The sequence below is a fragment of the Aotus nancymaae genome, unplaced genomic scaffold, assembly GCF_030222135.1.
Source record: "Aotus nancymaae isolate 86718 unplaced genomic scaffold, 86718_ANA_hifiasm-v0.15.2.pri h1tg000028l, whole genome shotgun sequence".
Lineage (NCBI taxonomy): Eukaryota > Metazoa > Chordata > Mammalia > Primates > Aotidae > Aotus > Aotus nancymaae.
Window position 1 is genome coordinate 35,486,886 of NW_026988441.1, and position 71,656 is coordinate 35,558,541.

Sequence of the window (71,656 nt, forward strand, 5' to 3'; positions counted from 1 at the left end):
CCTTGGGGCCAACCATAGAAAAGAATGGCCACTGTGTCTTTTCTCTCCTATATCCAAGCCCCTTCTGTGTAGCTGGGTGCCCTTCTACCTTGGGCTCACCCACAATTGCACTGGCTGATGGGGTATGGGCATACCCAATGCAAGCTCTGCTGGAACACTCCAGCAATGTGTGAACAGGCCTTACCTGGATGGCTTGGGGGATGAGACCTTGAGTGAAGAACAACAAACCCACAACCCACCTAGAAAATGACTGCAAAAGCCAGTCCAGAGAACTCTCAGGCCAAGCACAGCCCAAATTTTCAACCAACAAACTCTAAATTAATGGTGGTGGGGTGCTGTTGTTTGAGAGACGGTTTCACCATGTTGCCCAGGCTGGTCTTGAACTCCTGGACTCAAGTAATCCTCCTGCCTGGCCCCAAAAATGATGGGATTATAGGCATGAGCCACTGAGCCCGGCCTGGTGGTTGTTTTAAACCACATGATGATGAAGTACAAGCCGGTGGCTATGAAATACAAGCTCATAGAAACAGGACCCTTCATTCCATTCCGCAATTGTTACTCTTGCTCAACTGCAAATTTCATCAATTTCCAACTAACATTTAGATTGAAACTGACAGACTAACATATAGATATATGTGTGTGAGTCGGGCACAGCGGCTTATGACCATAATCCCAGCACTTTGGTAGGCTGAGGTGGGAGGATTGCTTGAGCCCAGGAGTTTGGGACTAGCCTGGGTAACATAACAAGACCGGATCTCTACAAAAATAAAAAATAGCATTAGTCAGGCATGGTAGTGTGCGTCTATAGTCCAGATACTTGAAAGGCTGAGGTTGGAGGATGGCTTAAACCCAGGAGGTTGAGGCTGCAGAGAGCTAGATCATTCCACTGCACTCCAATCTGGGTGACAGAATGAGAGTCAGTATTTTTATTTTTTTTTAAAGAGGACTGGGTGTGGTGGCTTATCCCTGTAATCCTAGCACTTTGGGAGCCTGAGGCGGGCAGATCATGAGGTCAAGAGATTGAGACCATCCTGGCTGATACGGCAAAAACCCATCTCTACTAAATATGCGAAAATTAGCTGGGCGTGGTGGCGTGCGCCTGTAGTCTCAGCTACTCAGGAGGCTGAGGCAAGATAATTGCTTGAACCCAGGACTCGGAGGTTGCAGTGAGCCGAGATTGCGCCACTGTACTCCAGCCTGGTGCCTGGCAACAGAGCGAGACTCTGTCTCAAAAAAAAAAAAAAAAAGTGTGTGTTCTATAATCTGTCCCATATTACCTTTCAAGTCTGCCTCCTAATCCAAAGATTGTCTTTTATCTGCAGAATTTAACATACTGTCATTTTTCACAGTGCCTTTGCACTCAGGATTAGCATGCTTATTTGATTCTGCTCCTGAACTCTTAATAATCCTTCTAAACTTAACTTGCATCATCTCTTCTACTTAGATTTTCTTGATGGCCCCAAGTTCAACATACTCCCCATTTGGGACCTCTCAAATGCATTCACCTGTCATACTAGGTATCTTATTTACTGTTGATATCTCTCTTCTCCTAGACCTTTACTCCCTGAAGGGCAGTACTCTGTCTTATTCATCTTTCTTCCCAAAAACCTAATTAAAAGTGTAAGGGACTTAGCTGATGTTCATTGGGTGTATATAGTAGGTTCTCTAGCAGGGAAGAATTCCTGAGTGGATTGGATGTTACCCAAATGTTACACAAGACAGAGATGGTCCCTGCTGGACAACGTCCAAGAACTGAAAACAAGACTCAGACAAGATTGGGTTCCTGTAATTAGAAGTTCCCTCCAGGGGCTGTGTGAGAGTTTCTGAGAATTGGCAGGGAAGTGCAATGAGATGAAACTGTCATGGGCCACTTAGGTTGTCCACGGAATTCATTATTGGGATAGAGAAATTGGGCACAGAGGGACCAGTTATGCTGGGTTCCCAAGGCTCATTTAAAAAATGGCCGATTTTACTCAATGCTGAAAGTCCTCTTTTCCCTTTGGGCCCGGCCTCTAGGGTACACATTCTTTTTTCTCAAACCCATCAACAGCCAGTGAGTAATTGCTATTTCTTCACTAATGAGCCTAGGAAAACTTTTGACCAAGCCTCACTGAACATTCAGCATTTTCACGCAGGGATGTAAACTGCCCTGACTACACACTCAAGGTCCTGTGTGGAAGCACTGCAAGGGGAAAGGGAGGGATTTCAGGAAGCCAAAGGCAACACCACGAGCCCCTCTGTCATGTGCTCTGAGCCCAGCAGAACCACTGGTTGATGCAAGCATGCAAGGAGTCAAGAGGTGGAGCGAGGGCTGAATGTCAGAGTAAGCACTTGATACTGGTCCCAGTTTCCAGCTGGTAAGTTGACTCTTTGCACCTGTCTCTTTCTCTGCAGAAAGTAAATGACTCCCCTCCAGTGTTGCTGGGAAGACTGGTCAATCTAAGTAAAAAGAGCTTCAGTCCGCCATCTTCTTGGGTGAGGTGGAGAAAAATTATCACCAATGTTAGGTCAAAATAACTGTCAAGGTCCAAGACTGGTATAATCCTAGCACTTCGGGAGGCCCAGGCAGGCAGATCACTTGAGGCCAGGAGTTCAAGGCCAGCCTGGCCAACCTGGCAAAACTCTGTCTCTACTAAAAATACAAAAATTAGCTGGGTGTGGTGGCGGGCACCTGTAATCCCAGCTACTCCTGAGGCTGAGGCAGGAATCGCTTGAGCCTGGGAGGCATAGGTCACAGTGAGCTGAGATCACGCCACTGCACTCCAGGCTGGGAGACAGAGAGAGACTCTGTCTCAAAATTATAACAATAAATAATAATAATCAGCTTTTATTCTGAATTCAGAAAAGTAGCAGTGGGCTAAAGACAAATCAAGGAACTCATGTTGCTTATATGGAAGGGTTTTCTTGGGCAAAAGATTAAGATCTTGGAACCCAAACCAGATAGAAGTGAATGGACTGGAAGAAAATTCAGATCAAACTGCCCTTGAAAACAGAAATAACCATCAAGTTTTGACAAATCTTGCAACCTGAAAACCAAATACAGTGAGAGAAACCGGGTCTCATGAAGCAAAATGGAATTGCTCGTCATGACAGAAAGAAATGCTTGGATGATTCCTCAGCAAGCATTCCAAGTCCTCTTCTGTTTTAGGAGAATCTGAAATGTACAGGGAGGCTGCGTCTTGATTTCTGTGATGATTTTATTTCCTAAAAAGGTAAAGTGGTCAAAAATGAGTATATGCTGTGCACTGCACAGGCTGATTGGGTCAATCCTATCTGTCTATACCTCTGTGTGGGAAGTAGAAAAGTTCCTTTTTAAAGTTTCCTTTCTTGTTAAAGAATAAGTGTGCTAATAACTTTGTTAAGCCCTATCCTATGTAGCTGTTGCACATGCCATGCTTACAGGCACGTAGTACATTCTATGTCCTTGTGCTTTAACCAAGATATCTGTGCTGGATGTGCTCACAGGCATATCCCGGCTCTCCATTGCTTTTACCTATTTAGAAAAGTTTTAACTGGTTAGCTAATCGGGTTTTAGTTTAAATTGTGAGGTCTGGCTCCAGTCAACGGAGATCAGACACAGCAGTAAGGACGACCTCAAATGCATAAAGGATAAATTTGTGTGTTTTCCTTTGTTCATTGTACTCTCGTGACAAGATGGCTACTGAGAGTACCCTTCCTGCAGTCCAGGAAGTAAAAATTGCTCTGCTGAAAAATCCTTTGTCTTGGTGCTAATTTTTCTTTGTGGCACCGAGCATCTATTTCCAATACCCTGCTCAACTATACTCGTCCTCATAGCGTTTATTCTTCCCCGCATTTACTTTTCTTCCTAGTGTTTATATATTTGCCTGTACTCTGGCTCCAAAGTTTAACGTCAAAATTACCATGAATGTGACCTGTTTTGTGTACTGCTGCATTGCCAAAGCCTGTAAATACCTGGATGAGAAAGTCATCAGTTAATTCCTAGTATTTATGAGAATGTAGTATGACACTGGTGGCATTTCAATGTAGCTGATAAAAGTAGTTTTATAAGAGATGGAGGCCGAATGGGTTTTCCATTCTGACGAGGTCTCCAAGTACAACACACCCCGCCACCACACGGATGGCAACTCTTAGACCTTCTCAAGAAACACAAATATTCTCACACTCACAGCTTCAAAAGGACTAGAGAGCTCTGGTTTAAAAAACCCAAACCCAAGCTCAGACACATACTTAACAGTCTTGCAAGGGCTTTTACAAAGAAGAAAGTTAGCACAATACATAAATATTTTGCAAGTATGACTGCAAACCCTTGACCTCGCTACTCCAAATTCCAAACCCAGGTCTCCCAGGACACAAGTATCGGGAACGCATGGATGCGTTCACTCAGGTGAGGAACGATGCTTGCAATGGCCAATATGTGCAGATAAGAATGTAAGGTCTGGGTGAGGCGGCTCACGCCTGTAATCCCAGCACTTTGGCAGGCTGAGGTGGGTGGATCACTTGAGGCCAGTAGATCGAGATCAGCCTGGTCAACATGGTGAGACTCCATCTCGACTAAAAATACAAAGAAAAAGAAAAAGAAATTAGCCAGGCATGGTGGTGCACACCTGTAATCCCAGCTACTTGAGAGGCTGAGGCACGAGATTCATTTGAACCTGGGAAGTGGAGGTTGCAGTGAGCCGAGATTGTGCCACTGTACTCCAGCCTTGATGACAAAGTCAATTTGTCTATAAAAAATAAACAATAATTTAGAAAATAATGACATTTTCCTTCCAGTTCAGACAACTCTCACATGTGTATCTCGCCTCCTGCTGTTAAGAATCAGCAAAAAGGTCAGAGTGATCTTCCTGCACCTGCTTTTATTCAAATGGCTTGGACTTAAATGATTGATATACTCAAATGGCATTTTTTAAAAAACTCCATTGGTCAGGTGCAGTGGTTCACACCTGTATCACAGGGAGATACAGAATGAGGAGACTCTTCCAGAATCCACACAAAGACAGACAGAGGGAGGGAGGGAGGGAGGGAGAAAGGGAGAGAGGGAGTGGAGAAAAAAGACAGATGGAGGAAGGGAAGGAGGGAGGGAAGAATGCAGGGAGAGAGGGAGGAAGGAAATAGAGAAAAGAGACAGAATTTTAAAAATCTAGAGAAAAATATAAAGAAAGAGAAAGAGAGATGGAAAGAGAAGATGAAAAAGAGAATGAGGAAAGGAAGGAAGGAAGAGAGGAAAGAAAGAAGAAAGAGAATAAAAGACAGAAGAAAGAAGAAAAAGAAAGAAAGAAAAGAAAAGAGAAGAACAGAACAGAGCAAAGAGGGCAGGGCATGGTGACTCACACTTATAATCTCAACACTTGCGAGGCTAGGTGAGAGAATCGCTTGAGCCCAGGAGTTTGAGACCAGCCCTGGCAACATAGCGAGACCCCATCTCTACTTAAAAAAAAAAAAAAAAAAAAAAAAAAAAAGTTAGCCGAGTGCAATGGCACGCATCTGTAGTCACAGCTCCCGGAGAGGCTGAGATGAGCGCATCACTTGGATTCAGGAGGTCGAGGCTGCGGTGAGCCGTGGTCAGGCCTGGGTGACAGAGCGAGACTCCATCTCAAAAACTTGAATGAATGAAGGCTGCGAGTGCTGCAAGAAAAAGACAAAAAAGAAACAAAGGAGATTGAGTTCTGCAAGGAAAAAGTATTTTAAAAATAAGAAACAAAGAGAAAGAGAGAAAGGAGGAAAAAATATGGAGATACAGAAAGAAAAGAAAGAGAAAGAAAGAAAAGGAAGAAAGGAAGGAAGAAAAAGAGAGAAAGAAAAAGAAAGAAGGAAGAAAGGAAGGCAGAATGTGAGAGGCTGAGCGCGATGGCTCATGCCTGTAATCCCAGCGCTTTGGGAGAATGAGGTGGGTGGACCACCTGAGGTCAGGAGTTCGAGACCAGCCTGACCAACCTGGTCAAACCCCATCTCTACTAAAAATACAAAAAATTAGCTGGGCATGGTGGTGGGGGGGCACCTGTAATCCAAGCTACTCAGGAGGCTGAGGCAGGAGAATTGCTTGAAACCAGGAGGCAGAGGTTGCAGTGAGCCAAGATTGCACCACTGCACTCCAGCCTGGGTGACAGAGCAAGACTCTGTCAAAAAACAACAACAAATATATATATATATATACACACACACACACATACATATATATATCAGCATGATCCACAATAGCCAAGAGGTAGAAACAACCCAAATGTTCATCACTAGATGGATGAATAAAATGTGACACATATATGCAAGAGTATTATTAAACCATAAAAGGGAATGAAATTCTGATATATGCTACAACATAGATAAGCCTTGAAACCATTACTTTATGAAATAAGGCAGACACACACAAAAATACATATTTTATATCCTACTTAGGACAAAATTCATGGACACTACGTACAAGTTAGTAGGAGCTGAAGGCAGAAGTGTTGAGGAGTGATTGCTTAATGGGTACAGAGTTTGTCTGGAATCAAAAGCAAGCTGAAAATGGACAGTGGTGGTAGCCAGTAGTGTCAATGCACTGTCAGTTGTCCGGAAGTTACCACTCCTTTTCTAGAGCTATCTGAATAACCCATCCCTTAATTTGCATGTAATTAAAAGTGGGTATAAATACTGCTAGCCAACTGCCCATATGCTGCTGCTCTGGGCATATGACCTGAGTCAGCCCTGCTCCGTAAGGGGCAGCCACTCTGCTGTGGCCTGCTGCTTCAATAAAGCCAATTTCTTTTACCACCAGCTGGCTCTCGAATTCTTTCCTGAGCAAAGTCAAGAACCCTCCTGGGCTAACCCCCAGTCTGAGGGCTCAACTGCTGTGCATTATCAGCAGAAAAATGGAAACTCAAAGAATCAGAAGGAAATATTAGAAATCAAAGCCACCATAAAGAAATGGAAGAATGCCTGCTAATCAGTCATCTGAACGTGGCCAAAGAACCAGTGAACATGAAGAGGCGTGCCACAGAGTGGGAGAAAATATCGACAAAACATATATCCACCCAAAGGGCTCACATGCAGAGTACACAATCAGTAAGACAAGGAGGGCAATGTGAGTATCATCTTGTCTAACGCCACACAAGTTTGTTGGAATATAAACTGTCGAAAACTGGCAGCATCCACTGAAAATGAACAAATGCATCTCATCTGCATTTTCTGTCAGGAACCCAGCAATTTCTATCCAGGGTATGCACCCCAGAGAAGTACAGGCACTGTGCACAACCAGAAATATTGAAATGTGCTCATAGTATTTATCACAATAACCCTGAACTGCAAAGCCCAATGGTCATCAATATAAGATGCTTAGATGAATTGTGGTGTATTCAAACAAAGAAACAGAATAAAATGTACTACTTAGAGATACTGGAAACAGTATGTGTCATTTCACAAAAAATATTGGGCAAATTAAGACAGGCAAAAGGAAAAAAGAATGTATACTGGATGGCAGGATTTGCACAGGGCCTCAAAAACAAAAATCCAGGCCAGGTGCAATGGCTCATGCCTGTAATCCTAGCACTTTGGGAGGCCGTGGCACACGGATCACTTGAGATCAGGAGTTCAAGGCCAACCTGGCCAATGTGGTGAAACCCCATCTCTACCAAAAATACAAAAAATTAGCTAGGTATGGTGGTATGCACCTGTAATCCCAGCTACTCGGGAGGCTGAGGCAGGAGAATCACTTGAACCCAGGAGGTGAAAGTTGCAGTGAACTGAGATTGTGCTGCTGCACTCCAGCCTGGGTGACAGAACAAGATTCCATGTCAAAAAAAAAAAAAAAAAAAAAAAAGAAATCCAAACCACACTGTTAGAGTTGGAATACTAGTTATCTACAGAGTAGAGTGCATAATTTGGAGGGAAAAACGAGGTATCTGGAATACTGGTAATATTCTTTCTTGACTTGGTGGTTACGTGGAAGTGTTCCTGTGATAAATGGTTTGTACACTTACGAATTAAGCATATTTCTACATGTATGTTACATTTCAATAAAAATGTTTTAAAACACATACACACACGGTATTATTACACTGTATTCTATTGTATTTTACACAGTAGAAATGACTTTGGCATTACACTGATAGGATGAACATGCAGAGAACTTACAACCCAGCAACCTCACGCTCCTGGAAAAACTTACCAGTGCTCCAGAGGGCATGTACACCTTACAGCAGCACTGTTCATAATTGGGAAAAATGAGAAAATCCAACTATTCATTAGCACTTCACAGCATAATAGTGGGATAACAAAAGGATCAGAGTCCGGACATGAAAATGAAACTATGATCATATTCATCAACATGACTCTCACACCACTCCTCCTCCCACTTAATCTGGCCGCCATTACATTTCACTTGAATTCTGCGATGGCCTTCTACCTGGTTTCTGTTCGTATCTCCTCCCTCTTTAGCCTATCAACCCAGAAGCCACTGTGATCCTTTTGAAAACTGAAATTGGATAGCTGTCACTCTTCTGTTCAAGATCTAGTTAACCAGCCAGACGCCCCTGTGAACAGCCTCTGATACAGCTCTGACCTCATCATCTTCTGCGATGCCCAAGCTTGCCTCACCCCACCACGCCAGCCCCTCTGCTGCTGCATGGCTGCCCCAAGCACAGTTCTTCTTCGTGGCCTTTGAGCTGCCAGGGGTGCTTTTCCCCAGATTAAGGGCACATGCATGCAGTTCCCTGACATCTCTGCTGAAACGGAAGGCTTTCCCTACCCACCTTATGTTCCTTCAACCCACATGCTCCCTCTCATCACCATGGTTGTTTCCGTTGCGTTTACCACCATCTGATACACAGTATATTTACTAGTTTATCAGGTGTCCCAACCCAAATACAGTGTAAGCACCACCAGGGCAAAAATCTAGAATCACTGCTGCAGACCCTGAAGACCACAAAACAGTGCCTGTGCCTGGCATCAAGGAGGCATAAGCTCTGGAGCCAGATGACAGGGTTCACAGGCAAACACGGCTACCGGCTAAGTCTGACCACAGATAAGTAAACCTCAACTTTCTTGCCTGATTCCCCATACGCAAAACAGAGATGCTGACGGGACCTGTCCTTGAGCTTTTGTGAAAACTAATACATCTCTATTAGTAAATCAAGAAAATATCAAGATACAACAAAGAGTTGAAATACAATGTAAAAGGTTGGTTTAACCAAATGAAAAAAACCTCTATCTCACAATTAAAAGTAGACATGTTATACCCACATGTTTAGGTACTACTTATAAAACTCACCAATGACCAGGTGAATGGGCTTCAGGCAGCATCTAGCTGGGTGTAGAAATCCCTCCCACCAATAAATAGATAGAAAAACAAGTCGGGTGTGGTGGCTCATGCCTGTATTCTCAGCTACTTGGGAGACTGAGGCAGGAAGATCGTTTGAGCCCAGGAGTTTGAATCTAGCCAACACAGGGAGACCCCTATCTTGAAATAAATAAATTTAAAAGAAAAACAATGAAATATCCATAGCAGCTTAAACCAATAATCAGTTTTATTTTTTCTCATGTGATAGAAGTCTGGAAGTAACAGTCCAGGGCTGGTGCAGACACTCACAGGACCCAGAGGGGAGGCCAGGGTCACTGTGGGCTTTCTGTAGCCACTTCTTTAGACCCTGACTTTCATCCGCATGGTTATAAGGTGGATCTTTCAATATTACATACTGGATCTCTTTGCAAAGGTGAAAAGTAGGGAGTAAAGCAAAGAACAAAACATACAGGGAAGAATTCAGGTTTAAGAACGACCCCTGTTCAAGAGCTTTCTCAGAAGCCCACGTGGTGACATCTGCTAATTTGTCAATGGCCAGGGCTGTGGGACATGGATGGTACTAGCTGCAAGAAAACCGGTAAGAGATTTTTAAAAATAGCACACCTTACTAATCTGAAAGAACCTGGATTCTCTTGGTATTGGAAGATGAGAGTGGATACTGGGGAAGCCACTAGAAGTATCTGTCACTCTTGCCTGTAATCCTTGCACTTTGGGAGGTTGAGGCAGGTGGATCACCCGAAGTCAGCAGTTTGAGACCAGCCTGACCAACATGATGAAACCCCATCTCTACTAAAAATGCAAAAAATCAGCTGGGCATGGTGACGGGCACCTGTAATCCAAGCTACTCAGGAGGTTAAGGCAGAAGAATTGCTTGAACCCAGGAGGTGGAGGTTGCAGTGAGCCAAGATCGTGTAATTGTACTCCAGCCTGGGAAATAAGAGCAAAACTCAGTCTCAAAAAAAAAAAAAAAAAAGTATCTGTCACTCTTGGCTAGACAGCAAGCTGCAAAAATACCACCACTTGATGGAGACATCATGCTCTGGTCACAATGCTTGAGAATCAGGTTCCAGGAACAAACCGGTACTGAGAAGCACCCTCATGTCACACAGATCTAAATATGCCACTGGTCAAGGAGGTTGTCCAAAGGGAAATTAGGATGTTATCAAGGATGAAGCTATAGTAAAAATACTATATACAAACCTTTCTTGATGAGGCTTAAGAGTTTATTTAGAAGAGTGCAACCTTAAAAATAATGATAAAAAATTTATGAGTGAGGTTGGGGGGCGGTCTGTTTTCATGATTAGAGAGTAAGTGCAATCCCGTATTCACTGGAAAATCTCACTGGGGCTTCTCACCCAGTGAGAATATTCACGTGCACAAGTGAGGGGACCATGGCTAGAATCATTTCCACATAGGAATTATCAGCACTGATTGTATTTTAAAAGTTTTGTGAAGAAATATCTCCTGGCATAAGTGCTCACAAGATTCATAAAAACTTAGGGGTTGCTGCAGGCAGTAATTCAACTTCAGCAACAGTGATGTTTGGGGCACTGACTCTTTGTTGTGGGGGGCTCCTATGTGCTGAAGGGGACACAACAGCATCCCTGATGCCTTCTTACTACAAGTCAGGAGTACCTTTCCCCAGTTCTAACACCACCAACGTCTCTAGACATTGCCAAATGACTCCTGGATAGCAAAATCGCTACCCAGCTGAGAACCCGTGCTGTAGATCAAGGGTTGGACAAGTTTTTCTGGAAAGGGACAGATGACTAGAAGTATTTCAGACTTCGCTGGCCACAAATGTTCTCTATTGCGCACATTCTTCCTCTTTAAAGATGGAGCAGCTGTTGTTAGCTTGCAAGCCACACAAAGACAGCTGGCCTTGGTGTGCGGACCCATTCATGACCTTCCCACATTCCTTACTTCGCTCATTTCTCTCTTCAGTGTGATTTCTGTCATGAGGAATCGAGGGAGACCAGGAGTCGAGTTTCCCCATCCACTGTGTGCAGAGATTCTCCATAGTGTGCTTATTATTACTCATGGGCCCAGAAGGCTACAAATGGTGCTGAAGCCATTTTGGCATTAAATGTCAAGCCAGGGTTTCTTGCCTTAGTGTTTGTTAAGATCCAAATGTACCCCGAAGGCTTCTCCATGCTACAGATGTACATTTTCACCCCCAGCGTGAGTTCACACAAATCTCCCACGGGATGAGGACACCTCATCTTCCCAGTTTTTACAGGAATTGGATTCCTCCCAAATTATGTGGATTCTTTTGCACTCAGTAAGGTGCCAGCTCACAGAGGCTTCCTCTTACACCCATGAGGCCTGTTTCCCGTCTGAGTAATCCTGTGTCTTTAAAGCAGCTGCACTCACTGGAGCCTTTTCCACACGGATGAAACAAAGAGCTTCTCTCCCCGGTGGGTTTTCACGTGGCTCCTGAGGGATGAGTGGTCGCTGAAGGCTTTCCCGCAGACGAGGCATTCGTAGGGCTTCTCCCCGGTGTGGATCCTCCTGTGCACGTTGAGGTTGGAGCCGATGCTGAAGGCTTTCCCACAGTGATCGCACTCGTACGGCTTCTCCCCAGTGTGGCTTCGCATGTGTGTCTTCAGCGTGGACTGGTTCCGGAAGGCTTTGCCACACTGCCTGCACTCAACGCGCTTTTTTACAAGGTGAATGCTCATGTGCCTCCGCCGGGATAAATAATCACCGAAGACTTTTCCGCAGGCGGCGCACTCGTAGCGCCTCTCCTGTGTGTGTATCTTCCGGTGTGCTGTGAGGTTTGAGCTCGCGCTGAAGGCTTTCCCACAGAGGTCACACCCATAGGGTTTCTCTCCGGTGTGAGAGTTCATGTGAGTCTTAAGGATGGACTGGTTTCGGAAGGTTTTCCCACACTGCCGGCATTCCACGGGTTTCTTGACGATGTGAATTCTCATGTGTTTCCTCCGGGACACAAGATCGCCAAAGGACTTCCCACATTCTTTACATTCGTAGGTCTTCTCCACCATGTGGTTCTTCTTGTGCAAATTAAAGTTTGATTTCCAGCGGAAGGCTTTGCCGCACTGAGTGCACTCGTAGGGCTTCTCCCCGGTGTGGTTCCTCACGTGCTCTTTGAGGTGGGAGGGGTGCTGGAAGGCTTTCCCACAGTCGTGACACTCGTAGGGCCTCTCTCCGGTGTGCGTTCTCTTGTGCGCGATGAGGTGGCAGCTCCGGCCATACGCCTTCCCGCACTGATCACACTTGTATGGCCTCTCACCGGTGTGAACCCTCATGTGGATTTTCAGGGCCGAGAGGGTCCGGAATGCGTTTCCGCACTGGCTGCAGTCAAAGGGCTTCTCTTTGAGGTGAGTCCTTGCATGGCTCCTGAGGGCGGAAGGGTCGTTGAAGGCTTTCCCGCAGTCACTGCACTCGTAGGGCTTCTCCCCGGTGTGGATTCTCCGGTGCCGTGTGAGGGACGCACTTGTAGTGAAGGCTTTTTGGCACTGATGACACTCGTGCATTTTTCTCCCGTCGTACATGCTCACGTGCTGAGTGAGGTGCGGCCTACCCTTGAACGCTACCCCGAAGTCGCGGCGGTGATAGGGCCTCTTGCCAACGTGCCTTCCCATTGGCTGAGTAAGATGAGTGCCCATGCCGAAGACTTCGAACAAGTGAGCGTATTCAGTGGGCTTCTCTCCAAGACCGGCTCTTTCCTGTTGGTTAAGACATGCATGCTGACTAAGGCAATTCTCCTACTCATTGCAACCCTAAGCATCATCCCCACATACACTGCTGTGAACAGATAGAAGCACATTATTATGACTAGAGGTATCATCATCTGCAGTGCAGAAGTGCTGTCCCTGTCCCGTTTGAGCTCCATCAAAGACAACAGGTGAATGCCAGGCCACAAGGCTCCACCTGTGTTACTTTTTCAAAGCTTTTTGCATACAGCATTTCTTCACTGTTTAAAACTGAATTCAAGCCTGTAATCCCAGCATTTTGAGAGGCCATGGTGGGTGGACCACCTGAGGTCAGGAGTTCAAGACCAGCCTGGCTAACATGGTGAAACCCCATCTCTACTAAAAATTAGCTGGGTGTGGTGGTACATGTCTGTAATCCCAGTTACTTGGGAGGCTGGGACAGGAGAATCACTTGAGCCTGGGAGATGGAGGTTGCAGTGAGCTGAGATCGTGCCATTGCACACCAGCCTGGGTGACAAGGACAAGAGTCTGTCTCAAAAAAACACACTGAATTGAGGCTGGGCATGGTGGGTCAAGCCTGTAATCCCAGCACTTTGGGAGGCCAAGGTGGGTGGATCATTTGAGCCCAGTCTGTGCAACATGGTGAAATCCTATCTCTACAAAAAATAGAAAAATTAGCCAAGTGTGGTGGCACATGCCAACAGTACCAGCTGCTCAGGAGGCTGAAGTGGGAGGATGGCTTGAGCCTGGGGGGCAGAGGTTGCAGTGAGCCAAGATGGTGCTACTGCACTCCAGCTTGGGCAACGAGAATCTGTCTCCCAAAAAAATAAATAAACACCACCAAAACTGAATTGATAAGTCAGTGTAAAACATAAATATAAAATAAAACAAAACTGCACTGAGCCCCAACACTCAATATCTGAGACATGGCTATAAAAATCTTTATTCAGAGACACTCCAGGTGAAGTAGTGTGAGGTTAGGTTTAGGTTTACCCTAGCTTGGTAGAAACACAGCTTCCTCTGAGGGAAGCTGCCTGCCCTGGTGTTTGAACTGCTTTTTCTAAGCTAGGCTGCCCCAGTCTGCTCGGATGTGGCAGGAAGATCCAGAATCATCATAAGGAAATCTTACCATTGTCACACCACTGGGCGTTTCCTTCCCAAAAATATCTTCCATAAGAAGTGACCACTTGGTTTTAGATGGAGTCTCCCAATCTAAAACAAATTGGAAAGTATTAATTTGTTGGAAAAGGAAAATGGTGGGATGATGATGATAATGACAGGTGGATTTCTTGACAGATCCTAAGGCTATGTAAGGAAAAGTGCTGCAAAAGCAATCGTTAAAAAATCTGGTCGTGTGAGATATATGGCAATGCCAGGTAGAAATTTAAGTCAATTCAGGCTGGGTGTGGTGGCTCACACCTGTAATCCCAGGACTTTGGGAGGCTGAGGTGGGTGGATCACTTGAGCTCAGGAGTTCAAGACTAGCCTGGCCAACATGATGAAGCCATCTCTGCTAATAATGCAAAAATTAGTTGGACGTGTGGCGCACACCTGCAATTCCAGCTACTTGGGAGGCTGAGGCACGAGAATCACTGAACCCAGGAAGCAGAGGTTTCAGTGAGCCAAGATCACACCACTGCACTCTAGCCTGGGTGACGGGAGCGAGACTCTGTCTCAAAAAAAAAAGAAATTTAAGTCAATTCAGATAGATGTTGATAACGACAGCAAGAGGATGATCAGGAACATCAAGTAGGAAAGAATGGGACAAAGAGCCCACTAATGAGAATGTGAAAGTCAAAGATGAAGGAGTGTGCGGACCAAAAGATTTGTCAGAGAATGGGCGGGCAAAAAGAGGGAAACAGCATTTCTCAATCTCTCTGGGTGACATTCCCTAACCACCCTCCCTCCACCCCAATCACAGAATAGAGGTGGAGTCACAGCACTGCTCTTCGCCTGGGGCTTGCTCACCTGCACAAGCGCCCTGGTGTGTGCCCCTCTCCTCTGTCCTCGGCTCCTCCTCCTGCTCCAAGTGTGAGATGAGGCTGGGTTTGCCAACCTGATACCCTACACTCATGGGAAAGACACAGGTTGAGGGAGGGCCATGCAGAGGACAACCCCTTCCATTAGCCTGGGCTCAACGTTCTGAAGGTGGACAAGTCTGACTTAGGAGCAGCAACATGATGATGCCAACATTTCTTTTTTTTTTTTTTTTTTGAGATGGAGTTTCGCTCTTGTTACCCAGGCTGGAGTGCAATGGCACTATCTCGGCTCACCGCAACCTCCGCCTCCTGGGTTCAGGCAATTCTCCTGCCTCAGCCTCCTGAGTAGCTGGGATTACAGGCACGCGCCACCATGCCCAGCTAATTTTTTGTATTTTTAGTAGAGACAGGGTTTCACCATGTTGACCAGGATGGTCTCGATCTCTTGACCTCGTGATCCACCCGCCTCGGCCTCCCAAAGTGCTGGGATTACAGGCTTGAGCCACCGCACCCAGCCTGATGCCAACATTTCTAAGGAACACAGTAAAAGTTTTTGATAGACAGAAAACAAAACCACAGGCCAGGCACGGTGGCTTGTGCCTATGGCCAGGAGTTCAAGATCAATCTGGGCAACATAGTGAGACCCCTTCATTACCAGAAGTAAATAAAAGAAAATGAAATAGGAAGTAAGATCACAAATACCCACACACTGACCCTCCAAAAGAATGGAGATTTTGTATCTCAGAAGCCCATGCTCAAGCTCAGACACATACCAGAGAACCCCCAAGGTCCTTGTGATAGACAGGCCTCAATACCCAGGAGAGGCCCCATGAACATGAGTGCCAGGGCTGCTTGTTCACAGCTGTGTTCTGAACCCCTGCATAGTTCCTGGGTCACAGGACATACTCAAACAAAAACATCTAATTCATGAACGAATAAGAGAAGGAATGACATCGGCCTTACCCAGCGAAGTGAGGTTGCTGTAGTTCTCCAGCATTACATCTTTGTACAGCTTTCTCTGAGAAGAATCCAGCAGGGGCCACTCCTTCTCAGTAAAGTCCACAGCGACATCTTGGAAAGTCACTGATTCCTGGAATGTCACACAAACTTGGGGTCAGCGAGGAACCGGCCGAACGGTGTTCACGGTAAGATGGCTGAGGCTGAAGACCCGGCATGAGACCCAATGCAGGATTTCCAGATGGCCTGCTAGAGATCTCAGCATTTCCTCCAGGTGCCAGTCCTCAGACATTGTCTCTCCCTGATGAGGCCATCTTGTCCTGTCTGTCACTTCAAATGCCACCCTGACAAGAGACTACTCTCCCTTCACTTCCAGCCTACTCTGAGAGCTTTTTGCTTTATTTCCCCCTAGTCTCTGGGGTTGAGCATGGGCCTGAGCATTCTGCAAGCATGAGGGAAACAGGTGCTACATAAATCACTTCCTCTAACTTCCCCAATACCAGGACAGTCCCAATATTCCTTGGCTCTCTCTCAGGCCCCATTCTGGCATCCATTGGCTGAGATGAAGCTTGGAAAGAATTCCAGCATGCATGGGTGAGGGTGTTCTAGGAAGTGCCTCTCCTGATCTAGGGGCCTGGAGATCTTAGCGCACCTGGGAACCAACACTGGGTGTGTGCGGCTCCAGACCACTGCATGCGAACAGATCCAAATTCTGGGGACAGGAACAGTCTTTTGAAGAAAGAGGAAATTCTGACTCCTGGAGATAGGTGGAGTCCTGGGTGGACATGGCTGAAGGAGAAAAGAGGGTTCATGAGAATCAGAGCCTGCCCTTGCCTCATAATAACAACACTTGCAAACCAGGAAACTGCTCCACATTGACTCTGAGTGTCCACATCTTCAATCCTCTCTCTCTATCTCTCTTGCACACATCACTTTCATAACAAGTCAGAACAGCCCCGTTCCACTAAAAACAGAAAGAGGGTGGTGGGCTACATACTCATAAGAAGTGACATAGACCCAACCTATGAGTGAAGAAATGCAAGTTGTGAGAGGTAGAGTTGTGACCTTGCTGAAGTTGATCAAAATAATAAATGGAATAATGGAGGGTTACCCATTACCTGTCCCCTCTTCATGAATCAATGGCATGGACACTTCCCCCTCTCCCAGATCCACCAAGACCCTCATCAGACCCAGTCACTGGGGTGGCTGCTGGGGTTCTGTTCTTACCCCTTTTCCACTCAGCCATCCTCTCCCAGCAGCCCTCTGTGGTGCATATATCTTTTACCCCACCAAGTGGCAGGGGCCACCTAACGTTCACTTTCTCAGGGCACGCGCTGACCCAAGGACTTACCAAGTGTTGGGGACAGAGCTGCCATCCTCAAAGAATGGCAGTCAGTTTGCCTGAACAGGGCACCAGGACAACCAGAAAGCTACTCTCTTGCTCTCATGGGCCTCTCCAAGCCGGCATCTGTAGCGAAGGAAAGAACACCGGGATTAGTCCAAGGCTGTCTGTCTCTCCTGCTCACCGAAGAAAAATCCAAGTTTTGTCTTTTGGCATTTCCTCTTCTGAGCAGCAAGGTCTGGCTGATCCTGGACTTTTATCTTTCTTAGGTAAAGTCTCCCAGCAATGTGGTGGGGGGACAGCCCCTGATCTGCTATAAGTGGGTTCAGAATTACTCTTCCTAAGTGATTTGCCACCAAGCACAACTGTGCTCAACCCCCTCACTCATTAAACACTCTGGTCCTAGACTTCTGCTCTTCCTTCAAGGCCTGCGATCATTAAGGATGGCTCTATCCATGAAGATGGTCCACCCAGGCCTAACCATGAGTTTCAACCTCCAATGTCCTTTGCACCCACATTCCACACCAATATACGTATCCTTGGGCCACAGCCTGGACTGCATCATCACTAGAATCAGCCTCACCTCGCAGGCAATGATTTGGAAATCTGCTCTCTGGGCAAAATCTCTGACGCAACCTTCTCACATCAACTCTCCCACTTTACAGATTTGCGGCCACCTGTGCTTCTGTCAACTTGTTCCCTAACGACCCCCTCCTCTGCTCACTGAATTTGAATTAAAAAATCTTTTGAGATGAATCAGACACTAATAAATTAATAGAGAACAGTTGCAGTGAGCTATCATCATGCACTTCAGCCTGGGCAATAGAGTGAGATCCTGTCTCTAAAAACAAAAAAAGAAAAAGAAAAAAGGAAAATGAACAGTGAACCAGAGATTGTGGGGAAAAAAAAAAAATGTAATGCACACACCTGAAAAAGAATTCATATTCAGATTATATAAAGAACTCCTACATAAGAGTGCAAAAGGCTTATTGAAAAAAAAAGCAAGTAGAACTCCTTCAACACAGAAAGAAAAAAAGAACATCAACCCAACAAAAAGGGCAAAAGACTTTAATAAACAGACATTTCACAAAATGTAAGTAACCAATAAGAATCATGTCCAGTGGTGCTCAACATCATAGTCATCAGACATATGCAAATTAAGACTACAGCAGCCAAAATAAAAAAGACTACCAATACTAAATGCTGCTGAGTTTGGGGCAATCTCTCATATACTGACGGTGGGAGTGTAAAATAGTTCCACTACTTTCAAAAACACTTTGGCAGTTTTTAACAAGCACACCGACCATCTGACCCAACAATTCTGCTCCTAGATATCTACATAAGAGAAATTTTAAACAATTTATATCCACAAAGACTCATACAAAAATGCCTGTAGCAATCTGATTCCTCATAGCCAAACGCTGTAAACAATCTAAACCTTTATCAACCAGAGAATGGATGTACATATAAATTGTGATATGTTTACAGAATGAAATACTACTCAGCAATAAAAAGAAACTATGCAGTCATGCAACATGGAGAAATCCCTACGATGCTGGCCAAAAGAAGCTGGACACATAAGAAACACTCTGCTTCCACACTATGATGTCCACGAATAGGTGAAACTTATTTAAGTTGATAGAACTGGAAAAAAAAAAGGTTGCTTCAGTGGAGGATCACAAGACAGGGACAGACTGGAAGAAGCAAAGGGAACTTTCTGGGGTGACAGAAATTCTGTTATTTATTTTCAGCTAATGGAAATTTTATTTATTTATTTATTTATTTATTTATACATTTGAGACGGAGTTTTGGTCTTGTTGCCCAGGCTGGAGTGCAATGATGTAATCTCGGCTCACTGCTGCCTCAGCCTCCCAAGTAGCTGGGATTACAGGCATGCACCACCACACCCAGCTAATTTTGTATTTTTGGTAAAAAAAAAAAAAATTTAGCCAGGTGTGGTGGTGCACACTTGTAGTTTCCAAAGCTGCTTGGGAGGCTGAGGAAAGAGGATCATTTGAGCCAGGAAGTCAAGGCTGAAGTGAGCCGAGATTGTGTCTCTGCACCTCAGGCTGGGCCACAGAGTAAGATCCTGTCAGAGAAGGAAAGGAAAAGGAAGGAAAGGAGAAAGAGAAAGAGAAAGAGAAAGAAAAGGAGAAAGAGAAAGAGGGAGAGAGAGAGAGAGAGAAAGAAATAAAATCAACTTTTTAAAAAGGATCAATGAATTACGCCTCCCATATATCTCTGAATCATTTAACTTTCTCCAATTCAACAGCCAAGAGAACCAGGATTATATATGCTGGACCATAAAAAAAAACTTCCAATACATTTCAAAGGACAGCAAATGTATTAAATTGAAACCAGAATATTAAGGAATCTAGAAAATTCCTAAATATTTAGAAATTAAACACAAAAAAACTCTATGTAAAAGATGGAACAAGGTAAATTTAATAAATATTTTGTGCTACATGAAAAAAAAAAAACCAACTTGTGAGATGAGGTTAAACCCATTCTCAGGAGGAAATAATGTTTAAGTGCCTACATTTAAAAGTGGACAGGTTCTCTTTCAACCATGCAAGCATACAGGGAGAAGGCAGCTGTCTCCAAGCAAGAAAGAGAGCCTCTACCAAGAGCCAAACCAGCCAGCACCTTCATCTTGGAGTTATCAGACTTCAGAATGGTGAGAAATAAATTTCTATTGTCTAAGCCTCAAAACAAACACATAAAAAACCAAACAGGTGCAGCAAAACCCAATAAACTATGCTTACAAAAAAAAAAAAAGAAAAATCAAATTACACCCAACTTAGGGTTATCCAGGATAGACTATAAATTAGGCTATAAACAATTATTAACAAATTTTAAAGGAATGAAAGCACACAAAGTATATTCTCTCCATGAATAAAACTAAAAATCAATAGAAGAAAAATTGGAAAACTCACAAATATATGGAAATTAAACAACATGCTCTTAACCAATGGGACAAAGAAATCACTACAGAAATTAGAAAATACTTTTAGACAAATGAAAACACATCCAAACTTATGGGAAGCGGCAAAAGTAGCTCTCAGAGAAAAACGTACAGCTGTAAATTCCTACATTAAAAAAAGAAAGCTCTCAATCAGAAATCTACCTTGACACATTAAAGAACTAAAAAAGAGCAAACTAAACCCAGGGAAAGTAAAAAATGAAGAAAGATTAGAGCAGAGATAAATGAAATCGAGACTAGAAGGAGAATTAATGAAAACAAAAGCTGGTTATTTCAAAAAGATCAACAAAAGTGACAAAAGTACAGCTAGAATTACTAATAAAAAGAGACGATGCAAGTAACCAAAATCAGAAGTGGAGCTGGGACATTACTACTGCTCTTATGGAAACCGGAAGGGCTGTAAGAGAATGCCGTGAACAACTGTACACCAACACAGGAGATCATGGAGACTGGCAGTTCCCAACCAGTTTAGCACCTGAGACCGGTGTCATGGAAGACAATTTTTCCATGGACGGTAAGATGAGGGGGGATGGTTTTGGGATGATTCAAGCACATTACATTTATTGTGTACCTTATTTCTATTATTACTACATTATAATATATAGTAAAATAGGCCAGGTGCAGTGGCTCACGCCTGTAATCCCAGCACTTTGGGAGTCCGAGGTGGGTGGATCATGAGGTTGAGTTTGAGACCGGCTTGACCAACATGCTGAAACCCTGTCTCTACTAAAAATACAAAAATTTGCTGGTCATGGTGGCATGCACCTGTAATCCCAGCTACTCGGGAGGCTGAGGCAGGAGAATCGCTTGAACCCGGGAGGCAGAGGTTGCAGTGAGCTGAATGCCACTGCACTCCAACCTGGGCAACAGAGCGAGACTCTGTCTCAAAAAACATATATATAATTACTATATATAGTAATTATTTTACTATAGTAAAATAATACAGTAAAATAATTATACAACTTACCATAATGTAGAATCAGTAGAAGCCCTGAGCTTGTTTTGGGAGGCAATGACCGATCATCAGGCATTAGATTCTCATAAGGAGTGTACAACCTAGATCCCTCGTATGCGCAGTGCACAATAGGGTCTGTGCTCCTATGAGAATCGATGCTGCTCCGATCTGACAGGAGGTGGAAGTCAGGTGGTAACTCGAGTGACGGGAGCCACTGTAAACAGAGATGAAGCTTCACTCGCCCACCCTCTGGTCACCTCCTGCTGCACAGCCTGGTCTGTGGCCCAGCGGCTGGAGACCACTGCTGTAGATTTAACAAATTCCTTGAGACATACCCAAACAGACTCTGGAAGAAAAAGAAAATTGAGAGACCTATAACAAGAGACTGAGCGGGTCATCAAAAGCCATTAAACGATAAAAAGTTTAGGACCAAATGGCTTCATTGGTGAACCCTACCAAACATTTAGAAATAACATCAAGAAACTGAATGAGATACAGAATGGTAGAAAATATTTGGAAATCATGTATGTGATAGGGATTTAATACCATTATAAACTCAACAACAAAAAGACACCCCGATATAAAAGTGGGCAGGGGACTCGAACAGAACAGACATTTCTCCAGATATATACAAATGTACTGTAAACACACGAAAAGATGATTAACAACATCAGTCATTAAGGAAATAACATCAAAACCACAATAAATTAGCTAGGGATGGTGGCCCACACCTCGGGAGGGGATTTAATTTGCTTCTTATGAACATGTCTCCTTTCTGCACTTTGCACCGCGACTCTCTTAACGGCACTGAGGTAAGAACTGCGACGCTGCTACTGTAACATCTGACTCAGGTCAATTATAAATATTACCACTTTTAAACATTACAAGGCTTATAACTATCTTTTTGTTTTTTTGAGGTGAAGTCTCTCCTTTGATGCAAGCCCATGGTTCTGCCTATTCCCCTCCCAAGAGCATTCATAGAAACAGTTTTCTCATCTGGAAATTGAAGTCTCTGACACTGGGCTATGTATGGAACTCCATAGGCTCAGTAAACAAACATTCACTCTAAAACGCCATTATCATTAAAATAAAATGACTGCTGACGATTTCACAATTACCTAACAGAACTGTTCAATGATAGTGGGTTCCACTCTCTGCTCCCTGGCACCTGCTCCACCCAGAATGACCCAGAGTGAAAGGCAGCCAACTGGCTACTTAGTATCCCCACTGCAACAGCCAACGAGACCCCACATTAAGCCCCTACAGCTGTGCTGCCTCCAGCCTCCCCATGTTGACGGCAGCTCCAGCCTCCCCGGGGCTCAAGTCAAAAGCCTTGCTCATCATCACCTTCGACTCACCTCTTTCTTTTCCATACTCCACGTCTGCATCGCCAGCAAATCCTGCCTTATCTTTAAAACTTAACCCAAAACTCTGGTTGCTTCTCACCACCTACATTGCCACTGTCTTGGCATAAGGCATTGCTTCTCTTCTAGAACATTCCAACCACTTCCTAACTGGTTTCCCGGCTGCTGTCCCTGAGTTTCTTAGCTTCTGTGACAGCCATAACTTTATGGGTAAAATGTAGATCACATCACTCCTCTGCTCAAGATCCTCTGATGGTGTCCCATCTCACTCAGACCAAGGGCCCAGGTCCCTGTCACCTCACCCACAGCTCCCTCTGCCACTGGTCCCCTCACCCAAGTCACTCGAGCCTTGCTGCTGTGCATCAAGCCTCACCAGCCATGCTCCCACCTCAGGGTCTCTGACTTGCTGCTCCTCTGCTTCAAATGTTTCCCCCCACATTCTCAGTGTGTCTGGCCCCCTCTCATCCTTCAGATCTTTATTCAACTTTAACTGTCCAGATCTGGCATTCACTGGCCACTTTTCTTTCTTTCTTTTTTTTTTTTGAGATGGAGTCTCACTCTGTTGTCCAGGCTGGAGTGCAGTGGTGCAATCTCGGCTTGCTGCAACCTCCACCTCCCAGGTTCAAGTGATTTTCCCGCGTCCGCCTCCCGAGTAACTGGGACTACAGGCACATGCCACTGTGTCCGGCTAAGTTTTTTATTTTTACTAGAGACAGGGTGTCACCATGTTGGCCCGGCTGGTCCTGAACTACTGACCTCAGCTGATCCGCCTGCCTTAGCCACTCTTTAAAATGCAAACTCAGCTGGGTGTGGTGGCTCACACCTGTAATCCCAGCACTTTGGGAGGCTGAGGCAGGTGGATCATGAGGTCAGAAGATTGAGACCATCCTGGCTAACACAGTGAAATCCTGTCTCTACTAAAAATACAAAAAAATTAGCCAGGCATGGTGGCATGTGCATGTAGTCACAGCTAGTTGGGAGGCTTAGGTAGGAGAATCACTTGAACACAGGAGGCAGAGGTTGCAGTGGAGACTACACCACTGCACTCCAGCCTGGTGACAGAGTGAGACTCTGTCTTAAAAAAAAAAAAAATGCAAACCTCTCCTTTCAATCCCAATTCCCCACTACTTTTTTTTTTCCCTAAAGCACTAATCTCCAATTAATATTCTGTTTAAGTAAGATTAGGCTATATTTTACTGCAGAAACAGACAAGCCCAAATCTCGGTAACTCAATAAAATGGAAAGTTTATGCCTTGCTCATGTCACTTGTTCAACCCAGGCTGGTGTCGAAAGTTTTCCTGCAGGGATGCCACTTGTCTCTGAACCAACTGATACCCTTGGCCATCTTGGTCATAGATGATGAGCAGGAAGTGGACAGCTACGCATTCTGTAATCTACATTTTGACCCTGAAGCACTCGCAGCCCATTGGCCAGAACTAGTCACATGCCCCTGCCAGCTCCAAGGATCCTGGGAAATGCAGGATGGCACAGGGAACGCTGGATAAGCATTATTATCTCTCTGCTGTCTCCTCCACACACACTATGTAGTTTACTTGTTTTGATTTCTTGTGTGCCCAACTAGAAAATACATTATAGGTAACTAGAGGTTTTTCAAGTTCTCTGATATTTCGTTCACCATTTCAGTGCCTGATATAAATAAGACACTAAGTAGGGAATGCAAGAATGAATGGATGATGAGCAAACTGATCCACATTTGCCTTCATATTGAGACAGACACCCAGGGGATGGCACCTTGGGAAGACCATAAGGAAGGGGCCTATGAAATGTAGGGGGTCTGGGATCTCCTCAGAAAGTCCTGTGAAATTAAACACTAACCCAGGTATTAGGACACAGCCCTATGGCTTGGCCCAAAACCCACGGACCAACATCCACCACCACTCTCCATGAGGGACAAGCCGTCCAGAGGGCTGGAGCATAGAGAGTGCACCCATATCAATTAAGGGTCTGTGAAACCTTGTCGATGTTTTGCAATAATGCAAATCAGAGCTCAGAGTGGAGCTTGTGGCCAATTTCTCACCTGAGTGATTCTATCGCTTTCAGAGGTTGTCAGTGCTGGGTGATGGTGTATTAGTTCATTCTCACACTGCTATAAAGAAATACCTGAGACTGGGTAATTTATAAGAAAAGAGGTTTAATTGGCTCACAGTTGTGCAGGCTGTACAGGAAGCATAGTGGTATCTGCTCCTGGGGAGGCCCTCAGGAAGCTTCCAATCACAGCAGAAGGCAAAAAGGAAGCAGGCAAGGCACACGGTGAAGCAGGAGCAAGAGAGCAAGGGTGGAAGGTGGGGAGGTGCCACACACTTTTTAAATGACCAGATCTCAGAACTCACTCACTGTCATGAGGACAGTACCAAGGGGGATGGTGCTAAGCCATTCATGAGAAACCCACCCCCATAATCCAGTCACCTCCCACCAGGCCCCACCTCCAACATTGGGAATTACATTTCCATATGAGATCTGGGTGGGGATATACATCCAAACCATATCAGAGGGTCTCAGAGAACGGGTGGCCTGGAATACAAACGCAGCAGGAAGATTGCAGCATCTAAGTGACCCAGCAGGATGTGGAGCAGGGAATCTAGAGCAGGTGTAGGATCTATCATCTCAGAGGCGTTCTGCCCTGTTTCGACATGATACATGAAGCGAAACCAGGATCACCGAAACACTGTCACCATGGATAGGTTAGAATGGACCGGTTAATTTTTCAGAGCTGTTGAAGTTGCTTAATTTCTCTTTTAATTTTCCTAGCAGCATCATGAAAGCAGTTCTATTTTTCTACTTCTACAAATCTTACTCTATTTTCAATGGGGTCTGTTTTTCTCCTTACCAGGGCCAGGACGGGGATGAGGCAACTGAGGCGGCTAGGCAACAGTGTAGTATTTAAGGGGGCCTTTCCGATGTCCAACAAGCACAAGCGAGGCTGGCTCAGAGCGAGGGGCTGCTCCCTGGCCCTGCACTCACAAACCTCACCCTCGCCCCAGCCCTGCTCCTGTTTTAGAAGATCTGCCTCCTCCACAAGTTTGTGGTCCAAAACAAATGTTGCCCAAAACTGTTCCATGAGGAGCTCTCTTGGGACCATAATTCTCCCAATATTTGATTTTAACCCCATATTCAACTTAATCACAGTGTCCCAGGATATTCAGAATTTGCAGATGTAAATATTATAGAGAGAAGAAGTCTTTTGTTACTTTTACTGACTGGTATTTCTGCCCTTGCTATTTCTACCACTGTCAATTCACATAAATATAGGCCCGGCACAGTGGCTCATGTCTGTAATCCCAGCACTTTGGGAGGCTGAGGCGGGCAGATCATTTGAGGTCAGGAGTTCAAGAACGGCCTGGCCAACATGGTGAAACCCCGTCTCTACTAAAAATACAAAAAAATTAGCTGGGCATGGTGGTGCACCCCTGTAGTCCCAGTTACTTGGGAAGCTGAGGTGGGAGGATCAGTTGAACCCTAGAGGCGGAGGTTGCAGTAAGCCAAGATCATGCTACTGCACTTCAAGCCTGGGTGAGAGAATGAGAATCTGTCTCAAAATACACACACACACACACACACACACACACACATATGGAGAGAGAGAAGGCAACAAAGGTTGTGAGAACATCATAGGCCATTTTCTTGGTCCAGAAAGGTGTTACGCTAGTAAATCAAAAATACACCTTCCTTTCAAGCAACTAGATGAGATGTCCCAGGGGGTAGAGAGCAGGGTAAGATTTCTGTTTCCAACAAGCAACTTAGGTGCCCCAGATAAACTTTCCACACATAACTATTTCAAATGCAGCACAAAGTACCAACAGATGATAGCTTTCAAATTCATGAGCTGGCAGGAAATTAACATTAAGAAAATTAAAAATTTATGATTTCTAAAGGACAATTACAATTCCTAAAATAAAAGCAAAATGGAAACCACCACCAACAACAAAATCCCTAAGTAAACAGCTCTTAGATTACACAACCCGCCCCCCCCAAAAAGTTTGTTTCTTTTTCTTTTTCTGTCACTCTTAGGATACGCTTAAGTTACTAAAAATTTGTTTCTTAAATATTGTCTGCTGCATAAACGTGCCCTGGAGCATTTCAGGTAATTCTGAGACCCAGATCATTATCTCAAATGAAGTAACTCTCTTTGGGGTGGGCTGCTGAACCAGTACTTTAACAAACTCTACATGAAATTTTTACGCGGGCTAAAGTTTAAAACTAGTTGTAGCAATAAATGCAAGGAAAGCACAGAAAAGAGTTGAGGAACATAGAAATACAGCTAAGAATCCCGTAGGGACAGAAGATAAGGAAATGAACCATTTCTACCTGGAGTTACCGATGAGAGACAGAGAATGAGCCCAGGCAATTACTGTAAAATATAGTGGCTGTAGATTTTTCATTTTGGAAGGAAAATATAAACAGATAAAAAGAAATCTTAGGCACAATGAACCAGAGAATTACCAATGGTAAAAAGAATATCTTAACAGCAGCCAGAGGAAAAAAAGACAGGTTACCTTTTAAGCAATAGTTCTCAAACTTGAAGTTACATGAGAGTCACCTGGAGGTCTTGTTAAAACACACTGTAAGAAACAAACCAAGCCTGGGGATGGTGGCTCACACCTATAATCCCAGCATGCTGGGAAGCCAAGGCAGGTGGACCACTTGCACACTCGAGTTTGAGACCAGCCTGGGCAACACAGTGAGACCCCATCTCAAAACAAAACAAAACAAAAAACACATTTCTAGGCCCCATCCCCAGGTTTCTAATTCAGAAGATCTGAGGTGTGGGGTCAGAGTATGTATTTTTAACAAGTTTCCAGGTGATACTGATGCTGCTGGTTAGGAGACCACCCCGCAAGAACCACTACCTGACCAACAGAGTGAAACCCGTCTCTACTAAAAATACAAAAATTAGCCGGGTGTGGTGGTATGTGCCTGTAATCCCAGCCACTTGGGAGGCTGAGGCAGGAGAATTGCTGGAACCCAGGAGAGGCAGAGATTGCAGTGAGCCAATAATGTCATTGCACTCCAGCCTGGGCAACAAGAGGGAGACTCTGCCTCAAAAAAAAAAAAAAAAAAGGAAAGAAACAAACATTAGACTGACAGCTGATTCCTCATTAGCAACAGTGGAAGCCAGAAGAAAATGGAACATCTTCATAGTTCTCAAATAAAATATAAAATCCTATAACCACCATGTCCACTGAGAAAGAGGGAAAAACAGTATCTTTGGGCTTGTAACCCACAGAAAAAAGACATCATAAAAGACATATTTCAGGGAGAAAGAAGTAATCAAAGAACCAAAGCAAAGAGTGTGAGAATCAAGTAAAGTGCTCAAAGTGGCAAATGTGTGAGTATAATGAAATAAAAAATGACGGTATGGGCCGGGCGCGGTAGCTCAAGCCTGTAATCCCAGCACTTTGGGAGGCCGAGGCGGGTGGATCACAAGGTCAAGAGATCGAGACCATCCTGGTCAACATGGTGAAACCCCGTCTCTACTAAAAATACAAAAAATTAGCTGGGCATGGTGGCGCGTGCCTGTAATCCCAGCTACTCAGGAAGCTGAGGCAGGAGAATTGCCTGAACCCAGGAGGCGGAGATTGCGGTGAGCCGAGATCGTGCCATTGCGCTCCAGCCTGGGTAACAAGAGCGAAACTCCGTCTCAAAAAAAAGAAATGACGGTATGTAATAACAACAATAATTTCTTGAGATTTAAAAAAAGAACTAAATATGTGCAACTATGATATATCAATAAAAAAAGAACAAAAATGCATATAAGAAAACCATGTAAATCAGGAGAGTAACATATATCCAAATCTAGATTTAATGAGCAAGCATGGGTAAGAATTGTTTAGAACAACCACTGGAATAATAGAGCAAATAAATTCAAAATGTACAGAAAATAAAAAAGGAGAATGACAAAAATACGCAAAAGCCAGAGAAAAGAAAATATAAAAGACAAATGTAACATTCAAATATATTAATACAGAAGATATTAATGGAATAAATGCTTTAACTAAAATACTAATATTCACAGAATAATTAATCCAATTATATGTTATGTACAAGAGACATCTAAAATATAAGAATGCAGTAAGAATGGAACTAAAAGAATATATAAGGCAAGTGAAAAAAAAGAAAGCTGGTTAGTATCAGAAGAGAGTAAGGCAAAAAGGCTCATAAAGAAAAATGAAGTATTACATAATGAAGTTATAAACCAAGAAAGAGGTGTGTGTTTATGTGTGTGTGTGTGTGTGTGTGTGTATATATAAAAAACATAGCCTCAAAAAAATGAAAACATAAAAATAAAAAATAAAGGGACAGAACGCTAAGGAGAAATGGATGAAGCCACCACCAGAGCTCTCACAAATACAGTTCAAGCAGGCAATTCAGTAACTACATGCAGATTGAACATGATGAAATAGCATTTCCTAACTATAAATTCCAACCACACATGAGGCCATGTTTGTCTAAGAAAATGCTTGACCACAGAGCAATGCAGTTAGCAAACAATGACCAAAAGATAACAAAGAAAAAAGTCACAGAAATGAAAATCAGAAAAAAAAATTCTAAATCTACATGCCAAAGAAGCCATGATATTTGATATTTAGAATTAAAATACAATAAAGTATGATACTGCAATTCTTTGGGATGTGACAGGCATTCAACATAAGAAACTGGAAAGAAACATCCCAAAAAGGAAGAAAATGATACCAATCAGAAAGTTATAAAATAGAAAACATATATATATATCATAAAATGGTTCAATCAAGCCAGAAGTTCTTTAAGAAGGAAACTGACAACATTCGGATGGAATTTATTTTTGTAAAAAGCAACATATAATTATTACAAATAAAAAAGTGGGTAACATTACAAATGTAGCAAGCATTAAAAATATGAGTATATTATGAACAACTTTGACTATACAATTTAAACCTCAGATGGAATAAATTCCTAGAAATTTAACTCATCATAACACAAAAAACCTGGATGCCCCACAACCCTTAAAAGAACAGAAACAATAACTTTAAAACTTTCCACAAAGAAAACTCCAGACCCAAACGGTTTTTGCAGGTACCACTCCCGTTCTAAGGTACAAATGATTCTATTCTTATGCAAAACATTCCAGAGTTTAGAAAAGAGAACACTTCTCATCCCATTTTATGAGGCTGGCATAAATCTGAAATAGAAAAGGAAAATTTCACTCAAGCATAGATCCAAAAACACCAAACAAAATATTAGCAAACTGAAGCCAAAAATAACAAATAGTAACATGTCCTTTCCAAATTAGTTACCAATACAAATTTAATGTAACAACAGAAAATCAATTGGTTTAATTTGCCACACTAAAGGATAGAAACAAAATTGTATTATTCACTCATTCATTCATTACACAGCAGTACCAAGTGCCATCATTTAAAGTACTTGAAATGTATCAATAAACAGATACAAAAGTAGATGGTGAGAAAAAAAAATCACTTGTTAAAAGCCGCAGCAATTCACAAGAAAAACTCAAGCAGGAAAAGAGGAAAGCTTTCTTGGCCTAATAAAAACTATCTTAGAAAAACCTTTGGCAAACACAAATGACAATTCCCTTTAAGATCAGGAAAAAAAACAGGTCTGCCTAGAGTGTGCCACCCAAACTCCAGTCAACGACAATGGAACTCCCCAGCCAGTCCAGCAAAGAAAGAAAATAAACAATTTATCTTCTGTATAAAATATTTACATTTCCTTTTGAATTGTGTACATTTTCTTGTCTACGAAGAAGTTCCAAAAAACTACATAAAAGTTAGACTTTTCTGAGCACCAAAAAACAAAGCTCCTAAGAATAAATATAACAAAAACAACTTAAATCCTTTTTGAAGGTACTTACAAAACTTTATTGAGCCAAACATAGTGGCTCACCCCTGTAATACCAGCACTTTGGGAGGGTGAGGCAGGTGGATCACCTGAGGTCAGCAGATCGAGACCAGCCTGGCGAACATGTTGAAACCCCGTCTGTACCAAAAATGCAAAAATTAGCTGGGCGTGGTGGTGGGCACCTGTAATCCCAGCTACCCATGAGGCTGAGGCAGGAGAATCGCCTGAACCCAGGAGACAGAGGTTGCAGTGAGCCAAGATTGTCATTGCACTGCAGTCTGGGCTACAAGAGTGAGACTGTCTCAAAAAACAACAACAAAAACAAACAAAACTTTATTGAAAGGCATCAAAGAAGATGCAAATAAATGATGTAAATCAATTAACTGCAACTCAACGGCAAGAAAACGCCAATATTCTCAAAGTTGAAATGTAGATTCACCACAACTTGAAAACTAAAGCCCACTATGTGGAACTTGGTAAACTAACTCTAGAATTTAAGCCATGACATTCCTGAAAAAGAATGGCTACGTGTAAGTATTTCATCTACAAGATATTTAGAAATCTCTAAATTACAAAGGTGTGCTTGCACCATATGGAAAAAGATTGTTTCCAAAAATACTGCAGAGCCTGAGTTCATTCACTAATGATTACCAAAATCAGGAAATTTATTTTCTGGAAAAGATGTATAAGCAGTCAAATGCAGGGCAAATATTGGTGGGAGAGGAGGATGCAGTTTAGAAAAGGCACACAGCTTCCTGAGATTTAATAATCTCTTTCTTGGCTTGGTTTGTAGATTCACTTTACGGTTGTCCTTTTAACTGTGTGTGTGTGTGTTTGCGTGTGTGTAATCATACTTTTGTTTTGCATGCATGTCCTATTTTCCAGTGTTAACATATTTTCACAGTAAAGGACACAGCACAAAATAACACGGTAAAATTCAAGTATGACTGGACTAACTCTCAACTTAATTAACAAAATGTTGAACTGAGTAGTAAATCTACGTATAGGCTATTTACGAGAGTCCACTAAAATTAAAATAAATAAAAAAGTGCAACCAGAAGGACTTAAAAGTACAAAAGGTACTCAAGGTAGATGCTAAAAAGAACACCAGCGTGCTGACATTCACGTAAGATAAAATTGACTACAGCGCAGAAAGGTGGTTACTCCTCCCTATGTCCAAATCCTGACGACCCCCAATCTCCTGAACTGCTCCCAAACTCTTGAACTCACTTCAGCCCGGCTTTTCCGCCCCCACCTACAGAGACTCAGGGCTTTTCAGGATCAGGTGACCAATGCCTCTCTCATCACTAACTGCAGTGGTCCAATTTCATCCTTCCCGTCCCTAGCGTTTCATATCGCTCATCGCGAGATCCAAAATGCACCCCTCGTCTGGCTGCCTGGCTCCTTAGTCCCCGATCCTTGTGCCCCCTTAGTATTCTCCGCCAAATAGGCCTCCCGTGACCCCAGGAACTGAGGGCGAAAAGGGTTAAGGCAAGAAGGGCTTACACGACTGGGAGTAGGATCGGGGAGCGGAGGTGACGGAAGCTGCTGCTGAAGCGAAGAGACGTTCATACGGGAGGTCCCGTCTGGCGTGGGGAAGCGAAGGGTCCCCAGCAGGTCGAAGGAATTCGCCGCGGACCCCTCCTTGGCCCATGTGTCTCGGGGCAATCGACTCCAGAGAGTAATGGCTTCCGCTTCACTGCCGCCTTCCAAATATCGCGGGACTTCATTGGCTGCGTCTAATACGAAGGCAGGGACGAAGAGGATGCTGGGAAGTGTAGTTTTGAAGCTTGGATGGGCATGGCGGCCGTGACCAGGTGAAATCTGACGGTCCAGCATATTTCTTCAATTTCTGCTTGTTCGAGTGTCCCAGGACTCCGTCCTCAGCCTTCTACTCGTTCTATAATCATTCACTTTGAGTTAGCCGCGAATCTCATCTCTTTAAGTACTATCTGTACACTCAAAACTCAAATTTTCAGCCACAATCCACAGCATTTTGTAGCCATCAGAGTGGTAAAGACTGAACCAGGCAAGAATTGTCATCTACATGACATAACTAGGGGACATTTGCATGACAAGCAGAATATTTGTATTGCCTTAAATGTCTCTCTATAAACTGCTCATATGTTGGAATGGAGAAAAAGATCATAGAAATTGTACAGTGAAGAAACTGGACAACATCTGGACCAGGTGATCGAATCAATATCACCAGTGAGAGTCAGATGGAGACCACGTGCCTCTGAATGACACCTTAGGAAGGGCGTAACATTACTATCACCTGTGTGGTGTTCATATACATATCTGCTATTTTGTATTTTTTGACCCACATCTCCCCATTTCCTTCCCCAACCCTCATGCCTGTGATAACGGTGGTCTCATTCTTTATTTCTGTGCATTTGAGCTCTCTTTCAATTAAAAAAAAATTCTCATGTAAGTGACATCATGCAATATTTTTCTTTTTGTGTTTGGCTTATTTCACTTAGCATAATGTCCTCCAGGTCCACCCATATCGTGGTAAATGCCAGGATCTCCTTCTATTTCAAGGCTGAATAATATTCCATTATATATTACATGTTATGTTATATACAATGGAATATATATTATATCGTATTATATTATAACTATGTATTGATAATGTACATTATATAATATATGCCAACATAATATATAATATGTAATATATAGTACAAAATATATGTATGTATGTTATATATGTTATGGAATATATTACATATTATATGTATTATTTTAACAGGAGGAGTCTGCATATACAAAATTCCAGAATCAGGCTGGGCACAGTGGCTCCCACCTGTAATCCCATCGCTTTAGGAAACCAGCGCTTTCCATGTAACCAGTTGGGGCAGAATTATGTAGGCAGGAGAAACAGATGGTTAGAGTTATCCAGGGCAGGTATATATGCCACGGTCCATTCCCTCAACAATATATTTTCCAAAACCTCAAATTTCCTTCTTGCATATTTTATATCCATATGGATATAAAATATGCTTACATAATATATATAATCTATATTTCATATTACATAATATATTTCATAATGTATAACATATACTCCATAATAGATAACATATAAACATATATATATATATAATAACACATATGTAATAGTACATATTATGGATGTCATATAGTATATGACATACATATATCATATATAATATGTTACACTATATATAACATATTACATATAATGGGAATAGCTATTATATATGCAACATATATTAATATAAATATGTTAATCATATACAATATTTAATACGATATAATATTAAACAGTATATGATGTTAATATTGACATCGCAAGAGGACAAAATGGGAAAAAGATAGCCTCTTCCATAAATGCTGCTGGGAAAACTAAATTTCCACGTACAAAAGAATGAAATTTGACTGTTATCTTACACCATACACAAAAATCAACTCAAAATGGTTAAAAGACCTAAATGTAAGACCTGAACCCATAAAACTCCTAGAAGATAACATTGGGGGAAAGTTCCTCAATTTTGGTCTTAGCAAAGATTTTTTTAATATACATTACACCAAAAGATTTGATTACAAAAGCAAAAATTAGTCAATAAATGGGACAACATCAAACTAAAAAGCTTCTTCATAGCAAAGGAAACAATCAAAAGAATGAATCGGCAACCCATGGACTGGGAAAAAATATTTGCAAACCACATATCTGAAAAGGGGTTAATATCCAAAATTTATAAAGAATTCTTTCAAGTCAATAGCAGAAAAACAACCTGATTTAAAAATGGGCAAAGGGTCTGAACAGATGTTTCTCCAAAGAAAGCATAAAAAAGGCCAACAGGTATAGGAAAATGTGCTCTACATCACTAATCATCAGGGAAATGCAAATTAAAACTACTATGAGATATCACCTCGCATCCTTAAGGAGAGCTATTATTAAAAAGTTAGAAGATGAATGTTGGGGACAGGGTGGAGTGCAATGGTGCGATATCGGCTCACAGCAACCTCCGCCTCCCTCCAAGAATTGCTTTAACTCCCAGGTTCAAGCAATTCTCCTGTCTCAGCCTCGCAAGTAGCTGGAATTACAGGCACGGAGCCTGTAATTAGCCACTACACCTGGCTAGTTTTGTAATTTTAGTAGAGACGGGATATCACCATGTTGGTCAGGCTAATCTCAAACTCCTGACCTTAAGTGATCCACCTGCCTCGGCCGTTTTGATTCTTAACAGGGGCAATTGTGCCACCTGGGGGTATCTGACAACGTCTGGAGACCCTTTTGTTTTTACCACTACCTGGGATACTACTGCCGTCTAGTGGTTAGAATACAGAATGCCCTACTCCCTCTAACAGAAATATCAGACCCTCAATGTCAGTCGCGCCAATGATGAGAAATCCCGGCATAGAAAAGTAAGAGATACTGGCTTTAGATAAGAAGGCAGATATCTCATGGTTACAGAGTGAAAGAGGAAAGAAACCGTGACGTTGTTATTGGACTGTTTTGCACTAGTGTCAAGAAGGTGAGAAATCTCTCGAATCTAGGATAAGAGAAAAAATAGAGAAATCTTTCTAATTGTTGTTACTATTTCTCTCTGCAGTAAGTTGTAAAATCATTTGTTATTAAATGGGGAAGTTGAAGCCAGGCGCGGTGGCTCATGCCTGTAATCCCAGTACTCTGAGAGGCTGAGGTGGGTGGATCACCTGGGGTCAGGAGTTTGAAAACAGCCTGAAAAAGATGGTGAAACCCCGTCTCTACTAAAAATACAAAAATTAGCCGTGCGTGGGGGCGGGTGCCTGTAATCCCAGCTACTCGAGAGGCTGAGGCAGAAGAATCGCTTGGACACGGGAGGCGGAGGTTGCGGTGAGCCGAGATTGCACCATTGCACTCCAGCCTGCGTAACAAGAGCGAAACTCCGTCTCAATAAATAAATAAATAATAAATAAATAAAGAGGGAAGTGGAGACGGTGTGAATTCAAAATCCTGGAGAAACTGTGAAAAGATCTTTGCCCATTGGAAATTTCCTGTAGTGTTGAAGGCCCATTTAGAGTAGGTGACCTCAAATTTTTAGTGATGCCCATATCACCACGTGGGGGCAGAATTATGTAGGCAGGAGACACAGAGGTTAGAATTTTCTAGGGCAAGTGGATTTGAGATTTTGGAAAATACATGACTGAAGAGATGGACCATGGCATGTCAGTCACCTAAAGAAATGAGGTTATCAATAACAACATAGTTGAAGAATAGATGGCTTTGGGGGCTCTACGAATGAGGAGAGGAGATGCAGTAAAGCCAAAAGGGCTAAGAAGTTGGGGCCGGCGCAGTGGCTCACGCCTGTAATCCCAGCACTTTTGGAGGTGGGCGAATCACTTGAGGTCAGGAGTTCAAGACCAGCCTGGCTAACATGGTGAAACCCCGTCTCTACTAAAAAATACAAAAATTAGCCGGGTGTGGTGGTGCACACCTGTAATCCCAGCTACTCAGGGAGGCTGAGGCAGGAGAATCACTTGAACCCGGGAGGTAGAAGTTGCAGTGAGCCAAGATTGCACCACTGCACTCCAGCCTGGGTGACAGAGCAAAACTCTGTCTCAAAAATAAAATAAATAAAAGTATCCTGAATCATGGCAAAGCTGGGAGTTTAAAGATTGGGAGTCAGGTGCCAACGATTTCAATGCATTAGGTCTATGTATTGGTTCCAATTCAGATGAGAAGCCAGAGATGTGTCAGGGCAGGATGGGAGTTTTGATAAATGGTAAGCAATGTAGTTTGATAATGTGGATATACATTAGAGATAGAGAAGGTAAAAAACATTCGCCATATTGCTCTGAGGTTATACACGCCATGCAAAATCATGACTCAAGAAAGAAACACCTTGAGTTCAGAAGGAGAAGATACTGGATGTGTCATGATAGAATTCCCTTCAGTGCAACAGAGAAACAGAAAACTTGTGAACTCTCTTGCTAATATGTCTTGATTTTAGGCTGGGCATGGTGGCTAAATGGTGGCTATTCCAGCTACTTAAGAGTCTGAGATGGAAGAATCTAGAGTTTGAAACCAGCCTGGGCAACATAGCGAGCCCCCATTTTTGCACATACACAAAAATAGCGGAATGTGGTGGTGCGTGTCTGTAGTCCCAGTTACTTGGGCGGCTGAGGCAGGAGGATTTCTTGATTCCTGGAATTCAAGGCTGCAGTGAGCTATGATTACACCACTGCACTCTTGCCTGGGCGACACAGCAAGACCCTGCCTCTAAAACAAAACAAAACAAAAAACTTAACAGGAAAGCAGAGAACATTTGCCCCGAGTTTCCTCACATAGCTTCAGCTTTCCCTATCTTTTGCTTTTTACCTATCATTTCCTACTTACTAAGGATCTTAAAGATTTTTTTTTTTTTATGGAATTTTACTCTGTTACCCAGGCTGGAGTGCAGTGGCACAATCTCCGTTTACTCTAACCTCTGCCTCCACCTCATTTCTTTTTTTTTTTTTTTTTCTGAGACGGAGTTTCGCTCTTGATACCCAGGCTGGAGTGCAATGGCACGATCTCGGCTCACCGCAACCTCCGCCTCCTGGGTTCAGGCAATTCTCCTGCCTCAGCCTCCTGAGTAGCTGGGATTACAGACACGCGCCACCGTGCCCAGCTAATTTTTTGTATTAGTAGAGACGGGGTTTCACCATGTTGACCAGGATGGTCTCGATCTCTTGACCTCGTGATCCACCCGCCTCAGCCTCCCAAAGTGCTGGGATTACAGGCTTGAGCCACCGCGCCCGGCCTACCTCATTTCTTAATAAAGAAATGAGAAACCACATATTCATTAGGAAAATGTTAAATACATTTTAATCCTAATAAAGTGCTTTTAGAGTTATCAGGATTTATATGGGTGGGGAATCTCAACTGATACAATGAATATGAATACAATGATACGATTGATACTATATATACAATGAATGGCAAGAAGAACCAAAGGCAAGAATTGATACAATGAATATCATTCGTTCTGTGGTCATTACTCATATTTAATTAAATTCATTAATTAATTAATTTTTGAAACAGAGTCTTGCTCTGTCGCCCAGGCTAGAGTGCAGTGGTGCGATCTCAGCTCACTGCAACCTCCATGCCTCCTGGGTTCACATGATTCTCGTGCCTCAGCCTCCCCAGTGGCTAGGATTACAGGAGCGTGCCACCACACCCAGCTAATTTTTGTATTTTTGGTAGAGACAGGTGGGTTTCACCATGTTGGCCAGGCTGGTCTTGAACTCTTGGGCTCAAGTGATCTGTCCGCCTTGGCCTCCCAAAGTGCTGGGATTACAGGCGTGAGCCACCCTGCCCTGCCCACTACTCATATTTTAATCAACAAGGACAAATTTATGAAGGAAAACCCATTGAATGTAATAAAATTGTTGAAGCCTTGAATATGAAATCTAGCATTACTCAGAATAAGCGAATTCATACTGGAGATAACTGTTATCAATACCTTGACTTTGGGAAAGCTCTCAGAGATGCAAATTAAATGATTTTTTAAAGTATATTTACAGAGTTATATTACTCCTGTACCTACTACATATAATAATTTGTCTGGCTTCTTCTATTTAATATTGTATTTGAGATGCATCCATATTGTTTCATTACCAGCTTTTTTTTTTTCTTTGAGATATGGTCTCACTTTGTTGTCCAGGCTGGAGTGCAGTGGCACAATCTCAGCTCACTGTGATCTCCACATCCTGGGCTCCAGCGATCCTCCCATCTCAGCCTCCCAAGTAGCTAGGACCACAGGCAGGCACCATCATGCCAGTCTAATTTTTTGTAAAGATGAGGGTCTCGCTATGTTGCCCAGGCTGGCCTCAAACTTGTGAACTCAAGGAATCCACCTGCTTTGGCCTCCCAAACTGTTAAGATTACGGGTGTAAGCACCACACCCAGTCATCAGTTTATTTTTATTGCTGCATATTTTTCTAGTGTATAAATATGTCCAGTTTGTTCAATCAACTGTTGAGGGCATTTGTTGATGAATGTATTCCACAAATTGTGCTGCTGTGAACATTTGCTTTTGTTATTTATTTATTTTTTAAAAATAGAAACAGGGTTGACTGGGCATGGTGGCTCATGCTTGTAATCCCAGCACTTTGGGAGGCCAAGGTGGGAGGATCACCTGAGGTTGGGAGTTTGAGACCAGCCTGACCAACATGGAGAAACCCAGTCTCCACTAGAAATACAAAATTAGCCAGGTGGTATGGTGGCGCATGCCTGCAATCCCAGCTACTCGGGAGGTTGAGGCAAGGGAATCTCTTGAACCTGGGAGGCAGAGGTTGCAGTGAGCCGAGATTACGCCATTAGCACTCCAGCCTGAGCAACAAGAGCAAAACTCTGTCTCAAAAACAAAACAAAACAAAACAAAAAAAAACCAAAAATCATAGAAACAGGGTCTAGCTATGTTGCTCAGGCCAGTCTTGAACTCCTGGCCTCAGGCCATCCTCCCACCTTGGTGTCCCAAAGTGCTGGGATTACAGGTGTGGGCCACTGCACCCAGCCCATGAATATTCTGGTGCATGTTTTTTGTTTGTTTGTTGGTATACTTGTAAACTTTTTTGGTGGGGATGTATTTTTAGGATGCAGTTTCCAGGTCATAGGAAATACCTGTGGTCGCATTTATTCAATACTACCAAACAGTCTTCCCAAGGCATCATATCAGTTCACTCTCCTATTATCTTGCCAATATTTTATGTGGCATATCTTTTTCATTTTGGCCATTATGATGAGTATGTCGTAGTACCATAATTTTGATTTTTACTTTTTTAACTTTTTATTTTAAACTAATTTTAGACTTAAAGAAAAGTTACATAAATAGCACACAGACTTCCTATATGCCCCTCAGAGGTTCCCAAAGTTAATGCAGTCAACTTGTGTATCTTTCCTTTATGGTGAGGACTTTTTAAAAAACAAACAAACAAACAAACAAACAAAAACAGAGTCTCGCTCTATTGCCCAGGCTAGAGTGCAGTGGTGCGATCTCAGCTCACTGCAACCTCTACCTCCCAGGTTCAAGGAATTCTTATGCCTCAGCCTCCCAAGTAGCTGATATTACAGGCATGCACCACCATGCCCAGCTAATTTTATTTTTTTTTTTGTATTTTTAGTAGAGACAGGGATTTGCCATGTTGGCCAGGCTGGTCTGGAACTCCTGACCTCAAGTGATCTGCTTGCCTTGGCCTCCAAAGTGCTGTGATTACAGGCATGAGCCACCTTGCCCAGCCAGGTCAGGCTTTTTTTTTATTATTATTTTTTGAGATGGAGTTTCGCTCTTGTTACCCAGGCTGGAGTGCAATGGTGTGATCTCGGCTCACTGCAACCTCCGCCTCCTGGGTTCAGGCAATTCTCCTGCCTCAGCCTCCTGAGTAGCTGGGATTACAGGCACGCGCCACCATGCCCAGCTAATTTTTTGTATTAGTAGAGACGGGGTTTCACCATGTTGACCAGGATGGTCTCGATCTCTTGACCTCATGATCCACCCGCCTCGTCCTCCCAAAGTGCTGGGATTACAGGCTTGAGCTACCGCGCCCGGCCAGGTCAGGCTTTTTTAGTGATCTCTTTAAGAAGGTTGGTTTTTATGCCTATTTTTGAGGCAACCCCTGAAAACCTGTCCAGGTAACTAGCAAATTGTCTGGTTTCTTTGCTATCTCTTATCTATAATTTTTCTAGCCTTATTCATGCAGGGATTTTAAGAGAAACATTTCTTAGCTTAACTTTCTGGACATGATCTCATGGTACACTCTCTGCACTCCGAGTGTCTCTGTGGAACCTTATACTACTTTGGTTTGCTAGTCCTTCAATAGCAATCTCTGGGCCGGGCATGGTGGCTCACACCTGTAATCCCAGCACTTTGGGAGGCTGAGGTTGGTGGATGACTTGAGGTCAGGAATTTGAGGCCAGCCTGGCAAACATGGTGAAACCCCGCCTCTACTAAAAATACAAAAAGCAGACAGGCACGGTGGCGGGCACCTGTAATTCTAGCTATTCGGGAGGCTGAGGCAGAAGAATTGCTTGAACCTGGGAGGTGGAGGTTGCAGTGAGCCAAGATTGCACCACTGCACTCTAGCCTGGGTGCAGAGCAAGACGCGATCTGAAAAAATAAAAAAAGCAATCTCTGACTCAGAGAAAGGTGGGATTCTCTCTAAGGAGGGTTTCACCGGCTCCCTTGAGGTCAGATCCTAGGGTCCAAGAATGAGATAACCTCGGAGTAAGAGAAAATGTGGTAGGAAGAGAATGATACATGGCTTGTCTCTTGGGATCAGGAGGTCAGCCATCCAGGAATTCCCCCTTCATGTTCACATCTGATCTGTGCCCATTCATTAAAGATTTGAGCTGCCTTACGGGAAGAAATGAGAATACTGTACACATTTGGCTAATGAGCAGCTTTGAAAATTAAGCTCTTAGGGGCCACAGAGACTGCAAATAATCTACCTGTGACCACGCCACTCAACAGCCCCGCTCAATCAGGAAACAGCACACCCGAGTCTTGTTTCAGAGACGATCCCTCTTGCCCAAGAGTGCATTGCCTTACTTGGTTCACCTGCCCTTCCTGGGGATAGATCTTCCATTTCTTCTTTCAATTTTCCAAGAAAAAAAAGGAAGAATTCCTCACTGATTCTTCAAGGTAATCTGAAGTGCCCCGAATAAATGCTGTGAGAAATTGAACAAGTTTTTTTTCTTTCTTCCCATCCTATCTGGAGGACAACCATAAGGTAAGAGATATTTCAGTGGAATTATTATAAGTGAGATTCCAAACTAATCTGTGACCCTTTTCTTGATATATTTACTTCCCTTGTTTTCATATAATTTGCAACCAGATTTCATTATTTTTAGCTCTCGTTCTGTCTTCTAAATCCAAGGGACATTTCCCCACCTAAGTATGAATTAGTCCCTTGAAAAGGAATCTGGCCAAGCACGGTGGCTCACGTCTGTAATCCCAGCACTTTGGGAGGACAAGGCGGGTGAATCACCTGAGGTCAGGAGTTCAAGACCAGCCTGGCCAACATGGTGAAACCCTGTTTCTACTAAAACTACAAAAATTAGCTGGGCGTGGTGACACAAACCTGTAATTCCAGCTACTGGGGAGGCTGAGGCAGGGATTTGCTTGAATCCAGGAGGCGGAGGTTGCAGTGAGCCGAGATCACACCACTGCACTCCAGCCTGGGCGACAGAGCAAGGCTCTGTCTCAAAATAAATAAATAAATAAATCAATAAATAAAGTCATTGCAGGACCCCTGAGTGCTGTGCTAGGATACATCTATCCTAGCATCTATTCATTTTTCATCCCTGCAACACCCCCGTACATTTTTATAGCAGTTCCCATTAGAGAAGTGAGAAGCTTGAGTCTGCTCAGAGAGGTTCAGGGACCTACCGATGTCACAGATCCATGTCACAATTGAGGTATTCATGACTGAACTGACAACTCTGAGTCCAAGTTTTGTTTTCTTCCTTTCTTTGCTTTTTGAGATGGAGTTTCACTGTGTCACCCACCCTGGAGTGCAGTGGCAAAATCTCAGCTCACTGCAGCCTCCACCTCCCGGGTTCAAGCAATTCTATTGCCTCAGCCTCCCAAGTGGCTGGGATTACAGGCACCTGCCACCACGGTCTGCTAATTTTTGTATTTTTTTTAGTAGAGACAGGGTTTCACTATGTTGGCCAGGCTGGTCTCAGGCTGGTCTTGTGATCCACCCACCTCGGCCTCCTAAAGTGCTAGGATTAGAGGCATGAGTCACCACACCTGGCCCTGAGTCCAAATTTTATGCACCAATGGTTGAAGCTTTTATAATCACTTGTCTTTCTCCAGTGAAAGCCAACTCCTGGTTGGGGGCCTGGATTTTGTTTTTGTTTGTGTGTTTATTTTAAGAGGCAGAGTCTTGCTCTGTTGCCCAGACTGGAGTGTAGTAGCCCTTTCAAAGCTCACGCAGCCTCCAACTCCTGGGTTCGAGTGATGCTCCCACCTTAGCCTCTCAAGTAGCTGGGACTACAGACATGTACCACTGTGCCTGGCTATTTTAAAATTTAATTTAATTTTTAAAAATTTTAAGTAGAGATGGGGGTCTTGCTATTTTGTTCAGGCTGGTCTGAAACTCCCAGCCTTGAGTGACCCTTCTGCCTCAGCCTCCCGAAGTGCTGGGACAATAGGTGTGAGCCACTGTGTCTGGCCAGGGCCTCAATTTGTGAAGTGAAGGGACTCACGGTACCATTCAACTGTTCACATGCTGTGATTCTGTAATAGGTTTGCCCCGACTCTTGAGTCATTATTACAGAATTTCCTTAACTTATGGGTTTATGAGAACAGCAGGCAGATGTTTTGACATTGCCAGTATGCATCAATTCTTTACTTCCTGTTTTGGGGGCTCCAGGATCAATTATCAAGAATCTGGGTAAGCCAGAGGGAATAGGAAAGGCTTGATGCCAATTCACATGGGACACCTCCAGGAATCAGTGCCGAGGCTCAGAGTTTGCCTGCACCAGAAATAATAGGAAGGGTGGGTGTGGTGGCTCAAGCCCGTAATCCCGGCACTTTGGGAGGCTGAGACAGGAGGATCGCTTGAGCCCAGGAGGATGAGGCTACAGTGAACTATGATCATGCCCCTGCAGAGACCCTGCAAAGAAGAAAGACAGAAAGAAAGGAAAGAAAGAGAAAGAAGGAAGGAAGGAAAGAAAGAAAGAGAAAGAAGAGAGGGAGGAAGGAAGGAGAAAGAGAAAGATGAAAAAGAAACAAAAAATGAAAGAAGGAGAAGGAAGGAAAAAAGAGAAAGAAAGAGAGAAAGAAAGAAAGAAATGAGGAAGGAGAAAGAGGAGAGAGAGAGGGAGGAAAGAAGGGAGGGGGAGAGAAAGAGAAAGGAAAGAAGGGAAAGAAAAGAAAAAAGGAAGAGGAGAAAAAAGAAAGAGACAGAAAGAAAGAAGGAAAGAGAAGGAAAGAAGGAAGGAAGAAAAAGGGAGAAAGGGGGATAGGAGGTGGGGAGAGAGAGAAAGAAAGAGGAAGGAAGGGAAAGAAAGAAAAAAGAAAGAAAGAAAGAAGGAGAAAGAAAAGGAAAGGAAGAAAGAGAAAGAGAAAGGCAGGAAAAAAGGTCTTTAATTTCTAACTGGTTTGGTTTTGATAATATAGACAAGATTAAAGAGTTTACTCTTAAGTTTTGTTTTCTTAGCACTCCCATCTTTTCCATCAGACTCATCAATAACATGAAAGCAGAAAACTTCTCAGGCACTCCAGAATTCCTTCTCTTGGGACTGACAGGTGATCCAGAGCTGCAGCCCATCCTCTGTGAGCTGTTCCTGTCCATGCACCTGGTCACGGTGCTGGGGAACCTGCTCATCATCCTGGCTGTCAGCTCTGACTCCCGCCTCCACACCCCCGTGTACTTCTTCCTCTCCTTCCTGTCCTCGGTCGACATCGGTTTCACCTCCACCACTATGCCCAAGATGCTGGTGAACAGCCAGGCACAGACTCAATCCATCAGTTACACCGCTGCCTCACCCAAATCTTCTTTGTCCTGGTTTTTGCTGGATTGGAAAACGGAATTCTGGTCATGATGGCTTATGATAGATTTGTGGCCATCTGTCACCCACTGAGGTACAAGGTCATCATGAACCCCAAGCTCCGTGGGCTGCTGCTTCTGCTGTCCTTTGTCATCAGCCTTCTGGACGCTCTTCTGCACACATTGATGGCGCTATGGCTGACCTTCTGCACAGACCTGGAAATCCCCCACGTTTTCTGTGAACTGGCTCATATTCTCAAGCTTGCCTGTTCCGATATCCTCATCAATAACATCCTGGTGTATTTAGTGACCAGTCTGCTAGGGGTCGTTCCTCTCTCTGGGATAATTTTCTCTTACACACAAATCGTCTCCTCTGTCATGAAAATTCCATCAGCCAGTGGAAAGTATAAAGCTTTCTCCGTCTGCGGGTCACACTTGATCATCGTTTCCTTGTTCTATGGAACAGGGTTTGGGGTGTACTTTAGTTCTGCAGAGACCCCCTCCTCCAGGAAGGGTGTAATAGTATCAGTGATGTGTACCGTGCTCACCCCCATGCTGAATCCCTTCATCTGCAGCCAGAGAAACAAGGACATGTTGAAGGCTTTGAGGAGGCTGGTACCTAGGATACCGTCTTTCCATTGATGTCTCTGCTGCTTTGGGCCAACACTACTGGAATATGTCAGGGAGAAAGAGGTAACGAGAAGTCTAGAAAGCCTGACCAATGTCTTTGTTTGTTTGTTTGTTTGTTTTGAGATGGAGTTTAGCTCTTGTTGCCCAGGCTGGAGTACAATGGCACAATCTTGGCTCACTGTAACCTCCGCTTCCTGGGTTCACATGATTCTCCTGCCTCAGCCTCCTGAGTAGCTGGGATTACAAGGGCCCAGCACCATACCCATCTAATTTTTTTTTTTTTTTTTTTTGAGATAGAGTTTCTGTCCTGTTGCCCAGGCTGGAGTGCAATGGTGCGATCTTGGCTCACTACAACCTCCGCCTCCCAGGTTCAAGAGATTCTCCTGCCTCTGCCTCAAGAGTAGCTGGGATTACAGGTGCCCACCACCATGCCTGGCTAATATTTTGTATTTTTAGTAGAGACAGGGTTTCTCCATGTTGGTCAGGCTGGTCTCAAACTCCCAACCTCAAGTGATCCGCCCACTTCGGCCTCCCAATGTGCAAGGATTACAGGCATGAGCCACTGCGCCCACCTAATTTTTCTATTTTTAGAAGAGACGGGGTTTCACCATGTTGGCCAGGCTGGTCTCAAACTCCTGGCCTCAGGCGATCTGCCTGTCTTGGCCTCCCAAAGTGCTGGGATTACAGATGTGAGCCACTGTGCCCAGCCTGACCAATATCTTTGAATACCTGAGACCAGAGATCAAACGGTTCAGGGTGATCGTTTTGGAATCAGACCATCTGGACTTCAATTCTTTTTGGATTGATTGACTAATTGATTTTTGAGACAGTCTCTCACTCTATCACCCAGGCTGGAGTACAGTGGTGTGATCACAGTTCACTGTAGCCTTGAACTCCTGGGCTCAAGCGATCCTCTCGACTCAGCCTGCCAAGTAGCTGGGACTACAGGTGCATGCCACCACACCCGGCTATTTTTTATTTTTGTATCGATGCATAAAAGATGGACATTGTTTCAGGATACATGTGATAATGTAATATATTCGTATAATGTGCAAGGATCAAATTGGTGTCTACCAAAAATACAAAAATTAGCTGGGTGAGGTGGCATGCATCTGTAATCCCAGCTACTTGGGAGGCTGAGGCAGGAGAATCACTTGAACCCAGGAGGCAGAGGTTGCAGTGAGCTGAGATCTCACCACTGTACTCCAGTCTGGTGACAGAGCAAGACTCCGTCTCAAAAAAATAAAAAAAAAAATCTCATCTCTCACGTATTCCCCAGAGGTTCAGAGTCACTAGTTCCTGGGTGACAATATATACAAAGGCCTCAGGTGATTCATCTCTGCAGGTGTTCTATAGGCATCAGTAGAAGAAGTTCTGCACTAGAGGACACCTTGGATGTCAGACAGGGAGCTGTATCCTAGATGCGGTGCTAAAAATAACCCGTCAACCTCCAATAATGACCACGACAGAAGGCTCTCCAGTCAACCCTTTCTTTACCTTTGAGACCTCTGCTATTTTTGTTTTTGTTGTTATTGCTTTTACTTACACATTTTCTGAAGCTTTTTTTTTTTTTTTTAAGAGACGGGTTCTGTTTGTGTTGCCCAGGCTGAAGTGCAGTAGCACAGCCATAGCTCACTGCAGCCTCGAGTTCCTGCCCTTGAGCAATCCTCCTGCCTTAGACTTCTGAGTAACTGGAAATACAAGCCTGTGGTCAATCCCAGCACTTTGGCAGGCCAAGGTGAGTGGGTCACTTGAGGCCAGGAGTTGAGACCAGCTTAACCAACATGTTGAAATCCCGTCTCTACTAAAAATACAAAAATTAGCCAGGTGTGGTGGTGGGCACACGCCTGTAATCTTAGCTTCTCAGGAGACCGAGACACGAGAATGGCTTGAACTTGGGAGATGGAGGTTGCAGTGAGCTGAGATCACGCGTCTGCACTCCAGCCTGGGTGACAGCAAGACTCTGTCTTAACAGAAAAAAAGATCTGAGCTCATACCCAGTCTTTGCCAACCACTAACTGCGTATTTCAGTATTTCATATCCATGATGTAACCTCACCTTACCAAAGTGTCCTCATGAGTAAAAGGGAGTGATAGTATCAACCAATGCATCTGACCTTTGACAAGCTCTTCAGATGATTCTAAAGCAAGTTAAAATTTGGGAACCATTGCTCTAGAAGACAGATTGCATGACTTCATTCTCATCTTTTGGTTTATTTGAAGGCATGGAATAATTCTGATTGAAAAGCCACATCCAACCTGGCCAACATGGTGAAAGCCCATCTCTACTAAAAAATACAAATATCAGCCGGGCGTCGCAGCTCACACCTGTAATCCCAGCACTTTGGGAGGCCGAGGCAGGCAAATCACAAGGTCAGGAGTTCAAGACCAGCCTGGCCAACATGGAGAAACCCTGTCTCTACTAAAAATACAAAAAATTAGCTGGGCATAGCAGTAGGCACCTATAATCCCAGCTACTTGGGAGGCTGAGGCAGGAGAATCGCTTGAACCCAGGAGGTGGAGGTTGCAGTGAGCCGAGATGGCTCCACTGCACTCCAGCCCAGGCGACAGAGTGAAACTTCATCTAAACACATACACACACACACACACACGCACGCACACACACAACAACAAAAGCATAGTATCTCATGGGTAGTTTTCCAATCTCCACCCTCAAGTAGTCCCCAGTGTCTGTTGTTCACTCCCTTGTGTCTATGTGAAATCAGTATTTAGCTCCCACTTATAAGTGAGAAAATGAAGTATTTGGTTTTTCTGTTCCTGTGTTAGTTTACTTAGGATAATGGCCTCCGGCTCCATCCATGTTTCTGCAAAGGACATGATCTCATTCCTTTTTATATGGCTGTCTAGTATTCCAAGCCACCGTGTATATGTACGACTTTTTTTTTTGAGACAGAGTTTCGCTCTTGTCACCCAGGGTGGAGTGCAGTGGTACAGCCTTGGCTCACTGCAACCTCTGCCTCTTGGGTTCAAGTGATTCTCCTGCCTCAACCTCCCAAGTAGCTGGGATTACAGGTGTGTACCAGCATGCCTGGCTAATTTTTATATTTTTGTTTTGTTTTTTGAGACGGAATCTTGCTCTGTCACCCAGGCTGGAGTGCAGTGGTGTGATTTTGGCTTACTGCAACCTCAACCTCCTAGGTTCTAGTGATTCTCCTGACTCAGCCTCCTGAGTAGCTGGGACTACAGGCACGTGCCACCACACCCGGCTAATTTTTGTATTCTTAGTAGAGATGGGATTTCACTATGTTGGCCAGGCTGGTCCCCAACTCCTGGCTTCAAGTGATCTCTGCCTGCCTTGGCCTCTCAAACTGCTGGGATTACAGGTGTGAGCCACTGCACCCAGCCATCTGACTCTTTCTTTTCTTTTCTTTCTATTTATTTATTTATTAATTATTATTATTATTTTTTTTGAGATGGAGTTTCGCTCTTGTTACCCAGGCTGGAGTGCAATGGCGCGATCTCGGCTCACCGCAACCTCTGCCTCCTGGGTTCAGGCGATTCTCCTGCCTCAGCCTCCTGAGTAGCTGGGATTACAGGCACGCGCCACTATGCCCAGCTAATTTTTGGTATTTTTAGTAGAGACGGGGTTTCACCATGTTGACCAGGATGGTCTCGATCTCTTGACCTCGTGATCCACCTGCCTCGGCCTCCCAAAGTGCTGGGATTACAGGCGTGAGCCACCGCGCCCGGCCTAATTATTTTTTTTTTGGCTCACTCTCCTCTCTTCTTTCTTGACTGAGTCTTGCTCTATTGGCCAGGCTGGAGTGCAATGGCGTGACCTTGGAGCACTGCAACCTCTGCCTCCTAAGTTCAATCCATTTTCCTGCTTCAGCCTCCTAAGTACCTGGCATTACAGGTGCTTGCCACCATGCCTGGCTAATTTTTGTATCATTAATAGGGATGGAGTTTTTTCACAGACAGGGTCTTGCTTTGTCATCTAGACTGGAATGCAATGGCATGATCATAGCTCCCTGCAGCCTCAGACTCCAGGACTCCAGGGCTCAAATTCAAGGGACCCTCCTACCTCAGCCTTCTAGGAAGCTAGGACTCTAGGCATGCACCACCATGCCAAGTGTGGTGTGTGGTGTAGAGATGGGGTCTGGCTATGTTGGCCAGGCTGGTCTCAAAACCTAGGCTCAAGTGATCCTCCTGCCATGGCCTCCCAAAGATCTGGGATTAGAGGTGTAAGTCACTGTGCCCTGCCAGGAAAAGGATTTAAGCGAGGCTGTTGTTATATCTGGAGACAAGCTTCCATCTTATTGCATATTTAGGGTCATACCAATGTAGATGATGGGGTGATGGATGCAGCAAACCACCATGGCAAGTGGATAACTATATATCAAACCTCCATGTTCTGCACATGTACCCCAGAACTTAAAGTATAATAAAAAAATAAAATAGGAACCGTGGCCAGGCATGGTGGCTCACGCCTGTATTCCCAGCACTTTGGGGGACTGAGACAGGTGGATCACTCGAGGTCAGGAGTTCGAGACCAGCCTGCCCAACATGGTGAAACCATGTCTCTACCAAAAATACAAAAATTAGCCGGTCATGGTGGCTGGAGCCTGTAATCCCAGCTACTCAGGAGGCTGAAGCAGGAGAATTGCTTGAGCCCAGAAGGTGGAGGTTACCGTGAGCCGAGATTGCACCACTGCACTCCAGCCTGGGAGACAGAGTAAGACCAAATACATACATACATACATACATACATACATAATAAATAGAAATCCTAACTCTAATATGCTCAAATAATGAAGACGGTTCTCTTTCATAACAAGGACCTCAGAATTAGGGAATGTGCAGGAATAGGATAGGGCATCATTCAGTCCTTTATGAGGTGCCCTCCTGCCAGCACTGGTTTTCTTGAGTCAACAGGTAGTGTCAGTCAGTGCAGCAGCCATGTCTAGACCTGATTCCCAGAGACAGAAAACTGAGAACCCTTTCCTGGGTTCATTGATAATAGATACTTTCATGTAGTCAACCAGAAGACATTTCTGTCATGAGTTGCCTGAGAGCCCTCAGAAGACTATATCCACATTCTAATCCTCTCACTTGTGAATCTGAGCTTTCATTCGATCATTCATTCATTCATTCATTCACTTATGAGACAGAGTCTCGCCCTGTCACCCAGACTGCAGTGCAGTGGCGAAATCTTGGGTCACTGCAACCTCTGTCTCCTGGGTTCAAGCAATCCTCCTGCCTCCACCTCCCAAGTAGCTGAGATTACAGGTGCCTGCCACCACGGCCAGCTAATTTTTGTATTTTTAGTAGAGGCAGGGTTTTGCCATGTTGGCCAGGCTGGTCTCGAACTCCTGGACTCAAGTGATCCTCCCACCTTGGCCTCCCAAAGTGCTGGGATTACAGGCATCAGCCACTGCGCCTGGCCTTGAATCTGAGCTTATATGACAAAAGGGTGAATGTTACTTATTTGGGAAAAAGGTGTTTGCAGAGAGTTGCGCTGTTGAGGTTCAGTGATGAAAGCAGGCAACCCTGTGTCTTGGTGACAGATCACTGGGTAAACATGGGAAGATGCTTGAAGTGTTTCTTAGTTCTTTTTTGTTTTATATAAGACTCAGTCTCACTCTTGTACCCCAGGCTGGAATGCAATGGTGTGATCTCGGCTCACTGCAACCTCTGCCTCCAGGTTTAAGGGATTCTCCTGCCTCAGCCTCCCGACTAGCTGGGATTACAGACGCCTGCCATCACGCCCAGCTAACTTTTATTTTTAGTAGTGATGAGGTTTTACCGTGTTGGCCAGGCTGGTCTCAAACTCCTGACCTAAGGTGATCCACCCGCTTTGCCCTCCCAAAGTGCTGGGATTGCAGGTGTGAGACACCATGCCTGGCCTCTTAGTTCTTTAAGTGAGGAGAAACAATGGCTTCCAATAATAATGGAATCTTCTGATAGGCGAAGCCCTGGGCATTGGAAAGACTGAGCTTAGAAGACAAGGAGAATTTGTTCCTGGAGGAGCGGATGCAGAGAAAGTTAGGAAACATGCATCTTACCCCAAAGAAGACGTAAAACGGTTCTTACTGCCATGTCCCAGCCCCCATAGGAAACAGAACTATTCAGGGAATAGAGATGAAGTTAGACAATTCGCATAACAAGGAGCTCGGGGAATTGACTTCTGATTGGCCCAGAAATTGTACGTATTCCCTCAGTTCCTACAACTTACCCCCAACCCTAGCTTTTCTTCTTTGGGCCAGGAGGACATGTTCCCAGTACTTCTATGTGGCATCTGCTGGTCCAAACATCTAACTTCATCGTCTCATACCTGCTGGGAGGACACTGAGCCATTTAACTCATGCCTGAGTGATGGTGACAAGAAGAGGAAAGATAGCCCAGTAAGTGAATTGAGAGAGAGAGAGAGAAAGAGAGGGAAAGAGACTGAACAAATGTTGGTAAAATTAATGAAGGCCAAGTTCAATGATCTCAGATACACTGGAAGATACTTTTTTTATTATTTGTAAGTTTGTTGGTTTATTTTATTTTTAAGAGGAGTGACTGGCATATTGTTATTATTATTATCCTTTTGAGATAGAGTCTCACTCTGTCGCCCAGGCAGTAGGGCAGTAGTGTGATCTCAGCTCATTGCAACCTCTGCCTCCCAGGTTCAAGTGATTCTCGTGCCTCAGCCTCCTGAGTAGCTGGGACCACAGGCACCCCCAACCATGCTGGGCTAATTTTTGTATTTTTAGTAGAGATGGGGTCATGCCATGTTGGCCAGGCTCTTCTGGAACTCCTGACCTCAAATGATTCGCCTGCCTCAGACTCCCAAAATGCTGGGATTACAGGTGTGAGCCACCACGCCCGGCGCAAAAATTTTAACTATAAATACAACTACCCTATGATTCAGGCCAGGCGTGGTGGCTCATGCCTGTAATCTCAGCACTTTGGGAGGCTGAGGCGGGCATATCACCTGAGGTTGGGAGTTCGAGACCAGCCTGACCAACACGGAGAAACCCCTTCTCTACTAAAAATATAAAATTAGCTGGGCGTGGTGGCACATGCCTATAATCCCAGCTACTTGGGAGGCTAAGACAGGAGAATCGCTTGAACCCGGGAGGAGGTGGTTGTAGTGAGCTGAGATCGCACCATTGTACTCCAGCCTGAGCAACAAAAGCTAACTTCTGTCTCAAAAAACAAAAAACAAAACAAAACAAATTCCGACTTTTAGCAGAATTATGATGCTATGAGATAGAGCGATTTCAGTGCCACAGAGGGGCACGAACTCCTAACTGGATGTCAGGATACAGGATAAGAAACTACCTTTAACATGGAAATTCTGCAGAGGGGAAATTTGATGGAGGAGGGTAAAAATGTAAGGAATTCCAGGAAGAGACTGCAGAGAGGCATCACGGCTCGGTGGAAAAGCTGGGAGATTTGGACTCAGGCAGACACGCATTCAGAACCAAACTACACCACTGAACACCAGTAGGAGCGTGGACACACCCTGTCTCCTCTTACAGCCTCAGCCGCCTCATCTGTAAAATGGAGATGATAACCCCCACCTCACAGTTTGTGATTAGGATGAAAGGTCATTTAGGTAAAGTGTCTGTCACAGTATTTGCCAAATTTTAGAATTAAATATTACAGCATGTGAAGAAGGAAGGTGGCAGGAAAGAGCAGGAAAGGATGGGTTTTGAGTGGGATCAGCATGTTACCCCAAAGAGCTGGAGTGAAATATATTTCCAGGAGGGTAGCACTGGCTAAGATAAGCAGAGATTTGCAAAAAGATTGGGACATTTTTTCATGTGAAGGTAAACATTTGGGTTTTGTTCAGTGGATAATGGTGAGCTACTCAAGGCTATTTTGTAAGACATCAGATTTTCAAAAAATCACTGCCTTACTCATCTGTTTTCTTAGTGCTTTTATAATCCTCGGTGGGGATGGTGGGGAGATTCCCTGTTAAGGCAATTTCCTCATAATCTGATAAATGCCTCTTGGAGTCTGTCTGTCCCACTAAAATGTGCATTCATGAATTCATGCATGCTTCATGAAATACAGAGATTAAATTAGCCGGGCGTGGTGGTGTGCACCTGTAATCGCAGCTACCCAGGAGACTGAGGCAGAAGAATTGCTTGAACTTGGGAGGCGGAGGCTGCCGTGAGCTGAGATCGTGCCATTGCACTCCAGACAGACCGGGCAACAAAAGTGAAACTCTGTCTCAAAAGAAAAAAAAGAAAAGAAGAGAAAAAGTCAGGAAATCTTAGACTCAGGACTTAAATCCTGGTCTATCTGAATCCAGTAATCTCTTTGCTTTCCATCACTCTACCTGTCTGCAGATTATCCAGGTGAGAACACTGAGAGTACAAGTGGAATTTCCACAGGTGTGTAGGTGTGAACCTGGGTTTAAGTCTGAGAATGAGCTTTGAAAATCAGGGACCTCTATGAAAAGGACTTTTAAAAGCAGCTGTTATCTTAGACTTTACGGCATCTCCCCCTAACCCCTGAAATGCTATGCAAATTTAAGCCAAAGCATATGTTTTCGATGTTTTCGGTGAGGGGAGATTCTGTAGCTTTTAGCAGATTCTCCCAAGGGTCATGAGACGAAAGTGGTATTTTAAAAGAGAGCTGGCCCAGCGCGGTGATCACACCTGTAATCCCAAGCCAAGATCGTGCCATTGCATTCCAGCCTGGGCAACAACAGCAAAACTCTGTCTCAAAAAAAAAAAAAAAGTGAGAACATGTAGTATTTGACTTTCTGTTTCTGAGTTATTTCACTTAGGAGAATGGCCTGCAGTTCCATCCACATTGCTGCAAAAGACATGATTTCATTCTTTTTTATGGCTCTCTGTGTGTGTGAACTCCTCTGTGTGAACACACACCAAAATGTTCAAGGCTGAAGTGAGCTATGATCCCAGCACTTTGGGAGGCTGAAGCAGGTGGATCACCTGAGGTTGGGAGTTCAAGACCAGCCTGACCAACATGGTGAAACCACATCTCTACTAAAAATACAAAATTAGCCAGGTGTGGTGGTGCATACCTGTAATTCCAGCTACTCGGGAGGCAGAGGCAGGAGAATTGCTTGAACCTGGAAGGCAGATGTTGCGGTGAGCCAAGATCGTGCCATTACACACTTTAGCCTGAGCAACAGAGTGAAACTCTGTCTAAAAAAAAAAAAAAAGAGAGAGAGAGCGCTGAAGCTAAGAGCTTGGAAAACCTTCAAGTTTAGGAGGTGTGAGATCTCAAGAAGGGGTTGGGCATGGTAATCCCAGCACTCTTAGAGACTGAGACAAGAGGTTTCCCTGAGCCCTGGAGTTCAAGACCAGTCTAGGCAACACAGTGAGATCCTGTTTCAAAAACAAACAACAAACAAGCAAACAAACAGAGATTCCCAAGAAGAGCATAGAAAGAGAGATGCTGGGAACAGACTCTAACCAGGACAGTCATTACAAGGATGATCAAGAACAGGGTCCAGCTGTGTTCCATTAACTAAGTCACTCCCATGTTGCCAAATGCAATCCTCTGGGAATCGAACTTTAACCCTAAGCTTAGGTCCTGTGGTACGTCTCTCTTAATTTATTAAGCCCTATCTGGATTCATCCATCCTTGAAATCATAAAACACCTAGTAGTCCCATTAGCTTCTCTACATTCTAAATGCAAATTTCATATTTATATCTTTTTTTTTCTTTTGAGACAGCATCTCATTCTGTCACCCAGGCTGGAATACAGCGGTGTGAACATGGCTCACTGCAACCTCAAAGTCCCAGGATTTAGCAGTCCTCCCTCCTCAGCCTCCTACATAGCTAGAACTATAGGTGTGTACCACCACACCTGGCTAATTTTTTTTTTTTTTTTTGTATAGAGGAGGTCTCACCATATTGCCCAGGCTGGTTGTGAACTCCTGGGCTCAAGCGATTCTCCTGCCTCAGACACAAAATCTCACTATGTTACCCAAGCTGGTCATGAACTTCTGGGCTCAAGCGATTCTCCTGCCTCAGACTTTCCAAGTGCTGGGATTACAAATGTGAGCCAGCATACCCAGCCCTCATATTTATGTCTTAATGGATCTTCCTACAATTCATTCATTCATTCATTCATTCATTCATTCATTCAGTGGGCTTAAGTCTCTCCTAGATGCCAGGCCCAGTGATAGATGTAGGGGATACAGTAGCAAGAAAAACCTGCTCCTCACTGGTGCAGTAGCTCACACCTGTAATCCCAGGTACTTTGGAGGTCAAGATGAGAGGATTGCTTGAGCCCAGGAATTCAAGCCCAGTCTGGGCAACATAGCGAGACCTCTGTCTATAAAGAAAAAAGAAAAGCCAGCCAGGTGCAGTGGCTCACGCCTGTAATACCAGCCCTTTGGGAGGCTGAGACGGGTGGATTACCTGAGGTCAGGAGTTTGAGACCAGCCTGGTCAACATAGTTAAACTCCATCTCTACTAAAAATAAAAATAAAAATTTTTAAAAGTCAGAAACTTAGAAAACATCCCAAGAAAATAGAAACATTGCAAGAAAACATTCCAAGAAAAAAAGAAAAAAAAAAGAAAAGAAAACATGCTCTTACAACATTTACAGTTTACTTGGGGGAGATTTACAATAGCGAGATAATTTTGTATAGCAGTAAATGTTATGAAAATAACAAAAGATTATTCCTAGCTGCATAACTTCATCAAGCTACTTAATCACCGTGTGCTTCTGTTTTCTTTTCTGAAAGTCAGGATAATAATTATACTTAGGACGGTGCCTGGCACAGAGTCAACATGATGGGTGTTTGTGTTACTCTCTAAGTGTGAGATCTACCTAAGACGGCGGTGGTTAGAAAAAACCTCTCTGGAGATGCAGCTTTCTTTTTCTTTTTCTTTTTTGAGACAGATTCTCTCTCTGTTACCCAGGCTGGAGTGCAGTGGCATGACCCTAGCTCACTGCACTCTCAAACTCCTAGACTCAAGCAATCCTCCCACCTCAGCCTCCCGAGTGGCTGAAACCACAGGTATGCACCACCACACCTGGCTAATTTTTAATATCTGTTGTAGAGACAGACTCTATGTTGCCCAGGCTGATCTCAAGTGATCCTCACACCTTGGCCTCCCCAGAAGGTAGCTTATCCAGATGGAAAGTAAAGCCCCAGAAAACAAAACAGCAGGTGCAAGGGCCCTGAGAGAAATGTGTGCGAGCACCAGAGAGATCACTGTGCTGGGAACAGGGTAAGTGGCATGGATGAGGTTGAAGATGGGTCAGGGGCCAGTTCACATAGGATTTCATGAACCCATGTGATGGGATGTTGAGCTTTTATTTGCTTATCTTAGAGAAAGGATCTCTCTGTGTTGTCCAGGCTGGAGTGCAGTGGCATGATCATAGTTCACTTCAGCCTTGAACCCCTCAGTGTGTGTTCACACAGAGGAGTTCACATACAGAGCCATAAAAAAGAATGAAATCATGTCTTTTGAAGCAATGTGGATGGGACTGCGGGCCATTCTCCTAAGTGAAATAACTCAGAAACACAAAGTCGAATATCACATGTTCTCTTTTTTTTTCTTCTTTCTTTCTTTCTTTCTTTTTTTTTTTTTTATTGAGACAGAGTGTCGCTGTTGTTGCCCACTGGAGCTGGAGTGCAATGGCATGATCACAGCTGACTGTAACCTCCACCTCCCAGCCTCAAGCAATCCTCCTATCTCAGCCCCATGAGTAGCTGGGACTACAGGTGCATGCCATCATGCCTGGCTAATTTTTGTTTTTTTTTGGTAGAGATGGGGTTTTGCCATGTTGCTCAGGCATGTCTTTAACACCTGCAGTCAAGCAATCTGTCCCCCTCAGCCTCCCAAAGTGCTGGAGTTACAGATGGGAGCCTTTGTGCCTGGCCCTAAAAATTTGTTAATTAATAAAAAAAAATTGGAATGGGGCAATTCCCACAGGAAAAAAGAAGAAGAAAAAGAAGAAGGAAGAAGAAGAAGAAGGAAGAAGAAGAAGAAGAAGAAGAAGAAGAAGAAGAAGAAGAAGAAGAAGAAGAAGAATTGCTGTAAATATTTTATCCATGGTTCAAGGTGCAACCTATATATAAGCTGTTGTCAGGCCAAGTGCAGTGGCTCACACCTGCAATCACAGCACTTTGGAAGGCCTAGGTGGGAGGATCACTTGAGTCCAGGAGTTCAAAACCAGCCTGGACAATATAGCAAGACCCTGTCTCCACCACACCCCGGAAAAGTAAATAAGCCAGGCTTGGTGATGTGTGACAATAGACCCTGCCACTAGAGAGGCTGTGGCAAGAGGATGGCTTGAACCTGGGAGTTCAAGGCCAGCCTGGACAACATAGTAAGACCCTATCTCCACCAAAAAAAAAAAAAAAAAAAGGTAACTATATATATATTCTTCATTTTATATATATATATATATATATATATATATATGGGCCAGGCATGGTGGCTCACACCTCTAACCCCAGCACTTTGGGAGGCAAAGGCAGGTGGATCACAAGGTCAGGATTTCCAGACTAGCCTGGCCAACATGGTGAAAACCCATCTCTACTAAAAGTACAAAAATCATCCAGGCGCGGTGGCAGGGACATGTAATCCCAGCTACTTGGGAGCCTGGGGCAGGAGAATTGCTTGAACCTGGGTGGCAGAGGTTGCAGTGAGCTGAGATCACACCACTGTACTCCAGCCTGGGTGATAGAGTGAGACTCTGTCTCAAAAAAAAAACAAAACAAAACATATATTTCATTATTTTTTAGAGACTCTGTCTCTAAAAAATGATATGCTATATATAATATATATTTGTATATAATATAAAATTATATGTAATATATATTTATATATAATATATAAATTTTTATATATTATGTATTATTTTTTAGAGACAGGGTCTGTAAAATTAAAACAATATATATATAAAAACACCATGTATACACATATACATATATATACATACACTATATATACATATATACACATCTATATGTAGATAGACACATATATATACACACACGTATATACATATACATACACACACACACACACACACACATATATATACATATACATATATATATATGGTGTCAGATGAGAACTGGGCTGCAATCTCATCTATCTTTCCAAAACCATCTCCCTGGCATTCCTGTAACCTTCATTTTCCATACTTCCAGAGGAATCACACCCATGGAGCCACGAAACCAAACCAATGCATCTGAATTTATCCTTCTGGGACTCTCAGAAAAGCCAGAGCAGGGGACGCTTCTCTTTTCTCTGTTCCTCTGCATGTACCTGGTCACGGTTGTGGGGAACGTGCTCATCATCCTGGCCGTCAGCATAGATTCCCACCTCCACACCCCCATGTACATCTTCTTGGCCAACCTGTCCCTGGTTGATTTCTGTCTGGCCACCGGCACCATCCCCAAGATGCTGGTGAGCCTTCAAACCAGGAGCAAGGCCATCTCTTATCCCTGCTGCCTGACCCAGATGTACTTCTTCCATTTCTTTGGCATCGTGGACAGCGTCTTAATTGCTGTAATGGCTTATGACCGCTTTGTGGCCATCTGCCACCCGTTGCACTACACCACGATCATGAGCCCACGCCTCTGTGGCCTGCTGGTCGGGGCCCCCTGGGTGTTTTCCTGCTTCATCTCACTCACCCACATCCTCCTGATGGCCCGCCTCGCTTTCTGTGGCAGCCTCAAGGTGCCTCACTACTTCTGCGACCTCACTCCCATCCTCCGACTTTCGTGCACAGACACGTCTGTGAACAGGATTTTCATACTCACTGTGGCAGGGATGGTGATAGTCACGCCCTTCATCTGCATCCTGGCCTCCTATGCTCTCATCCTTGTAGCCATCATGAAGATCCCCTCTGCAGGTGGCAGGAAGAAAGCCTTCTCCACCTGCAGCTCCCACCTATCCGTGGTTGCTCTCTTCTATGGGACCACCATTGGGGTCTACCTGTGTCCCTCCTCGGTCCACACCGCTGTGAAGGAGAAAGCGTCTGCTGTGATGTACACAGCGGTCACCCCCATGCTGAACCCTTTCATCTATAGCTTGAGGAACAGAGACCTGAAAGGGACTCTCAGGAAGCTGGTCAACAGAAAGATCACCTCATCTTCCTGACCACCAGGCCTCGGGAACTTCCAGGGGGTAGAATATATACATCTGGGGGTCTTCAGCTAACATCTGGAATTGCATGAGTTGAAAGAGTACACTTTAAATTTTATTATTATTATTATTATTTAGAAATAACATCTTACAATGTTGCTCAGGCTGGAGTGCAGTGGTGTGATCATAGCTCACTGCAGCCTCAAACTTCTCTGTGTGTGTGTGTTGTTTTACTAGAGATGAGGTCTCACTAATTTGGCCAGGGTGGTCTGGATCTCCTGGGCTCAAGCAATACTTCCCCCTTCGCCTCCTGAAGTCTTAGGGCCACAGAGCGAGACTCCGTCTCAAAGAAAAAAAAGAAGAAAGAAACAGAGAAAGAGAAGGAAAGATAAAAAGAGAGAGAGAAAGAGAGAGAAAAAGAAAGAAAGAAAGGAAGGAAGGAAGGAAGGAAGGAAGGAAGGAAGGAAGGAAGGAGGGAAGGAGACAGTTTATCTCTGCCAGATTGGATTTGCCCTGGTTCGGAAACTCAGTAAACATTTGTTGAGTCGCTATTCTGGGCTTCATGTTAGATGCTGGCCATAGAGTGGTGACAAGGAAAGACAGGATCCTATAGTTTGGAGTTTACAGTTGAATGTGGGAGAAGATAATGGACATGGGATAATAATGGATAGGACTGTGATCCATGAACAAAAGTATGAGATACAGCAGAGAAACCAGCAGTCTGGAAAGGAGGATTAGGAGGGGCTTCCTGGGAGAGGTGATGTGAAATGCGAAGGATAAGATGAGCTGGGCATAGTGGCTCACACCTGTAATCCCAACACTTTGGGAAGCTGAGGCAGGAGGATTGCTCGAGCCTCAAGTCTTTCACTGGATTTTTCACTTCTCAAGTTTGATACCAGCCTGGACAACATAGCAAGACCCTATCTCTACAAAACAAACAAACAAACAAACAAACAAACAAAAAACCCTTAAAAATTAGCCAAGCATGGTGGCATGCGCCTGTACTCTCAGCTACTTGAGTGGCTAAGGTGGGTGGATCCCTTGAGTCCAGGAGGCTGAGGCTGCAGAGAGCTGTGATCACACTCCTGCACTCCGGCCTGGGCAAGAGAGCAAGATGCCTCTCTTAAAAAGAAAAAAAAAAAAAAAAGGATAAGATGGCATTGCCCATGTGAAGACAAGGAGAAAGAGCATCTCAGACAAAGAACACAGGATGAAAAAAGGTTAGCGATGAAGAAAGAATGCATTTGAGAAGTGAAAAATCCAGTGAAAGTGAAAGACCTGGGCAATGATAGGTCAAGAAGGGTTTTGGAACCAACCTAAGAGTTTGCTCTTTCTCCTAAGAATGAGGCAGCTGGCTGTGTGTGGTGTCTGACACCTGTAATCCCAGCACTTTGGGAGGCCAAGGCGGGTGAATCACCTGAGGTCGGGAGTTCGAGACCAACCTGGCCAACATGGTGAAACCTCATCTCTACTAAAAATACAAAAATTAGCCAGGCGTGGTGACACATGCCTGTAATCCCAGTTACTCGGGAGTCTGAGGCAGGAGAATTGCTTGAACCCGAGAGCTGGAGGCTGTAGAGAGCCGAGATTGTACCACCACACTCCAGCCTGGGCGACAGAGCGACACTTCATCACCAAAAAAAAAAAAAAAAAAATGAGGCAGTTAACCTGACTTCCAGGGTCCAAAGTCAGGAAGTATGTGACTGAAATGCATGCCCCACCACCCTGCCCACCATGTATTTTATTTTTTATTTTTTTGAGACAGGGTCTTGCTCTGTTGTCCAAATTGGAGCACAATGCTGCATTCTCGGCTCACTGCAACCTCCACCTCCTGGGTTCAAGCAATTCTCTGCCTCAGCCTCCTAAGTAGATGGGATTACAGGCTCCCACCACTACGACCAACTAATTTTTGTATTTTTAGTAGTGACGTGGTTTCATCATGTTGGCCAGGCTGGTGTTGAACTCCTGACCTTGTGATCCACCCGCCTCAGCCTCCCAAAGGGCTGGGATTACAGGTGTGAGCCACTGCGCCCTGCCTTTTTTTTTTTTTTTTTTTTTGAGACAGGTTCTAGCTCTGTTGCCCAGGCAAGAGTGCAATGGCATAAGCATAGCTCACAGCAGCCTTGACTTCCTGGGCTCAAGTGATCCTCTTTCATCCTCCCAAATAGCTGGGACCATAGGTACATACCACCATGCCCTGCTAATTTTTTTTGTAGACATGGGGTCTCATGATGTTGCCCAGGCTGGTCTAGAGCTCCTGGACTCAAGTGATCCACCCACCTCGGCCTCCCAAAGTGCTGGAATTACAGGTATGAGCCACCAATCCCAGCCTGGCATTGGTCTTCTTAGCCAAAGGGAAAATACCAATCAGTAGAGTCACAAGTCTAAACCAGAAAGAAGCTGAGACGTGTCTCAATCACCTTGCATGTCTGTGGAATGCATATACATAGTAACACTGTGTATAACAGATAGGACATCTATTCATCGCATGTTTTTGTGGCATCTTACTACATTTCTTCAAATTGTCTCATTTCATTATTCTAAAGTCCCTATGACAGCAAAAAATTATATCCATGTCTATCGTGGAGTAATCCTCATACTCGGAGCTTTACAAATGAAATGGAATAAGCAATGACTTTGAAGGGGCCAGAAATTTTCAAATGGTGCTAAAGAGCTGACATGATCTATTTTTTTTTTAAGATGGAGTTTCGCTCTTGTTGCCCTGGCTGGAGTGCAATGGTGCGATCTTGGCTCACCACAACCTCCGCCTCCCGGGTTCAAGTGATTCTTCTGCCTCAGCCTCCCGAGAAGGTGGGATTACAGGCATAAACCACCATGTCCAGCTAATTTTGTATTTGTAGTAGAGACAGGGTCTCTCCATGTAGGTCAGGCTGGTCTCAAACCCCTGACTTCAGATGATCCGCCCCCCTTGACCTCTCAAAGTGCTGAGATTATAGGCATGAGCTACTGCGCCCAGCCTTGCCCTTACTTTTAATGGCAAAAACAGCAATGACTTTTGCACCAACCGAATAAATACATTTTCAGGAGTTGACCATGTGTTTTACATTTAGGTTTTTTACATCAGTCTCCTGAGTATCTGAGACTACAGGTGTGTGCCACTGTGCCTCGCTAAAAATCCATAAAACCTTGGAAAATATTTTTCTAATCAAAAAAATAAAAATAGGGCTGGGTGTGGTGGCACAGGTCTGTAATTGCAGCATTTTGGGAGGTCAAGGTTGAAGAATCGCTTGAGCCCAGGAGTTCAAGAGCAGCCAGGGCAACATAGCGAGAGCCCATCTCTACCAAAATAGAAAAAAAAATTAGCCAGGCCTGGTGGTGCACACCTGTAGTCCCAGCTACCTGGGAGGCTGAGGAGGGAGAATCACCAGAGGCTGGGAGGTCCAGGCTGCAAGGAGCCATAGTTACACCACTGCGCTGCAGCCTGGGTGACAGAGCAAGACCCTGTCTAAAACATAGTAATAATAATAAATTTAAGGCCGAGTGAGGTGGCTCATGCCTGTAATCCCAGCACTTTGGGAGGCTGAGGTGGGTGGATCACCTGAGGCCAGGAATTTGAGACCAGCCTGACCAACATAGCGAACAAAACCCTATCTTTACTAAAAATACAAAAATTCACTGGGCGTGGTGGCGTGCGTCTTAATCCCAGCTACTCGGGAGGCTGAGGCAGGATAATCGCTTGAATCCAGGAGGAGGAGGTTGTAGCGAGCCGAGATGGTGCCACTGCACTCCAGCCTGGACGACAGAGAGAGATTCCATCTCACACACACACACAAAAACAACCCAGGCGCAGTGGCTTACATCTGTAATCCCAGCACTTTGGGAAGCCAAGGCAGGCAGATCACAAGGTCAGGAGTTTGAGACCAGCCTGAACAAAATGGTGAGATACAGTCTACTAAAAATTCAAAAATTAGCCAGGAGTGGTGGTGAGTGCGTGTAGTCCCAGCCACTTGGGAGGCTGAGGCGGGAGAATTGCTTGAACCCAGGAGGCAGAGGTTGCAGTAAGCCGAGATGGCGCCACTGCACTCCAGCCTGGCAATAGAGCGAGACTCTGTCTCAAAACAAAAACAAAAACAAAAAAACCCCCTGGACTTGGGTTGCTGCAGTTCCCAATGGAGACCCACGAGGGCAGAAGAAACACACAGTTAAGATGTCTCAGGTGCTCCAGTCCCTAAGGCACTTTTCCCATACAGCGTCTTGGCACAGACACTTTGCTTAATCCTGGTCCCTTTCTCCACCTGACCTCAGTGCCGTTCGCCCCAGGGGAGCCACAGGTCCACAGCCCAGGGCTGAAAAGAAAGTGGCCTTACGTGTTCCAAATTTTCCACCCCAGCCGCTGGGCTCAGTGGGCCCTTTCTCATCTAACCCAGGACTGGGGCCATCTGGTTTCAGTTGTCCACAGAGATACTGAAGTTATGCAAGAAAAAGAAAGAGAGAAGGCTGGATTCAGTGGCTCACGCCTATAATCCCAGCACTTCGGGAGGCCGAGGCAGGCAGGTAGATCACCTGAAGTCAGGCGTTCAAGACCAGCCTGGTCAATACGGCAAAACCCCCTCTCTACTAAAAAAAATGAAAAATTAGCAGGGCGTGGTGGCAGGCACCTGTACTCCTAGCTATTTGGGTGGCTGAAGCAGGAGAATTACTTGAACCCAGGAGGCGGAGGTTGTAGTGAGCCAAGATTGTACCACTGCACTCCAGCCTGGGTGACAGAGCGAAACTCCATCTCAATTTTTAAAAAGTAAAGAGAGAGAGAGACAGACAGAGAGAGTGCTACAGAGGGAGAGAAAGAGAGATACTGCAGTTATTCAAGAAAAAAAGAGGAGGGAAAGAGAAAGAGATGGAGAGAGACACAAAGAGAGAGAAAGCTACAGAGAAAGATACTGCAGTTGTGCAAGAAAGAGAGAGGCCGCGTGCAGTGGCTCACCCCTGTATTCCCAGCACTTTAGGAGGCTGAGACGGGTGGATCAAGAGGTCAGGAGATCGAGACCATCCTGGTCAATATGGTGAAAGCCCGTCTCTACTAAACTACAAAAAACTAGCCGGGCATGGTGGTGGGTGTCTGTAGTCTCAGCTACTCGGAAGGCTGAGGCAGGAGAATCACCTGAACCCGGGAGGTTGCAGTGAGCCGAGGTCACACCACTGCATTCCAGCCTGGGTGATAGAGTGAAACTCCATCTCAATTTTAAAAAAAAGAAAGCAAGAGAGAGACAGAGAAAGACAAACAGAGAGAGCACTACAGAGAATGTGAGAGAGAGAGACAGACTGCAGTTATTCGAGAAAAAGAGGAGGGAAAAAGATGGGGAGAGAGAGAGAGCGCTATAGAGAGAGATACTGCAGTTACGCAAGAAAGAGAGAGAGGTAAAGACACACACAGACAGCGAGAGAGAGAGAGAGACAGAGAGAGACTGCAGTTATACAAGTAAAAGAGAGAGGGAGGGAAAGAGACACAGAGAGATACTGTGGCAGGCCAGGTCTCACTAACGCAGGCCTCTGTAACAACTGTTTCAGCACTGACTGCGTGGTTAAGTTACATATTTAAAGCTGACAGAGCCAGTGCTCTTAGACAAAGGCTGGAAGGAAACAAAAGCCCGCCAGGATTTTTGCCCAGGCCTCTCCTGGGCTCCAAGCATGACAAGATAAAGGGATTCTTAACAGGATCTGTGTAGGATTAAAGTTTATTGGGGGTCTGAAGAAACTCCTCAGACTCTAAGATTTAGCAGGAGACAAGATAAGGGTAATCACCCCTGGCACCTGGACAAATCTAGATTAAGTAAATTTACTGAGGCTCCAGAGGAAGGTCTTCAGGACTCCGACTTTAGTTATAGATTAGAAGTTAATCGGCCAGGCGTGGTGGCTCATGCCTGTCATCCCAACACTTTGGGAGGCTGAGGCAGGTGAATCACTTGAGGCCAGAAGTTCAAGACTAGCCTGGGCATCATGGTGAAACTCTGTCTCTATTAAAAATATATAAATTAGCCAGGCGTGGTGGTGCGTGCTTGTAATCCCAGCAACTCAGGAGGCTGAGGCAGGGGAGTCGCTTGAACCCAGGAGGTAGGGGTTGCAGTGAGCTGAGATCATGCCATTGCACTCCAGACTGGGCAACAGAGCAAGACTCTGTCTCCAAAAAAAAAAAAAAAATTAAAAATAAAACTACAGGCTGGGCACAGTGGCTCATATGTGTAATCCCAGCACTTTGGGAGGCCAAGGCAGGCAGATCACAAGGTCAGGAGATAGAGACCATCCTGGCCAACATGGTGAAATCCCGTCTCTACTATAAATACAAAAAAATTAGCCAGTGTGGTGGCGTGCGCCTGTAATTCCAGCTACTCGGAAGGCTGAGGCAGGAGAATTGCTTGAACTCGGGAGGCAGAGGTTGCAGTAAGCCAAGATTGCATCACTGCACTCCAGCCTGGGCAACAGTGCAAGACTCTGTCTCAAAAAAAAAAAAAAAAAAAAAAAAAAGATGGGGACATTTTAGCTAAAGAATGATCCATTTTCGGCCTGGCGCTGTGGCTCATGCCTGTAATCCCAGCACTTTGGGAGGCCGAGGCGTGCGGATCACGAGGTCAGGAGTTGGAGACCATCCTGATCAACATGGTGAAACCCCGTCTCTACTAAAAATACAAAAATTAGCCGGGCATGGTATGGGGTGCCTGTAGTCCCAGCTACTCGGGAGTCTGAGGCAGGTTGAACCCAGCAGGCGGAGTTTGCAGTGAGCGAGATCGTTGCACTCCAGTCCAGTCCAGTCCAGGCGACAATGCGAGACTCCATCTCAAAAAAAAAAAAAAAAAAAAAAAAAAAGATGGGAACGTTCTAACTGAGCTAAAGAATGACCCATTTGCTTATCATTGTAAGAAAATTGGAGCAGTTCCCAGAGATGAATAAGACCTAGGCCCGCAAAGCGTGAAGCCTGCAGGGAGGTGGGGGAAGGGAGGGGAAGAACAAGGAACGCCCGGGAGGCTGAGTGAGTCATGGGCAGTGGAAGCCGCGTGCGGTGCGTGGCTGGCTGCAGGTGTTACCCGGGGTAGCAGCTAGGCCCGGGCGGGGAGGGCGTCAGCAGGAAACGGTTAGACCTCCCTCCGCCTCAGAAAGTGAAAGTGATTATCAGCCACGTCCCGGAACTCCCCGCTCCCAGGAGCTGGAATCCCGCCCATCCCCTCCCCTCTTCATGCAGTCTTTTCTTCCAGCTCAGGCCTGAGCTTTAAAAATCTTGCTTCTCAGGCCGGGCGCGGTGGCTCACGCCTGTAATCCCAGCACTTTGGGGGGGTGGTGAGGCCCGCAGATCACAAGGTCAGGAGTTTAAGACCAGTCTCGCCAATATGTTGAAACCCCGTCTCTACTAAAAATACAAATCTTAGCCGGGGGTGGTGGCGGGCACCTGTATTTCCAGCTACTTGGGAGGCGGTTTCGAACTCTGGCATCAGGCTCCAGAAACTATGCTTAACCACGGGGATTGAAGGCAGGGGGTAGCGGGTGGGGGGTTGAGGGTGGCGACAGTGGAGGGTGGGAGGTGGCAGGGTGAGGGCGGAGGGGTCTATGATGTAGATAACAAATGCATTAGAATTTGAGGAGACCACCCAAACCCGGGGAATTCATTTCCCTTTAGCCTGACCCTGGGGTCTCAGCTTATAGGATACAGAGCAGGTGTTTACTTCAAGAGCTGCTGAGCCGCCTCAGTACCTCTCCTCCGCCCTCCCGGACCTTTTCCTGGTCACTGGGAGAAGACAATGGAATGGCAGCTTAGGGACAATGAGAGAGCTCAGTTACTAATGCCGCTTCTGGGCAAGGTTCCTGCATTCCTCAGGGGGGAAGGGAGTAACGGCTGCTGGATTCCCCATGGGTTCAAGGAGCTGGAGGACCCAGAAGCCTGAATCTCTGATCAGATCCTCTGAGTCTGAGTCTGGTTTTCCTAAAAAAACAAATGTTACTAGACACCAGTCACCCGTGCCCTGGGGAGCTGCCTTTGAAAAAAGGAGCCTGGGCTGGGCTCAGTGGCTTACACCTGTAATCTCAGCACTTTGGGAAGCCGAGACAGGCAGATCATGAGGTCAGGAGATCGAGTCCATCTTGGCTAACATGGTGAAACCCCGTTTCTACTAAAAAAAAATACACATACACACAGAAAATTAGCCGGGCATGGTGGCATGAGCCTGTAGTCCCAGCTACTTGGGAGGCTGAGGCAGGAGAACTGCTTGAACCCTGGAGGCATAGGTTACAGTGAACCAAGATTGCGCCATTGCACTCCATGGGTGACAGAGCGAGACTGTCTCAGAAAGAAAAGAAGAGAAAAGAGAGAAAAAAGAGGCTGGTGGCCAAGGTGCTGGCTCAAGCTTTGTAATCTCAGCATTTTGGGAGGCTGAGGCAGAAGGATTACTTGAGCCCAGGAGTTAAGATCCAGCTTGGAGCCAGGCATGATGGTTCACACCTGTAATCCCAACACTTTGGGAGGCCGAGTCGGGCAGATCACCTGAGCTCAGGAGATGGAGACTAGCCTGGCTAACATGGTGAAACTTTGTCTCTAACAGAAATACAAAAAAATTAGTCAGACATGGTGGTGAGCACCTGTAGTCCCAGCTACTAGGGTGAGGCACGAGAATTGTTTGAACCCAGGAGGTGGAGGTTGCAGTGAGCCGAGATCGAACCACTGCACTCCAACCTGGGTGCCAGAGCAAGACATAATCTCAAACAAAACAAAACAAAAACAAAAACAAAAACAAAAAAGGAAAAATCAGCTGGGCACAGTGGTACGTGCCTGTAATCCCAGTTACTCAAGAGACTGAGGTGAGTGGATTGCTTGAGGCCAGGAGTTTGAGGCTGCAGTGAGTTATGATTGCACTATTGCACTCCAGCCTGGAGAAGAGAGTGTGAGAGCCTGTCTGGAAAAAAAAAAAAAAGAAAGAAAGAAAGAAAAAAACAGGAGCCCAGTGTTATTTAAAAATTTTCTTTATTTTTAAAACATTTAATGACAAATAATAATTGTATCTATTGATGGTGTACAATCTGTTATTTTGATATATGTATATATATGGTGTGGAATTATTTAGTCAAGCTAATTAATATAGTCATCACCTCACCTACTTATCTTGTGTGTGGGGGGTGGGTAAGAGGATTTAAAATAAACTCTTTTTAGCAATTTTGAAATATTAGGCCAGGCATGGTGGCTGACACCTGTAATCCCAGCACTTTGGGAGGCCAAGGCAGGTGAATCACCTGAGGTTAGGCGTTCGAGACCAGCCTGACCAAAATGGTGAAACCCCGTCTCTACTAAAAATACAAAAATTGGCCAGGTGTGGTGGCTTATGCCTATAATCCATCCCAGCACTTTGGGAGGCTGAGGTGGTTGGATCACCTGATGTCAGGTGTTCAAGACTAGCCTGGCCATCATGGTAAAACCCTGTCTCTACTAAAAATATTTAAAAAATTAGCCGGGCATGGTGGTGTGCACCTGTAATCTCAACTACTCAGGAGGCTGAGGCAGGAGAATCACTTGAATCTGGGAGGCAGGTTGCAGTGAGCTGAGATCATGCCATTGCACTCATCCTGGGCAACAAGAATGAAACTCCATCTCCAAAATAATAATAATTAAAAAATAAAATAAAAAAGTCTTAGAGACCTTGTCCCTTAGACATTGCTCCTTCCTGCTATTTCTGTGTCCCCCTCACTCTGCATTCTGCAGCCTCAGGCACATTGCCATCTCAAGGCATTTGCACTGGGTGTTTTCCGGGCAATGCTCTTTCCCTGGCATCTCATGGTTTGGGGATTTTTGTCATCTGGATGTATGCCACTGTTCTGTCCCTTCCCTGGCCACCCTGTCTTCATGTCCATTCTATAGCCCTCCTGCTCTGCTTAGTCCCTGTCCCATCCCCCTTTCCACTCCCTGAAATTACTATGCTTGGATATATTTGCTTGTTTGGGATCCATTTACCCACTAGGCAGGGATGTGCGTCTCTTTTGTGTATTGGTTGCTGTGTCCTTTCTACCTAGAACAAACCCCCCCAACCAATCAAAACATGTACACACAGTAGGTGCTTAGTTATATATATATATATATAACTCAAAAATTAATTAATTAATTGAGTCTAGTTGTCACCCAGATGGAGTGACATCTAGCTCTGTCACCCAGACTCCATTTGGAGATGGAGTCTAGCTCTTTCACCCAGGCCGAAGAGCAGTGGCTCCTTCTCTTTTTTTTTATAGAGACAACAGTCCTATCAAAGTTCCACCCCTGTGACCTTATTGAACCTTAAATACCTCCCTGAAAACTCTGTTTCTGAATGCAGTCACATCGGAGGTAAAGGCTTCAACTTGGGAATCTGAAGGGGGCTTCAACCTCTGCCTCCTGGGTTCAAGTGATTCTCATGCCTCAGCCTTCCAAATAGCTGGGATTATAGGCATTTGCTACCATGCCTGGCTAATTTTTGTATTTTTAGTAGAGACGGGGTTTCACCATGTTGGCCAGGATGGTCTTGAACTCCTGACCTCAGGTGATCCCCCCCCACCACCTCGGCCTCCCAAAGTGCTGGGATTACAGGCGTAAGCCACCGTGCCCCACCATATATATATATATATATATATATTTGAGACAAGGTCTTGCTCTGTCACCCAGGGGGCAGTACAGTGATGCAATTTCAGCTCACTGCAACCTCAGCCTCCCAGCTCAAGCAATCCTCCCACCTCAGCCTTCCAGGTAGCTGGGACTACAGACAGGCAATAACATTTTTTTTTTTTTTTTTTGAGACGGAACCTTGTTCTGTCACCCAGGCTGGAGTGCAGTGGCATGATCCTGACTCACTGCAACCTCTGCCTTCCAGCTTCAAGTGATTCTCCTGCCTCAGCCTCCCCCTCCCAAAGTGCTGGTATTGCAGGTATGGATCCCTACACCTGGCTCCTACTCTATTTATGGGACAACAATTAGCTGGGATTACAGGCGCCCACCACCGTGCCCACCTGACTTTTGTATTTTTAGTAGAGATGTTTTTTACCTTGCTTTCCCAAAGTGCCAGGATTACAGCCACGAGCCACTGCACCCGGCCTTTTTTTTTTTTTTTCAACAGAGATGAACTCTTGCTCTATTGTCCAGTCTGGTCTCAAATTCCTGAGCTCAAGCGATCCTCCCGCCTCAGCCTCCCAAAGTGCTTGGATTGCAGGTGTGAACCATTACATCTGGCTCTTCCTCTTTTTATAGAGACAACAGTCCTATCAAAGTTCCACCCCGTGACCTTATTAAACCTTAAATACCTCCCTGAAAACTCTGTTTCTGAATGCAGTCACATCGGAGGTAAAGGCTTCAACTTGGGAATTTGAGGGGTGCACAATTCAGAATGTCACAGAGAAGGAACATGAGGCTGCTGTGAAACAGCAGAGCCTACCTCTGGTAGCAGGACCAGAGACATGATTTGCAGGGTCCAGTGCAAAGTGAAAATGGGGGCCTTTGCTCAAAAATTATTGCAAATTATAAGCTATTTGGCCAGGTGCAGTGGCTCATGCCTATAATCCCAGCACTTTGGGAGGATGAAGTGGGTGGATCACAAGGTCAGGAGTTCAAGACCAGGCCAAGATGGTGAAACCCTGTTTCTACTAAAATTAGCTGGGTGTGGTGACAGGTGCCTGTAATCCCAGCTACTCAGGAGGCTGAGGCAGATAATTACTTGAACCTGGGAGGTGGAGGTTGCAGTGAGTTGAGATCGTGCCACTACACTCCAGCCTGAGCGAAGAGGCAAGACTCCCCCGTCTCAAACAAACAAACAAACATTTAATTTTTTATTTGCCAGTCATTCCTCAATAAAGCTGGGGATGGGGGGCGGGGTGGGGAACTGAGAGTATAGGCCAGATGTGATGGCTCACGCCTGTAATCTCAGCACTTTGTGAGGCCGATCCCTTGAGATTAGGAGTTCGAGACCAGCCTGGCCAACAAAGTGAAACCCTGTCTCTACACAAAATACAAAAATTAGCTGGGTGTGGGGGTGCATGCCTGTTGTCCCAGCTACTCAGGAGACCGAGGCACAGAATAGCTTGAACCGAGAGGTGGAGGTTGCTGTGAGCCAAGATGGCACTACTGCATTCCAGCCTAGGCAACAAGGTGAGACTTCGTTTCAAAAAAACAAAAAAATTTAATGGGGAAATTGCAAAAGTGATTGTGGCCCAGGAAAGTCACAATGCAGCTCTGGGTCTGGGGAACATTCTTGGGAGACTTTTTCTGACACCAACGGCTGAGTCTGGCAGCTGAAACTCCCACAACCCTCAACACCCATGGATCCCTGTCTTTCTGGGAACCCAGGCAGGCTGAACCAAGGGCCCAGGGAGCCAATCGGGGCCTGGGAATAGGCGAGGGGATCCTTCCCAGCCCCGCCCAGGCTTGGAGGGATTAGGCCGACTGGGAACATTTGATACTCGCCAGATCTCAACCACCTGGCCGGCCAGGCCCTGGGGAGGGTCTGCTGGGCATGTCTCTGGGCTCAGCCAGGGGTTGGAACCAAGGCAAAGAGCGACCCCCGAGTCTTCCTGATGCCGTGAATGGCCGGCCCGAGGCAGGGTGCCCCTGGAGGCCCGAAGTGGGTCCTGGTGTTACTAATGCTGAGATACCTGCTGCCCACAGGTAAGGGGATCTCTTGCTCCTGCTGGTCCTCTGGGGAGGAGGGAAATGAGTGCACACTGTCCCAGCCCATCCTCCAATGGCCTTGCCTGTCAACCAACCAACTTTCCTTCCTCCCTCCCTCACTCCTTTTCTTCCCTTCCCTTCTTCCCTTCCTCCCTTCCTTCCCTCCCTTCCTCTGCCCCTCCCTCCCCTCTCTTCCTCTGCCCCTCCCTCCCTCCATTCCTCCCTTCTTTCCTTCCTCCCCCCTCTTCCTCCCTTACTTCCTTCCTTTTCTCCCTCCCTCCTTCCCTCTCTCTCTTCTCCCTCTCTCTCGAGACAGGATCTTGCTCTGTTGCCCAGGTTGGGGTATGGTGGCATGATCGTGGCTCGCTGCAGCCTAGACCTCCCAAACTCAAGTGATTCTCCCAACTCAGCCTCCCAAGTAGCTGGGACCACAGATGTGCGCCACCATGCCCAGCTAATGTTTTTAAATATTTTATAGAGATGAGGACGCTCTATGTTGCC

The 71,656-nt window shown here is 44.9% G+C and overlaps 3 protein-coding genes across 6 annotated transcripts; 2 read left to right on the forward strand and 1 right to left on the reverse strand.

Moving 5' to 3' along the window:
* Positions 1 to 9,459: 9,459 nt before the first annotated feature.
* ZNF317 (zinc finger protein 317) lies at positions 9,460 to 32,069 on the reverse strand. 4 transcript variants are annotated; one of them, XM_064381934.1, is made up of 8 exons: positions 31,877 to 32,069; positions 21,162 to 21,363; positions 17,221 to 17,337; positions 16,522 to 16,658; positions 15,876 to 16,002; positions 14,902 to 14,997; positions 14,063 to 14,145; positions 9,460 to 12,945 (listed from the first exon to the last, which is right to left on the reverse strand). In XM_064381934.1, the coding sequence occupies exons 3-8, from the start codon at positions 17,243 to 17,245 to the stop codon at positions 11,626 to 11,628; spliced, it is 1,788 nt and encodes a 595-aa protein (XP_064238004.1). In that variant the 5' UTR covers positions 17,246 to 17,337; positions 21,162 to 21,363; positions 31,877 to 32,069; the 3' UTR covers positions 9,460 to 11,625. The 4 variants fall into 4 exon arrangements, with proteins under 4 accessions (XP_064238004.1, XP_012291787.1, XP_064238005.1 ...); XM_012436364.2 differs by lacking the exon at positions 21,162 to 21,363; XM_064381935.1 differs by lacking the exons at positions 16,522 to 16,658; positions 21,162 to 21,363.
* An 11,496-nt stretch (positions 32,070 to 43,565) lies between these two features.
* Positions 43,566 to 44,503, forward strand: LOC105705952 (olfactory receptor 7G3). Its single transcript, XM_012435917.3, is given in 2 exon segments — positions 43,566 to 43,848; positions 43,851 to 44,503. Coding segments are annotated over 2 exon segments (936 nt in total).
* Positions 44,504 to 57,612: 13,109 nt separating this feature from the next.
* Positions 57,613 to 58,554, forward strand: LOC105705941 (olfactory receptor 1M1). The gene has a single exon (XM_012435897.2). It carries the CDS (start codon positions 57,613 to 57,615, stop codon positions 58,552 to 58,554), a length of 942 nt encoding a protein of 313 aa, XP_012291320.2.
* Positions 58,555 to 71,656: the final 13,102 nt, after the last annotated feature.

What these genes read in the sequence shown, in the direction of transcription:
- ZNF317 (XM_012436364.2), bottom strand. Translation starts at nt 17,245, where the DNA reads ATGGCAGCTCTGTCCCCAACACTTG. An exon ending in CAGCAACCTCACTTCGCTGG is followed by an intron (nt 14,998 to 15,875) that starts GTAAGGCCGATG and finishes CCATGAGTGTAG; the next exon opens with GGTATCAGGTTGGCAAACCC. An exon ending in ACACCAGGGCGCTTGTGCAG is followed by an intron (nt 14,146 to 14,901) that starts GTGAGCAAGCCC and finishes AATTTGTTTTAG; the next exon opens with ATTGGGAGACTCCATCTAAA.
- LOC105705941 (XM_012435897.2), top strand. Translation starts at nt 57,613, where the DNA reads ATGGAGCCACGAAACCAAACCAATGCATCTGAATTTATCCTTCTGGGA.